The sequence below is a fragment of the Aulonocara sp. 'chitande type north' Nkhata Bay genome, linkage group LG22, assembly GCF_057382095.1.
Source record: "Aulonocara sp. 'chitande type north' Nkhata Bay isolate Kocher_YH1m ecotype deep benthic linkage group LG22, A_spYH_male_GT1.1, whole genome shotgun sequence".
In the NCBI taxonomy this organism is placed as follows: Eukaryota; Metazoa; Chordata; class Actinopteri; order Cichliformes; family Cichlidae; genus Aulonocara; species Aulonocara sp. 'chitande type north' Nkhata Bay.
The window spans coordinates 15,491,758-15,563,846 of record NC_141364.1 but is presented as its reverse complement, the minus strand read 5'-3'; the positions used below and the strand labels follow the sequence as shown (position 1 = coordinate 15,563,846).

The window sequence follows — 72,089 nt, the reverse complement described above, 5'->3', positions numbered from 1 at the left end:
GTTTTGAACCAGTTTAGTACAGTTCCTGAAAGACCTGTCCAGTTCTCCAGTCGTTTGAGTAATATGTTGTGGTCAACTGTATCAAATGCTGCACTGAGATCCAGTAAAACTAAGACTGACATTTTTCCACTGTCTGTATTCAGACATATGTCATTAAACACTTTGGTCAGAGCGGTTTCAGTGCTGTGGTTCTGTCTAAAACCTGACTGGAAGGCATCGTAGCAATTATTCTGTTTTAAGTAATTGAGCTGTTGAGAAACTGCTTTTTCAATGATCTTACTTAAAAATGGGAGATTTGAGATCGGCCTGTAGTTGTTCATTTGTGTCTTGTCAAGATTGTCCTTTTTCAGTATAGGTTTAATTACAGCAGTTTTTAGTGATTCTGGAAACACACCTGATAATAAAGAAAAGTTGACGATCTGTAACATGTCTGACTCTAAAGTCTTTGAGACCTTTTTGAAAAAACTTGTTGGCAGGACATCTAAACAGCAGGAGGAGGAGTTCAGTTGACCTAAGATGTCCTCCAGGTCTTTGCTGTTAATAGGTTTAAACTGTTTCATGGTATTTAAACAGTTTTTTGGTGGACACAGTACATATCCTGGATCTGCTGTTGATGTACCAATAGCTTGTCTAATTTTTTGGATTTTTTCTGTGAAGAATTTGGCAAAGTCATTGCAGGCCATGGTCGCCCAGCCTCGCCCCCCTTAGTTCCTCCTTACCATCTTCATGCTCTGTCTCCGCAGTCTGATGTGTGATGTGTGAAGGGTCCGGGCTGTGAGGATTATGGCAGTGGTGACTTTTCCCAGGAGAAGCTGGGACCCTGTTTACTAGAAGGTTTTAAAATCTCTGTACTTTTAAGTGACAGAAGGAGACATGTGGCCTGGTCAAAACACAGAGAGATGCACTCTAAAAGATCTTTAAACATAGTAAACATACCTTGTGTGCCACAGACTGCTCCCAAACACGAGGGGACAAGTAATACCTCTAAAACACTTAAGTTGGCTTTATTAAACGTTAGATCTTTAGCTGGGAAAACAATTTTAATTAATGATTTAATCACTGAGCACAGCCTTGATTTTATGTTTTTAACTGAAACTTGGTTGGACCAAAGTAACAGTGGAGCTGTTCTCATCGAGACGACCCCTCCTAACTACAGTTTTATCAGTGAGGCCAGGGTGAGCAGGAGAGGAGGGGGGGTTGCTGTCTTATTTAATGAATCATTTCAATGTAAGCAGCTATCTCCTGGAAGTTTTCAGTCTTTTGAATATGTGGCTTTACAGCTGAAGGCCCCATCCAAAGTTGTGTTTCTTAATGTTTACAGGTCTCCCAAATACTGCACAGACTTTTTTAATGACCTCAGTGAACTGCTGTCTGTGATCTGTGTTGATGTTGACTGTGTAATTATTGTTGGGGATTTTAACATCCATGTGGACAACCCTCAGGACAAAGGGACTAAAGACCTGAGTAACATTCTGGGCAACTTTGGGCTGACTCAGCATGTAACAGAGGCCACACATAATAGAGGACACACTCTTGACCTACTGATCTCCAAAGGCCTGAGCATTTCAAAGGTTACTGTGTCTGATGTGGGCATGTCTGATCATTACTGTGTTTTCTTTGAAAGTAAAATCTCAGCCCACACAAATATATCAACAACAGTGATCACAAAACGGTGTATAACTGAACACAGTAGTGCAATTTTTAACCAGGTCTTCCCATTAACACCTGACCTGTCCAGAGGGTCAGTCAATGAGCTCGTCAATAGCTTCAATGCTAACATGTTAAATGTAATGGACACTATTGCTCCCATTAAGGTGAAGGTTATCTCTGGAAGGAAAAAGTCTCCATGGAGAAACTCCACAAACAGCAAACCTCCACAAAAATGAAAAAAGAGAGTGTAGGAAAGCTGAGCGCAGATGGAGAAAAACAAACCTCCAGGTTCATTATGACATTTATAAAGAGAAACTTCACAATTATAATTTACAACTGAGGAGTGCAAGGAGGTCCTACTTCTCTGACATCATCACTAAAAACAGCCATAATGCTCGGGTCTTATTTTCTACAGTTGACAGGCTAACAAACCCTCCTGTGTCAGTGGCAGCTGAACTTCATTCGACCATGGCCTGCAATGACTTTGCCAAATTCTTCACAGAAAAAATCCAAAAAATTAGACAAGCTATTGGTACATCAACAGCAGATCCAGGATATGTACTGTGTCCACCAAAAAACTGTTTAAATACCATGAAACAGTTTAAACCTATTAACAGCAAAGACCTGGAGGACATCTTAGGTCAACTGAACTCCTCCTCCTGCTGTTTAGATGTCCTGCCAACAAGTTTTTTCAAAAAGGTCTCAAAGACTTTAGAGTCAGACATGTTACAGATCGTCAACTTTTCTTTATTATCAGGTGTGTTTCCAGAATCACTAAAAACTGCTGTAATTAAACCTATACTGAAAAAGGACAATCTTGACAAGACACAAATGAACAACTACAGGCCGATCTCAAATCTCCCATTTTTAAGTAAGATCATTGAAAAAGCAGTTTCTCAACAGCTCAATTACTTAAAACAGAATAATTGCTACGATGCCTTCCAGTCAGGTTTTAGACAGAACCACAGCACTGAAACCGCTCTGACCAAAGTGTTTAATGACATATGTCTGAATACAGACAGTGGAAAAATGTCAGTCTTAGTTTTACTGGATCTCAGTGCAGCATTTGATACAGTTGACCACAACATATTACTCAAACGACTGGAGAACTGGACAGGTCTTTCAGGAACTGTACTAAACTGGTTCAAAACATACTTAGAAAACAGGAAATACTTTGTATCAATAGGTAACTTCACATCTGAGCAGACAAGTATCACATGTGGAGTTCCCCAAGGTTCTATCTTGGGACCCCTTCTGTTTAACATTTACATGCTCCCACTGGCACAGATTATAAACAACAACAAAATAAACTATCACAGCTATGCAGATGACACACAAATATATATCACAATGTCACCAGGAGACCAAGGCCCTGTGCAGGCTCTTGGTAAATGCATTGAGGAAATCAATGACTGGTTGTGCCACAATTTTCTCCAGCTAAACAAAAACAAAACTGAGGTAATAGTCTTTGGCGCCAAAGAAAAACGATTACAGGTCACCAGAGAACTTCAATCTATACATCTAAAAACCACAAACCAGGCGAGAAATTTGGGTGTAGTGATGGATGCAGACCTAAACTTAGAAAAACACATTAAGACAATAACAAAGTCAGCATACTATCACCTCAAGAATATTTCAAGGATAAAAGATCTGATGTCTCAACAGGACCTGGAAAAACTAGTCCATGCATTCATCTTTAGTAGGCTTGATTACTGTAACAGCATCTTTACAGGTCTACCTAAAAAATCAGTCAGACAACTACAGCTCATTCAGAACTCTGCTGCTCGAGTCCTCACTAAGAGCAAAAAAGTGGACCACATCAGTCCAGCTCTGAGGTCTTTACACTGGCTGCCTGTCCGTCAGAGGATAGACTTTAAAGTTCTGATGCTGGTCTATAAAGCTCTGAATGGTTTAGGACCAAAATACATCAATGACCTCCTGACCCAGTATGAACCTTCCAGATCCCTCAGGTCATCTGGATCCGGTCTTTTATCAGTTCCCAGAGTCAGAACCAGACACGGAGAAGCTGCATTCAGCTTTTATGCTCCTTATATCTGGAACAAACTCCCAGAAAGCCTCAGATCAGCTGAAACACTCAGTTTATTTAAATCCAGGTTGAAGACTCACCTGTTCTCAGCTGCATTTGAATAAAGCACCAAATCCACACTTTTAAGCTTAAATTTCAAAACTTACATTTAACTACTGATTTTATCTACTGTTCTGATTTTATCTGTTTTGATTTTATATACTGTTTTGTTTGTTTGTTTGTTTGTTAATTAGTTAGTTAGTTTATTTGCTTGTTTTAATCAATTTTAAATCATGCTTTTTATTTGTTTTTGTTTCTAATGTCTCTGTAAAGCACTTTGAATCACCTTGTTGTTGAATTGTGCTATACAAATAAACTTGCCTTGCCTTTGTCGGGTCCCTCACCCAGGGAGACCCTACCAGGGGGCAAAAGCCCCCAGACAACATAGCCCCTGGGATCCCTGGGACACACAAACCCCTCCACCACGATAAGGTGGCGATTCAAGGAGGGGATAAAAAGTGTTTGTATCTGTAATAATCAGAAAAATGCATCATTTGTGGCCTACAGCATTTAAACACTGAACCAGCTAATGTGTGTCATATTGTGTAATGTGGTGGGACTGGTGGAAAACTTCAGTGAAGAGTAGCTGACCTCTGGCTCTGATGAAAACTCAGAACACACACACACACACACACAAGTAATTGTAAGAAGACAGGCCTAAAGTCACAGTCTGGCTTTGCTGCTGGGCATAAGAAATACATACGAATTTCAACTTTATTTATTTCTCTATAAAGATTATAAAGATAAGTAGTTTATGTCATTGTTGGTAAGATTTTTAATGATAAACCTGTGTGCAAAACAAATAAAGGAACATTAACAGTTTAAGTAGCTCCTGTCTTAAACATTTATTTATGTGTTTTGTTCTCTTCCACCCAGAGAGCTGACTGACAGGAGGAATGTCAGGATGGGTGTGTACTAATGGAAAATGTCAAGAGGAACGCGGAAACTTTCATCATCTCTGAAACACAAACACAGTAAACGTATCTGTTTGACTGGCATGCAGTTCAACAGCTTATTAGTGAGTTTGTTTCTCAGAAGCATCTCAGGGTGACGTCACATGATTTGGATTTCCTCAGCCAACGCTACCTATCAACCTATCCCAACTTTGATGTGTGAAAAGCAGGATACATCCTGGATAGGTCACAGGTCTGTTACAGGGTCAGCACACGTACACAGATATGCAGCCACTTTAGGAGTAACATGTGTGTCTTTGGACTGTAGGAGGAAGCTGGAGTGTCCAGAGAGAATTGTCAGGGAAAACATGACAACTCCACACTAAGTGTTAAATATAATGTCCAAGCCTAAATTCAGTGTTTAAATGTGAATGGGATTTGTTATTACATAAACATACAACAATTAGCAGTAACTCACATTTTATCTTTTTTATTTTATACAAGAAATGCATAATAACTGTAAGTTAAAAATCATATTTATAAAAACGAGAAAGGACCATTTTATCTCTTCAACAATTGCTTTTTAATTTTAGTGAACATGTTTTGTAACCAAGGCAGCACTGTGGTTAGCACTGTTGCTGCACAGCAAGAAGGTCCTGAGTTCAATTCCAACATCAGGCCGGGGTCTTTCTGTGTGGAGGTTGCATGTTTGCCGATGGGTCAGTGAGATGTCGTCTTTCTCACCCGATGACACGGTCATGGCTGAAAACTCACTGATTCTGATCCGTCGGCGGGTCCGCGCTTTGTGTTTACGCTCTTCTTGTGATTATGAAGCTGCAGGTTTGATCTCTCTCCAAACAATATTGACTGAACCAACAGCAAAAGAAGATCCAAACTACACTTCACATAAACATCGTCATGAATTCCCTTAGTTTCGCTGTTTTGCTTCCACCACGGTAAAAATCACTTCATGCACAGCTTTCTCTCTCTCTCTCTCTCTCTCTCTCTCTCTGTATACTCCAAGAACAGTTTCCCGTCTAAAAATCTGTTTTTTGCATTATTAACACTAGGAGTCCCAGGCTTCTACCTTTCTACCTATAAAACCCGCCACCAGCCAAATGGCTGGTAGGCTTTTAGCTAAGCTTTAGCTTCAGCCAAGTGGAAGCTAAATTGGCTAGTCATTCATATGTATATTAGGTAGTTAAAAAGGAATTCAGGAGGGAGGGGAGTGGGGGTGTGTGGATGAGGGGGTGGGGGAGCTGCTAAAAGCTGTGAACTTCCTTTTGTGTTTCATCTTGATGCATTCTCAATCATCCAGGGAAATAAATCTCCAAAAGTCACCAACTTGGAGTGTTTCAGTTTGCCATCTTAGGGAGAAATCAACACACATGGGTGTTTGTCCTTTGTTGCTGAGATTTATTGATAAAAACAGTACAAAAAACCAACCATTTGTATACATATTTACAAATAATAATGAGAAACAAACTTACTAATAAGCTGTTGAACTGCCGGTCAAACAGATATTTCTACTGTGTCAGAGATGATGAATGTTTCCGTGTTCCTCTTTATATTTTCCATCAGTACACACACGTCATGACATTGCTCAGTCAATCAGCTGCACAATATACACAATATAGAGTTTAAATGTAAATTAAAAATATAAAAATGTAAAAAGCATTGGTCAACAGAAAGCTTGTTTGAACAGTAAAGTTTTTAACTGCTTTTTAAAAGATTCCACAGAGTCAACCAAACGTAGTTGTAGAGGTAGACTTTTCCACAGCATTGGTGCCACAGACCCCTTTCGTCTTCAGACGTGTTCTGGGAGAAACAAACAAACTCTTAGTCTGTGAGCGGAGACGGCGAGCAGTAGTGTATTTTGTGAGAAGCTTGGATAAATAATCTGGGGCTTGGCCATTTAGTGCGCTGTACGTTAAAACAATAATTTTAAAACGAATTCTAAAATCTATTGGGAGCCAATGTAAAGAACATAAAATAGGAGTGATGTGAGCTCGCTTGCTAGAGCAAGTTAGTAGTCTGGCTGCTGCGTTTTGTATAGCTTGGAGGCGAGAAAGTGATGATTTATCCAAGCTGGTAAACAGGGAATTATAATAATCTAAACGCGATGACACAAATGCATGGACAATTTTTTCCAGTTCAGCTAAGGAGACCATATGTTGCAGTTTAGAAATATTCCTTAAATGAAAGAAACAGGAACAAGACAGAGATTTTACGTGTATATGACTAGTTAGGAGTGAGAACGTGTTGATGTAGCATGTAGTGGAGGTGGAACTCCTTTCTAAAGCTTTTCTAACATCAGCTACAATCAACAAACAACAACAAAACAAACTGGATGAGCAGGATTCCAGTGAACTTACTGTGATCATGGGTAATGCTGCAAACCTTTATCACATTTCCACAGAAAAGAAACTAAATATATATCCTCCTTTAAAAAAAACACACAATGAAACACAGACATACTTATTTATGATAAGATCCACAGAGAGAGAGCCAAGCACGTACACAACATAGCATTGATGAGAAAAGAGTAAGAATATACAATCACAGGTTTACATAAGTACACAGTTGCGACTGAGGCCCTGATCAAATGTTCAAATAAACTGATCATAAAGTCTGTGTCTCTGTTTTATTTCAGGGAGTGCTGAGGAGGGTCTAACATGAAGTCACAGTCGTGCTCTCTGGACAAGATGTGGCTCATTTTCTCACATTTGTACAGCTTTTGGGATGTCAGAGTGCTGCACTCATCAATGCATTTGACTTCATCAACTTCAACTTCATCTTCAGGTGTGTGTGAGAAACCAACTCACCATAAACTGTTGAACTGCATGCCAGTGAAACAGAGACATTTTTGTTATTTGTGTGTGTCAGAGAAGATGAATGTTTCAGCGCTTCTCTTTACATTTCCCTTAAATACACAACTTTGTGTGTGTTTGTGACACTGACTCAACTGTCATCCCCTTTTCTCCTGTACAGCTAGTGCACATCTATAAAGGAGAATCAGAAAAATAAAACTTTTTTTTCTTAATGTGTCACTTACTCTCTATGGTACAGATCTGGGTCCACTCTGCAGTCATTCGACCCTCCAGTACTAACTAGAGATGGCACGATACCATGTCCGAGACGATACTGATATCATAAATTTGGATACCGATATGAATCCGATATAGTGTTTTTTCAATCAATAAAACAGTTTATTTAAAATCTTGCTGCTTTTTGTATAAAAAAATGGTAAATGGCCTGTATTTGTATAGCGCTTTACTATGGACCACAAAGCGTTTTACACTACATTTTGTCATCCACCCATTCACACACACATTCACACACTGGTGATGGCAGCTACATTGTAGCCACAGCCACCCTGGGGCGCACTGACAAAGGCGAGGCTGCCGGACACTGGTGCCACCGGGCCCTCTGACCACCACCAGTAGGCAACGGGTGAAGTGTCTTGCCCAACGACACAACGACCGAGACTGTTGGAGCCGGGACTCGAACCAGCAACCTGCTCAATCAACGTAATCAACTTTAATTTAATGCATGTATAAAAAATTGAACCGAAATCGATTCCTACAATAATTAAATAGATTCAAAATCTTTCTACAACAGAACTGCAGACTGCACAGATGGCACCTTCCCAAAGGAAAAAGTACTACAGCTTACTAGGGTATATTAGACTTAATAGTTACTATATACAGTAATGGATTTCTATACATTTTACATCAGATTAAAACTTTGGTTGTAAGATTCAGATAACTATTTATTAAAAGCTAGACATTTTAAATGAAAATAAGAAAGAAAGATATTTCTTTGTGCCCCCCTTTCCCTGTTGATGCCCCACCTGCCCCCCTGGCAAAACTTTGCTAGACAAACTTGCTTTAGTTCTTGGGATAACTTTCTGGGAGATGAAATATTGGTTTGGTAGCGAGGCTCCAAATGCTCAACCCGACTGCCGACAGGTCTCGCACGCCACAGCTGCTCTATCACGTGAGGCATACTGCTAAGGTTATGAGCTGAGTTACGCTATGGGATATTTAATGGATCGGATTACATTTTTTATTTCTCTCCGATATCCGATCCAGTAATTTAGGTCAGTATCGAACCGATACCGATACGTAATATCGGATCGGTCCATACCTAGTATTACCACGGGAGATTCAACCTGTTCGGACTCTCTCATTGGTAAGTGTGCAGGACTGTACCAGCTGTAGTTGATGGTTTTCCTTCGAGCAATTCTTTAATGTTTCCTTTTCATCAGCAATGAAGTTTTGTTGATGGTTTTCATTTGCTTTAGCAGCTTTGCCAGAAGTTAAATCTTTATTGAAATCCAGTTTTAGGTTTTTATCTGCATTGACTTTTCTCCCCTGAAGGTTCAGTTAGTTTGATGGAGTCCATAAAAGGTTTAAAGGCACTTACTGGGATTTCTAAAATATCCAGATTTTACGAATTATAGACAAAATTTATATACAGTATAATTATGATCATTTACAGTATAATTGATTGCTTTATTTATTATTTATTCATGTATTGAAATATAAGAAGCAGAACAGTGGAGGCAATCAAAACACTCGCTCACAGAGAAAGAAGGATGAGGGCTTTTACTGGATGTGACTGAACTGTTCAAAAAAAGAAATGGATCAAGAACACAAGAAGCATGATGGAGAAATCATGTCTGCTGTGGCTGCTCATAGGAACTCTGTAATGGTCCTCTCTCTCTTGTTTCTCTATATCAAACATCCGGTTTGCGTAGGAGGTAAACAAGACAGCTGTTTCCTCCTTTCTCTGCTTGAACCCCATCAGTCTGTGTCCTGGAAGTTACTGCTTTTCTCTATTGTTTTGTTAAATGTCAAACTTTGAGGTAATCTGGATGTCGTTTCTCTTTAGCTCTGACCTGTCCTCTGTACTGGGTGCAAGCCAGCACCAGCAAGGTGTTCCTAAGTAGGGCTGGGTTTCGTCACTGATTTCTAGAATCGATTCAATTCCAATTCACAAGTTCCCGAATCGATTCAATCTAGGATTCAATTCAATTCGATTTGATTTGAATCAGGAAAATTTTGCCTCAGACAGTCAGAAATATTATAATTCAGACACATTCAGTACATTTCTATATTTTTATATCTATAAATAGAAATCTGACACTTGCAAGACTTCAGCAAAGGTGTATAAGCATCACAGCAGATGCCTTTGTGTCAAAGAGGATAAAACAGAGAAAAACATGAAGGTGATTTTCCTGGCCTGGGATTTTGTAAAAATATTCTGCAGTAGATCAAAAACGAAAGAAAACCATTAATCAACATATGAACATTACCTGATGCTGCTGAAGTGAAGCAGAGCAAAGTTACAAAGGTTTTATTAGAGACACAGCTGAGCGTTTGCAATTTTGCATAATTTTAAAAAGTTTAAATTTGTTGAGAAGCCCATTGAACAGCAGAAATGGGGCTTTTTTTGGAAGTAAGTAAAAGGAAAAAAAACAGTGTCTGACAGAGCTGTAAACAACTTGTGCGTAACAAGCAAGTGAATAATGCAAAAAACAGATTTTTAGACGGGAAACTGTTCTTGGAGTATACAGAGAGAGAGAGAGAGAGAGAGAAAGCTGTGCATGAAGTGATTTTTACCGTGGTGGAAGCAAAACAGCGAAACTAAGGGAATTCATGACGATGTTTATGTGAAGTGTAGTTTGGATCTTCCTTTGCTGTTGGTTCAGTCAATATTGTTTGGAGAGAGATCAAACCTGCAGCTTCATAATCACAAGAAGAGCGTAAACACAAAGCGCGGACCCGCCGACGGATCAGAATCAGTGAGTTTTCAGCCATGACCGTGTCATCGGGTGAGAAAGACGACATCTCACTGACCCATCGGCAAACATGCAACCTCCACACAGAAAGACCCCGGCCTGATGTTGGAATTGAACTCAGGACCTTCTTGCTGTGCAGCAACAGTGCTAACCACAGTGCTGCCTTGGTTACAAAACATGTTCACTAAAATTAAAAAGCAATTGTTGAAGAGATAAAATGGTCCTTTCTCGTTTTTATAAATATGATTTTTAACTTACAGTTATTATGCATTTCTTGTATAAAATAAAAAAGATAAAATGTGAGTTACTGCTAATTGTTGTATGTTTATGTAATAACAAATCCCATTCACATTTAAACACTGAATTTAGGCTTGGACATTATATTTAACACTTAGTGTGGAGTTGTCATGTTTTCCCTGACAATTCTCTCTGGACACTCCAGCTTCCTCCTACAGTCCAAAGACACACATGTTACTCCTAAAGTGGCTGCATATCTGTGTACGTGTGCTGACCCTGTAACAGACCTGTGACCTATCCAGGATGTATCCTGCTTTTCACACATCAAAGTTGGGATAGGTTGATAGGTAGCGTTGGCTGAGGAAATCCAAATCATGTGACGTCACCCTGAGATGCTTCTGAGAAACAAACTCACTAATAAGCTGTTGAACTGCATGCCAGTCAAACAGATACGTTTACTGTGTTTGTGTTTCAGAGATGATGAAAGTTTCCGCGTTCCTCTTGACATTTTCCATTAGTACACACCCATCCTGACATTCCTCCTGTCAGTCAGCTCTCTGGGTGGAAGAGAACAAAACACATAAATAAATGTTTAAGACAGGAGCTACTTAAACTGTTAATGTTCCTTTATTTGTTTTGCACACAGGTTTATCATTAAAAATCTTACCAACAATGACATAAACTACTTATCTTTATAATCTTTATAGAGAAATAAATAAAGTTGAAATTCGTATGTATTTCTTATGCCCAGCAGCAAAGCCAGACTGTGACTTTAGGCCTGTCTTCTTACAATTACTTGTGTGTGTGTGTGTGTGTGTTCTGAGTTTTCATCAGAGCCAGAGGTCAGCTACTCTTCACTGAAGTTTTCCACCAGTCCCACCACATTACACAATATGACACACATTAGCTGGTTCAGTGTTTAAATGCTGTAGGCCACAAATGATGCATTTTTCTGATTATTACAGATACAAACACTTTTTATCCCCTCCTTGAATCGCCACCTTATCGTGGTGGAGGGGTTTGTGTGTCCCAGGGATCCCAGGGGCTATGTTGTCTGGGGGCTTTTGCCCCCTGGTAGGGTCTCCCATGGCAAATTGGTCCTGGGTGAGGGACCCGACAAAGGCAAGGCAAGTTTATTTGTATAGCACAATTCAACAACAAGGTGATTCAAAGTGCTTTACAGAGACATTAGAAACAAAAACAAATAAAAAGCATGATTTAAAATTGATTAAAACAAGCAAATAAACTAACTAACTAATTAACAAACAAACAAACAAACAAAACAGTATATAAAATCAAAACAGATAAAATCAGAACAGTAGATAAAATCAGTAGTTAAATGTAAGTTTTGAAATTTAAGCTTAAAAGTGTGGATTTGGTGCTTTATTCAAATGCAGCTGAGAACAGGTGAGTCTTCAACCTGGATTTAAATAAACTGAGTGTTTCAGCTGATCTGAGGCTTTCTGGGAGTTTGTTCCAGATATAAGGAGCATAAAAGCTGAATGCAGCTTCTCCGTGTCTGGTTCTGACTCTGGGAACTGATAAAAGACCGGATCCAGATGACCTGAGGGATCTGGAAGGTTCATACTGGGTCAGGAGGTCATTGATGTATTTTGGTCCTAAACCATTCAGAGCTTTATAGACCAGCATCAGAACTTTAAAGTCTATCCTCTGACGGACAGGCAGCCAGTGTAAAGACCTCAGAGCTGGACTGATGTGGTCCACTTTTTTGCTCTTAGTGAGGACTCGAGCAGCAGAGTTCTGAATGAGCTGTAGTTGTCTGACTGATTTTTTAGGTAGACCTGTAAAGATGCTGTTACAGTAATCAAGCCTACTAAAGATGAATGCATGGACTAGTTTTTCCAGGTCCTGTTGAGACATCAGATCTTTTATCCTTGAAATATTCTTGAGGTGATAGTAAGCTGACTTTGTTATTGTCTTAATGTGTTTTTCTAAGTTTAGGTCTGCATCCATCACTACACCCAAATTTCTCGCCTGGTTTGTGGTTTTTAGATGTATAGATTGAAGTTCTCTGGTGACCTGTAATCGTTTTTCTTTGGCGCCAAAGACTATTACCTCAGTTTTGTTTTTGTTTAGCTGGAGAAAATTGTGGCACAACCAGTCATTGATTTCCTCAATGCATTTACCAAGAGCCTGCACAGGGCCTTGGTCTCCTGGTGACATTGTGATATATATTTGTGTGTCATCTGCATAGCTGTGATAGTTTATTTTGTTGTTGTTTATAATCTGTGCCAGTGGGAGCATGTAAATGTTAAACAGAAGGGGTCCCAAGATAGAACCTTGGGGAACTCCACATGTGATACTTGTCTGCTCAGATGTGAAGTTACCTATTGATACAAAGTATTTCCTGTTTTCTAAGTATGTTTTGAACCAGTTTAGTACAGTTCCTGAAAGACCTGTCCAGTTCTCCAGTCGTTTGAGTAATATGTTGTGGTCAACTGTATCAAATGCTGCACTGAGATCCAGTAAAACTAAGACTGACATTTTTCCACTGTCTGTATTCAGACATATGTCATTAAACACTTTGGTCAGAGCGGTTTCAGTGCTGTGGTTCTGTCTAAAACCTGACTGGAAGGCATCGTAGCAATTATTCTGTTTTAAGTAATTGAGCTGTTGAGAAACTGCTTTTTCAATGATCTTACTTAAAAATGGGAGATTTGAGATCGGCCTGTAGTTGTTCATTTGTGTCTTGTCAAGATTGTCCTTTTTCAGTATAGGTTTAATTACAGCAGTTTTTAGTGATTCTGGAAACACACCTGATAATAAAGAAAAGTTGACGATCTGTAACATGTCTGACTCTAAAGTCTTTGAGACCTTTTTGAAAAAACTTGTTGGCAGGACATCTAAACAGCAGGAGGAGGAGTTCAGTTGACCTAAGATGTCCTCCAGGTCTTTGCTGTTAATAGGTTTAAACTGTTTCATGGTATTTAAACAGTTTTTTGGTGGACACAGTACATATCCTGGATCTGCTGTTGATGTACCAATAGCTTGTCTAATTTTTTGGATTTTTTCTGTGAAGAATTTGGCAAAGTCATTGCAGGCCATGGTCGCCCAGCCTCGCCCCCCTTAGTTCCTCCTTACCATCTTCATGCTCTGTCTCCGCAGTCTGATGTGTGATGTGTGAAGGGTCCGGGCTGTGAGGATTATGGCAGTGGTGACTTTTCCCAGGAGAAGCTGGGACCCTGTTTACTAGAAGGTTTTAAAATCTCTGTACTTTTAAGTGACAGAAGGAGACATGTGGCCTGGTCAAAACACAGAGAGATGCACTCTAAAAGATCTTTAAACATAGTAAACATACCTTGTGTGCCACAGACTGCTCCCAAACACGAGGGGACAAGTAATACCTCTAAAACACTTAAGTTGGCTTTATTAAACGTTAGATCTTTAGCTGGGAAAACAATTTTAATTAATGATTTAATCACTGAGCACAGCCTTGATTTTATGTTTTTAACTGAAACTTGGTTGGACCAAAGTAACAGTGGAGCTGTTCTCATCGAGACGACCCCTCCTAACTACAGTTTTATCAGTGAGGCCAGGGTGAGCAGGAGAGGAGGGGGGGTTGCTGTCTTATTTAATGAATCATTTCAATGTAAGCAGCTATCTCCTGGAAGTTTTCAGTCTTTTGAATATGTGGCTTTACAGCTGAAGGCCCCATCCAAAGTTGTGTTTCTTAATGTTTACAGGTCTCCCAAATACTGCACAGACTTTTTTAATGACCTCAGTGAACTGCTGTCTGTGATCTGTGTTGATGTTGACTGTGTAATTATTGTTGGGGATTTTAACATCCATGTGGACAACCCTCAGGACAAAGGGACTAAAGACCTGAGTAACATTCTGGGCAACTTTGGGCTGACTCAGCATGTAACAGAGGCCACACATAATAGAGGACACACTCTTGACCTACTGATCTCCAAAGGCCTGAGCATTTCAAAGGTTACTGTGTCTGATGTGGGCATGTCTGATCATTACTGTGTTTTCTTTGAAAGTAAAATCTCAGCCCACACAAATATATCAACAACAGTGATCACAAAACGGTGTATAACTGAACACAGTAGTGCAATTTTTAACCAGGTCTTCCCATTAACACCTGACCTGTCCAGAGGGTCAGTCAATGAGCTCGTCAATAGCTTCAATGCTAACATGTTAAATGTAATGGACACTATTGCTCCCATTAAGGTGAAGGTTATCTCTGGAAGGAAAAAGTCTCCATGGAGAAACTCCACAAACAGCAAACCTCCACAAAAATGAAAAAAGAGAGTGTAGGAAAGCTGAGCGCAGATGGAGAAAAACAAACCTCCAGGTTCATTATGACATTTATAAAGAGAAACTTCACAATTATAATTTACAACTGAGGAGTGCAAGGAGGTCCTACTTCTCTGACATCATCACTAAAAACAGCCATAATGCTCGGGTCTTATTTTCTACAGTTGACAGGCTAACAAACCCTCCTGTGTCAGTGGCAGCTGAACTTCATTCGACCATGGCCTGCAATGACTTTGCCAAATTCTTCACAGAAAAAATCCAAAAAATTAGACAAGCTATTGGTACATCAACAGCAGATCCAGGATATGTACTGTGTCCACCAAAAAACTGTTTAAATACCATGAAACAGTTTAAACCTATTAACAGCAAAGACCTGGAGGACATCTTAGGTCAACTGAACTCCTCCTCCTGCTGTTTAGATGTCCTGCCAACAAGTTTTTTCAAAAAGGTCTCAAAGACTTTAGAGTCAGACATGTTACAGATCGTCAACTTTTCTTTATTATCAGGTGTGTTTCCAGAATCACTAAAAACTGCTGTAATTAAACCTATACTGAAAAAGGACAATCTTGACAAGACACAAATGAACAACTACAGGCCGATCTCAAATCTCCCATTTTTAAGTAAGATCATTGAAAAAGCAGTTTCTCAACAGCTCAATTACTTAAAACAGAATAATTGCTACGATGCCTTCCAGTCAGGTTTTAGACAGAACCACAGCACTGAAACCGCTCTGACCAAAGTGTTTAATGACATATGTCTGAATACAGACAGTGGAAAAATGTCAGTCTTAGTTTTACTGGATCTCAGTGCAGCATTTGATACAGTTGACCACAACATATTACTCAAACGACTGGAGAACTGGACAGGTCTTTCAGGAACTGTACTAAACTGGTTCAAAACATACTTAGAAAACAGGAAATACTTTGTATCAATAGGTAACTTCACATCTGAGCAGACAAGTATCACATGTGGAGTTCCCCAAGGTTCTATCTTGGGACCCCTTCTGTTTAACATTTACATGCTCCCACTGGCACAGATTATAAACAACAACAAAATAAACTATCACAGCTATGCAGATGACACACAAATATATATCACAATGTCACCAGGAGACCAAGGCCCTGTGCAGGCTCTTGGTAAATGCATTGAGGAAATCAATGACTGGTTGTGCCACAATTTTCTCCAGCTAAACAAAAACAAAACTGAGGTAATAGTCTTTGGCGCCAAAGAAAAACGATTACAGGTCACCAGAGAACTTCAATCTATACATCTAAAAACCACAAACCAGGCGAGAAATTTGGGTGTAGTGATGGATGCAGACCTAAACTTAGAAAAACACATTAAGACAATAACAAAGTCAGCTTACTATCACCTCAAGAATATTTCAAGGATAAAAGATCTGATGTCTCAACAGGACCTGGAAAAACTAGTCCATGCATTCATCTTTAGTAGGCTTGATTACTGTAACAGCATCTTTACAGGTCTACCTAAAAAATCAGTCAGACAACTACAGCTCATTCAGAACTCTGCTGCTCGAGTCCTCACTAAGAGCAAAAAAGTGGACCACATCAGTCCAGCTCTGAGGTCTTTACACTGGCTGCCTGTCCGTCAGAGGATAGACTTTAAAGTTCTGATGCTGGTCTATAAAGCTCTGAATGGTTTAGGACCAAAATACATCAATGACCTCCTGACCCAGTATGAACCTTCCAGATCCCTCAGGTCATCTGGATCCGGTCTTTTATCAGTTCCCAGAGTCAGAACCAGACACGGAGAAGCTGCATTCAGCTTTTATGCTCCTTATATCTGGAACAAACTCCCAGAAAGCCTCAGATCAGCTGAAACACTCAGTTTATTTAAATCCAGGTTGAAGACTCACCTGTTCTCAGCTGCATTTGAATAAAGCACCAAATCCACACTTTTAAGCTTAAATTTCAAAACTTACATTTAACTACTGATTTTATCTACTGTTCTGATTTTATCTGTTTTGATTTTATATACTGTTTTGTTTGTTTGTTTGTTTGTTAATTAGTTAGTTAGTTTATTTGCTTGTTTTAATCAATTTTAAATCATGCTTTTTATTTGTTTTTGTTTCTAATGTCTCTGTAAAGCACTTTGAATCACCTTGTTGTTGAATTGTGCTATACAAATAAACTTGCCTTGCCTTTGTCGGGTCCCTCACCCAGGGAGACCCTACCAGGGGGCAAAAGCCCCCAGACAACATAGCCCCTGGGATCCCTGGGACACACAAACCCCTCCACCACGATAAGGTGGCGATTCAAGGAGGGGATAAAAAGTGTTTGTATCTGTAATAATCAGAAAAATGCATCATTTGTGGCCTACAGCATTTAAACACTGAACCAGCTAATGTGTGTCATATTGTGTAATGTGGTGGGACTGGTGGAAAACTTCAGTGAAGAGTAGCTGACCTCTGGCTCTGATGAAAACTCAGAACACACACACACACACACACAAGTAATTGTAAGAAGACAGGCCTAAAGTCACAGTCTGGCTTTGCTGCTGGGCATAAGAAATACATACGAATTTCAACTTTATTTATTTCTCTATAAAGATTATAAAGATAAGTAGTTTATGTCATTGTTGGTAAGATTTTTAATGATAAACCTGTGTGCAAAACAAATAAAGGAACATTAACAGTTTAAGTAGCTCCTGTCTTAAACATTTATTTATGTGTTTTGTTCTCTTCCACCCAGAGAGCTGACTGACAGGAGGAATGTCAGGATGGGTGTGTACTAATGGAAAATGTCAAGAGGAACGCGGAAACTTTCATCATCTCTGAAACACAAACACAGTAAACGTATCTGTTTGACTGGCATGCAGTTCAACAGCTTATTAGTGAGTTTGTTTCTCAGAAGCATCTCAGGGTGACGTCACATGATTTGGATTTCCTCAGCCAACGCTACCTATCAACCTATCCCAACTTTGATGTGTGAAAAGCAGGATACATCCTGGATAGGTCACAGGTCTGTTACAGGGTCAGCACACGTACACAGATATGCAGCCACTTTAGGAGTAACATGTGTGTCTTTGGACTGTAGGAGGAAGCTGGAGTGTCCAGAGAGAATTGTCAGGGAAAACATGACAACTCCACACTAAGTGTTAAATATAATGTCCAAGCCTAAATTCAGTGTTTAAATGTGAATGGGATTTGTTATTACATAAACATACAACAATTAGCAGTAACTCACATTTTATCTTTTTTATTTTATACAAGAAATGCATAATAACTGTAAGTTAAAAATCATATTTATAAAAACGAGAAAGGACCATTTTATCTCTTCAACAATTGCTTTTTAATTTTAGTGAACATGTTTTGTAACCAAGGCAGCACTGTGGTTAGCACTGTTGCTGCACAGCAAGAAGGTCCTGAGTTCAATTCCAACATCAGGCCGGGGTCTTTCTGTGTGGAGGTTGCATGTTTGCCGATGGGTCAGTGAGATGTCGTCTTTCTCACCCGATGACACGGTCATGGCTGAAAACTCACTGATTCTGATCCGTCGGCGGGTCCGCGCTTTGTGTTTACGCTCTTCTTGTGATTATGAAGCTGCAGGTTTGATCTCTCTCCAAACAATATTGACTGAACCAACAGCAAAAGAAGATCCAAACTACACTTCACATAAACATCGTCATGAATTCCCTTAGTTTCGCTGTTTTGCTTCCACCACGGTAAAAATCACTTCATGCACAGCTTTCTCTCTCTCTCTCTCTCTCTCTGTATACTCCAAGAACAGTTTCCCGTCTAAAAATCTGTTTTTTGCATTATTCACTTGCTTGTTACGCACAAGTTGTTTACAGCTCTGTCAGACACTGTTTTTTTTCCTTTTACTTACTTCCAAAAAAAGCCCCATTTCTGCTGTTCAATGGGCTTCTCAACAAATTTAAACTTTTTAAAATTATGCAAAATTGCAAACGCTCAGCTGTGTCTCTAATAAAACCTTTGTAACTTTGCTCTGCTTCACTTCAGCAGCATCAGGTAATGTTCATATGTTGATTAATGGTTTTCTTTCGTTTTTGATCTACTGCAGAATATTTTTACAAAATCCCAGGCCAGGAAAATCACCTTCATGTTTTTCTCTGTTTTATCCTCTTTGACACAAAGGCATCTGCTGTGATGCTTATACACCTTTGCTGAAGTCTTGCAAGTGTCAGATTTCTATTTATAGATATAAAAATATAGAAATGTACTGAATGTGTCTGAATTATAATATTTCTGACTGTCTGAGGCAAAATTTTCCTGATTCAAATCAAATCGAATTGAATTGAATCCTAGATTGAATCGATTCGGGAACTTGTGAATTGGAATTGAATCGATTCTAGAAATCAGTGACGAAACCCAGCCCTACTTAGGAACACCTTGCTGGTGCTGGCTTGCACCCAGTACAGAGGACAGGTCAGAGCTAAAGAGAAACGACATCCAGATTACCTCAAAGTTTGACATTTAACAAAACAATAGAGAAAAGCAGTAACTTCCAGGACACAGACTGATGGGGTTCAAGCAGAGAAAGGAGGAAACAGCTGTCTTGTTTACCTCCTACGCAAACCGGATGTTTGATATAGAGAAACAAGAGAGAGAGGACCATTACAGAGTTCCTATGAGCAGCCACAGCAGACATGATTTCTCCATCATGCTTCTTGTGTTCTTGATCCATTTCTTTTTTTGAACAGTTCAGTCACATCCAGTAAAAGCCCTCATCCTTCTTTCTCTGTGAGCGAGTGTTTTGATTGCCTCCACTGTTCTGCTTCTTATATTTCAATACATGAATAAATAATAAATAAAGCAATCAATTATACTGTAAATGATCATAATTATACTGTATATAAATTTTGTCTATAATTCGTAAAATCTGGATATTTTAGAAATCCCAGTAAGTGCCTTTAAACCTTTTATGGACTCCATCAAACTAACTGAACCTTCAGGGGAGAAAAGTCAATGCAGATAAAAACCTAAAACTGGATTTCAATAAAGATTTAACTTCTGGCAAAGCTGCTAAAGCAAATGAAAACCATCAACAAAACTTCATTGCTGATGAAAAGGAAACATTAAAGAATTGCTCGAAGGAAAACCATCAACTACAGCTGGTACAGTCCTGCACACTTACCAATGAGAGAGTCCGAACAGGTTGAATCTCCCGTGGTAATACTAGGTATGGACCGATCCGATATTACGTATCGGTATCGGTTCGATACTGACCTAAATTACTGGATCGGATATCGGAGAGAAATAAAAAATGTAATCCGATCCATTAAATATCCCATAGCGTAACTCAGCTCATAACCTTAGCAGTATGCCTCACGTGATAGAGCAGCTGTGGCGTGCGAGACCTGTCGGCAGTCGGGTTGAGCATTTGGAGCCTCGCTACCAAACCAATATTTCATCTCCCAGAAAGTTATCCCAAGAACTAAAGCAAGTTTGTCTAGCAAAGTTTTGCCAGGGGGGCAGGTGGGGCATCAACAGGGAAAGGGGGGCACAAAGAAATATCTTTCTTTCTTATTTTCATTTAAAATGTCTAGCTTTTAATAAATAGTTATCTGAATCTTACAACCAAAGTTTTAATCTGATGTAAAATGTATAGAAATCCATTACTGTATATAGTAACTATTAAGTCTAATATACCCTAGTAAGCTGTAGTACTTTTTCCTTTGGGAAGGTGCCATCTGTGCAGTCTGCAGTTCTGTTGTAGAAAGATTTTGAATCTATTTAATTATTGTAGGAATCGATTTCGGTTCAATTTTTTATACATGCATTAAATTAAAGTTGATTACGTTGATTGAGCAGGTTGCTGGTTCGAGTCCCGGCTCCAACAGTCTCGGTCGTTGTGTCGTTGGGCAAGACACTTCACCCGTTGCCTACTGGTGGTGGTCAGAGGGCCCGGTGGCACCAGTGTCCGGCAGCCTCGCCTTTGTCAGTGCGCCCCAGGGTGGCTGTGGCTACAATGTAGCTGCCATCACCAGTGTGTGAATGTGTGTGTGAATGGGTGGATGACAAAATGTAGTGTAAAACGCTTTGTGGTCCATAGTAAAGCGCTATACAAATACAGGCCATTTACCATTTTTTTATACAAAAAGCAGCAAGATTTTAAATAAACTGTTTTATTGATTGAAAAAACACTATATCGGATTCATATCGGTATCCAAATTTATGATATCAGTATCGTCTCGGACATGGTATCGTGCCATCTCTAGTTAGTACTGGAGGGTCGAATGACTGCAGAGTGGACCCAGATCTGTACCATAGAGAGTAAGTGACACATTAAGAAAAAAAAGTTTTATTTTTCTGATTCTCCTTTATAGATGTGCACTAGCTGTACAGGAGAAAAGGGGATGACAGTTGAGTCAGTGTCACAAACACACACAAAGTTGTGTATTTAAGGGAAATGTAAAGAGAAGCGCTGAAACATTCATCTTCTCTGACACACACAAATAACAAAAATGTCTCTGTTTCACTGGCATGCAGTTCAACAGTTTATGGTGAGTTGGTTTCTCACACACACCTGAAGATGAAGTTGAAGTTGATGAAGTCAAATGCATTGATGAGTGCAGCACTCTGACATCCCAAAAGCTGTACAAATGTGAGAAAATGAGCCACATCTTGTCCAGAGAGCACGACTGTGACTTCATGTTAGACCCTCCTCAGCACTCCCTGAAATAAAACAGAGACACAGACTTTATGATCAGTTTATTTGAACATTTGATCAGGGCCTCAGTCGCAACTGTGTACTTATGTAAACCTGTGATTGTATATTCTTACTCTTTTCTCATCAATGCTATGTTGTGTACGTGCTTGGCTCTCTCTCTGTGGATCTTATCATAAATAAGTATGTCTGTGTTTCATTGTGTGTTTTTTTTAAAGGAGGATATATATTTAGTTTCTTTTCTGTGGAAATGTGATAAAGGTTTGCAGCATTACCCATGATCACAGTAAGTTCACTGGAATCCTGCTCATCCAGTTTGTTTTGTTGTTGTTTGTTGATTGTAGCTGATGTTAGAAAAGCTTTAGAAAGGAGTTCCACCTCCACTACATGCTACATCAACACGTTCTCACTCCTAACTAGTCATATACACGTAAAATCTCTGTCTTGTTCCTGTTTCTTTCATTTAAGGAATATTTCTAAACTGCAACATATGGTCTCCTTAGCTGAACTGGAAAAAATTGTCCATGCATTTGTGTCATCGCGTTTAGATTATTATAATTCCCTGTTTACCAGCTTGGATAAATCATCACTTTCTCGCCTCCAAGCTATACAAAACGCAGCAGCCAGACTACTAACTTGCTCTAGCAAGCGAGCTCACATCACTCCTATTTTATGTTCTTTACATTGGCTCCCAATAGATTTTAGAATTCGTTTTAAAATTATTGTTTTAACGTACAGCGCACTAAATGGCCAAGCCCCAGATTATTTATCCAAGCTTCTCACAAAATACACTACTGCTCGCCGTCTCCGCTCACAGACTAAGAGTTTGTTTGTTTCTCCCAGAACACGTCTGAAGACGAAAGGGGTCTGTGGCACCAATGCTGTGGAAAAGTCTACCTCTACAACTACGTTTGGTTGACTCTGTGGAATCTTTTAAAAAGCAGTTAAAAACTTTACTGTTCAAACAAGCTTTCTGTTGACCAATGCTTTTTACATTTTTATATTTTTAATTTACATTTAAACTCTATATTGTGTATATTGTGCAGCTGATTGACTGAGCAATGTCATGACGTGTGTGTACTGATGGAAAATATAAAGAGGAACACGGAAACATTCATCATCTCTGACACAGTAGAAATATCTGTTTGACCGGCAGTTCAACAGCTTATTAGTAAGTTTGTTTCTCATTATTATTTGTAAATATGTATACAAATGGTTGGTTTTTTGTACTGTTTTTATCAATAAATCTCAGCAACAAAGGACAAACACCCATGTGTGTTGATTTCTCCCTAAGATGGCAAACTGAAACACTCCAAGTTGGTGACTTTTGGAGATTTATTTCCCTGGATGATTGAGAATGCATCAAGATGAAACACAAAAGGAAGTTCACAGCTTTTAGCAGCTCCCCCACCCCCTCATCCACACACCCCCACTCCCCTCCCTCCTGAATTCCTTTTTAACTACCTAATATACATATGAATGACTAGCCAATTTAGCTTCCACTTGGCTGAAGCTAAAGCTTAGCTAAAAGCCTACCAGCCATTTGGCTGGTGGCGGGTTTTATAGGTAGAAAGGTAGAAGCCTGGGACTCCTAGTGTTAATAATGCAAAAAACAGATTTTTAGACGGGAAACTGTTCTTGGAGTATACAGAGAGAGAGAGAGAGAGAGAGAGAGAGAGAAAGCTGTGCATGAAGTGATTTTTACCGTGGTGGAAGCAAAACAGCGAAACTAAGGGAATTCATGACGATGTTTATGTGAAGTGTAGTTTGGATCTTCTTTTGCTGTTGGTTCAGTCAATATTGTTTGGAGAGAGATCAAACCTGCAGCTTCATAATCACAAGAAGAGCGTAAACACAAAGCGCGGACCCGCCGACGGATCAGAATCAGTGAGTTTTCAGCCATGACCGTGTCATCGGGTGAGAAAGACGACATCTCACTGACCCATCGGCAAACATGCAACCTCCACACAGAAAGACCCCGGCCTGATGTTGGAATTGAACTCAGGACCTTCTTGCTGTGCAGCAACAGTGCTAACCACAGTGCTGCCTTGGTTACAAAACATGTTCACTAAAATTAAAAAGCAATTGTTGAAGAGATAAAATGGTCCTTTCTCGTTTTTATAAATATGATTTTTAACTTACAGTTATTATGCATTTCTTGTATAAAATAAAAAAGATAAAATGTGAGTTACTGCTAATTGTTGTATGTTTATGTAATAACAAATCCCATTCACATTTAAACACTGAATTTAGGCTTGGACATTATATTTAACACTTAGTGTGGAGTTGTCATGTTTTCCCTGACAATTCTCTCTGGACACTCCAGCTTCCTCCTACAGTCCAAAGACACACATGTTACTCCTAAAGTGGCTGCATATCTGTGTACGTGTGCTGACCCTGTAACAGACCTGTGACCTATCCAGGATGTATCCTGCTTTTCACACATCAAAGTTGGGATAGGTTGATAGGTAGCGTTGGCTGAGGAAATCCAAATCATGTGACGTCACCCTGAGATGCTTCTGAGAAACAAACTCACTAATAAGCTGTTGAACTGCATGCCAGTCAAACAGATACGTTTACTGTGTTTGTGTTTCAGAGATGATGAAAGTTTCCGCGTTCCTCTTGACATTTTCCATTAGTACACACCCATCCTGACATTCCTCCTGTCAGTCAGCTCTCTGGGTGGAAGAGAACAAAACACATAAATAAATGTTTAAGACAGGAGCTACTTAAACTGTTAATGTTCCTTTATTTGTTTTGCACACAGGTTTATCATTAAAAATCTTACCAACAATGACATAAACTACTTATCTTTATAATCTTTATAGAGAAATAAATAAAGTTGAAATTCGTATGTATTTCTTATGCCCAGCAGCAAAGCCAGACTGTGACTTTAGGCCTGTCTTCTTACAATTACTTGTGTGTGTGTGTGTGTGTGTTCTGAGTTTTCATCAGAGCCAGAGGTCAGCTACTCTTCACTGAAGTTTTCCACCAGTCCCACCACATTACACAATATGACACACATTAGCTGGTTCAGTGTTTAAATGCTGTAGGCCACAAATGATGCATTTTTCTGATTATTACAGATACAAACACTTTTTATCCCCTCCTTGAATCGCCACCTTATCGTGGTGGAGGGGTTTGTGTGTCCCAGGGATCCCAGGGGCTATGTTGTCTGGGGGCTTTTGCCCCCTGGTAGGGTCTCCCTGGGTGAGGGACCCGACAAAGGCAAGGCAAGTTTATTTGTATAGCACAATTCAACAACAAGGTGATTCAAAGTGCTTTACAGAGACATTAGAAACAAAAACAAATAAAAAGCATGATTTAAAATTGATTAAAACAAGCAAATAAACTAACTAACTAATTAACAAACAAACAAACAAACAAAACAGTATATAAAATCAAAACAGATAAAATCAGAACAGTAGATAAAATCAGTAGTTAAATGTAAGTTTTGAAATTTAAGCTTAAAAGTGTGGATTTGGTGCTTTATTCAAATGCAGCTGAGAACAGGTGAGTCTTCAACCTGGATTTAAATAAACTGAGTGTTTCAGCTGATCTGAGGCTTTCTGGGAGTTTGTTCCAGATATAAGGAGCATAAAAGCTGAATGCAGCTTCTCCGTGTCTGGTTCTGACTCTGGGAACTGATAAAAGACCGGATCCAGATGACCTGAGGGATCTGGAAGGTTCATACTGGGTCAGGAGGTCATTGATGTATTTTGGTCCTAAACCATTCAGAGCTTTATAGACCAGCATCAGAACTTTAAAGTCTATCCTCTGACGGACAGGCAGCCAGTGTAAAGACCTCAGAGCTGGACTGATGTGGTCCACTTTTTTGCTCTTAGTGAGGACTCGAGCAGCAGAGTTCTGAATGAGCTGTAGTTGTCTGACTGATTTTTTAGGTAGACCTGTAAAGATGCTGTTACAGTAATCAAGCCTACTAAAGATGAATGCATGGACTAGTTTTTCCAGGTCCTGTTGAGACATCAGATCTTTTATCCTTGAAATATTCTTGAGGTGATAGTATGCTGACTTTGTTATTGTCTTAATGTGTTTTTCTAAGTTTAGGTCTGCATCCATCACTACACCCAAATTTCTCGCCTGGTTTGTGGTTTTTAGATGTATAGATTGAAGTTCTCTGGTGACCTGTAATCGTTTTTCTTTGGCGCCAAAGACTATTACCTCAGTTTTGTTTTTGTTTAGCTGGAGAAAATTGTGGCACAACCAGTCATTGATTTCCTCAATGCATTTACCAAGAGCCTGCACAGGGCCTTGGTCTCCTGGTGACATTGTGATATATATTTGTGTGTCATCTGCATAGCTGTGATAGTTTATTTTGTTGTTGTTTATAATCTGTGCCAGTGGGAGCATGTAAATGTTAAACAGAAGGGGTCCCAAGATAGAACCTTGGGGAACTCCACATGTGATACTTGTCTGCTCAGATGTGAAGTTACCTATTGATACAAAGTATTTCCTGTTTTCTAAGTATGTTTTGAACCAGTTTAGTACAGTTCCTGAAAGACCTGTCCAGTTCTCCAGTCGTTTGAGTAATATGTTGTGGTCAACTGTATCAAATGCTGCACTGAGATCCAGTAAAACTAAGACTGACATTTTTCCACTGTCTGTATTCAGACATATGTCATTAAACACTTTGGTCAGAGCGGTTTCAGTGCTGTGGTTCTGTCTAAAACCTGACTGGAAGGCATCGTAGCAATTATTCTGTTTTAAGTAATTGAGCTGTTGAGAAACTGCTTTTTCAATGATCTTACTTAAAAATGGGAGATTTGAGATCGGCCTGTAGTTGTTCATTTGTGTCTTGTCAAGATTGTCCTTTTTCAGTATAGGTTTAATTACAGCAGTTTTTAGTGATTCTGGAAACACACCTGATAATAAAGAAAAGTTGACGATCTGTAACATGTCTGACTCTAAAGTCTTTGAGACCTTTTTGAAAAAACTTGTTGGCAGGACATCTAAACAGCAGGAGGAGGAGTTCAGTTGACCTAAGATGTCCTCCAGGTCTTTGCTGTTAATAGGTTTAAACTGTTTCATGGTATTTAAACAGTTTTTTGGTGGACACAGTACATATCCTGGATCTGCTGTTGATGTACCAATAGCTTGTCTAATTTTTTGGATTTTTTCTGTGAAGAATTTGGCAAAGTCATTGCAGGCCATGGTCGAATGAAGTTCAGCTGCCACTGACACAGGAGGGTTTGTTAGCCTGTCAACTGTAGAAAATAAGACCCGAGCATTATGGCTGTTTTTAGTGATGATGTCAGAGAAGTAGGACCTCCTTGCACTCCTCAGTTGTAAATTATAATTGTGAAGTTTCTCTTTATAAATGTCATAATGAACCTGGAGGTTTGTTTTTCTCCATCTGCGCTCAGCTTTCCTACACTCTCTTTTTTCATTTTTGTGGAGGTTTGCTGTTTGTGGAGTTTCTCCATGGAGACTTTTTCCTTCCAGAGATAACCTTCACCTTAATGGGAGCAATAGTGTCCATTACATTTAACATGTTAGCATTGAAGCTATTGACGAGCTCATTGACTGACCCTCTGGACAGGTCAGGTGTTAATGGGAAGACCTGGTTAAAAATTGCACTACTGTGTTCAGTTATACACCGTTTTGTGATCACTGTTGTTGATATATTTGTGTGGGCTGAGATTTTACTTTCAAAGAAAACACAGTAATGATCAGACATGCCCACATCAGACACAGTAACCTTTGAAATGCTCAGGCCTTTGGAGATCAGTAGGTCAAGAGTGTGTCCTCTATTATGTGTGGCCTCTGTTACATGCTGAGTCAGCCCAAAGTTGCCCAGAATGTTACTCAGGTCTTTAGTCCCTTTGTCCTGAGGGTTGTCCACATGGATGTTAAAATCCCCAACAATAATTACACAGTCAACATCAACACAGATCACAGACAGCAGTTCACTGAGGTCATTAAAAAAGTCTGTGCAGTATTTGGGAGACCTGTAAACATTAAGAAACACAACTTTGGATGGGGCCTTCAGCTGTAAAGCCACATATTCAAAAGACTGAAAACTTCCAGGAGATAGCTGCTTACATTGAAATGATTCATTAAATAAGACAGCAACCCCCCCTCCTCTCCTGCTCACCCTGGCCTCACTGATAAAACTGTAGTTAGGAGGGGTCGTCTCGATGAGAACAGCTCCACTGTTACTTTGGTCCAACCAAGTTTCAGTTAAAAACATAAAATCAAGGCTGTGCTCAGTGATTAAATCATTAATTAAAATTGTTTTCCCAGCTAAAGATCTAACGTTTAATAAAGCCAACTTAAGTGTTTTAGAGGTATTACTTGTCCCCTCGTGTTTGGGAGCAGTCTGTGGCACACAAGGTATGTTTACTATGTTTAAAGATCTTTTAGAGTGCATCTCTCTGTGTTTTGACCAGGCCACATGTCTCCTTCTGTCACTTAAAAGTACAGAGATTTTAAAACCTTCTAGTAAACAGGGTCCCAGCTTCTCCTGGGAAAAGTCACCACTGCCATAATCCTCACAGCCCGGACCCTTCACACATCACACATCAGACTGCGGAGACAGAGCATGAAGATGGTAAGGAGGAACTAAGGGGGGCGAGGCTGGGCGACCATGGCCTGCAATGACTTTGCCAAATTCTTCACAGAAAAAATCCAAAAAATTAGACAAGCTATTGGTACATCAACAGCAGATCCAGGATATGTACTGTGTCCACCAAAAAACTGTTTAAATACCATGAAACAGTTTAAACCTATTAACAGCAAAGACCTGGAGGACATCTTAGGTCAACTGAACTCCTCCTCCTGCTGTTTAGATGTCCTGCCAACAAGTTTTTTCAAAAAGGTCTCAAAGACTTTAGAGTCAGACATGTTACAGATCGTCAACTTTTCTTTATTATCAGGTGTGTTTCCAGAATCACTAAAAACTGCTGTAATTAAACCTATACTGAAAAAGGACAATCTTGACAAGACACAAATGAACAACTACAGGCCGATCTCAAATCTCCCATTTTTAAGTAAGATCATTGAAAAAGCAGTTTCTCAACAGCTCAATTACTTAAAACAGAATAATTGCTACGATGCCTTCCAGTCAGGTTTTAGACAGAACCACAGCACTGAAACCGCTCTGACCAAAGTGTTTAATGACATATGTCTGAATACAGACAGTGGAAAAATGTCAGTCTTAGTTTTACTGGATCTCAGTGCAGCATTTGATACAGTTGACCACAACATATTACTCAAACGACTGGAGAACTGGACAGGTCTTTCAGGAACTGTACTAAACTGGTTCAAAACATACTTAGAAAACAGGAAATACTTTGTATCAATAGGTAACTTCACATCTGAGCAGACAAGTATCACATGTGGAGTTCCCCAAGGTTCTATCTTGGGACCCCTTCTGTTTAACATTTACATGCTCCCACTGGCACAGATTATAAACAACAACAAAATAAACTATCACAGCTATGCAGATGACACACAAATATATATCACAATGTCACCAGGAGACCAAGGCCCTGTGCAGGCTCTTGGTAAATGCATTGAGGAAATCAATGACTGGTTGTGCCACAATTTTCTCCAGCTAAACAAAAACAAAACTGAGGTAATAGTCTTTGGCGCCAAAGAAAAACGATTACAGGTCACCAGAGAACTTCAATCTATACATCTAAAAACCACAAACCAGGCGAGAAATTTGGGTGTAGTGATGGATGCAGACCTAAACTTAGAAAAACACATTAAGACAATAACAAAGTCAGCTTACTATCACCTCAAGAATATTTCAAGGATAAAAGATCTGATGTCTCAACAGGACCTGGAAAAACTAGTCCATGCATTCATCTTTAGTAGGCTTGATTACTGTAACAGCATCTTTACAGGTCTACCTAAAAAATCAGTCAGACAACTACAGCTCATTCAGAACTCTGCTGCTCGAGTCCTCACTAAGAGCAAAAAAGTGGACCACATCAGTCCAGCTCTGAGGTCTTTACACTGGCTGCCTGTCCGTCAGAGGATAGACTTTAAAGTTCTGATGCTGGTCTATAAAGCTCTGAATGGTTTAGGACCAAAATACATCAATGACCTCCTGACCCAGTATGAACCTTCCAGATCCCTCAGGTCATCTGGATCCGGTCTTTTATCAGTTCCCAGAGTCAGAACCAGACACGGAGAAGCTGCATTCAGCTTTTATGCTCCTTATATCTGGAACAAACTCCCAGAAAGCCTCAGATCAGCTGAAACACTCAGTTTATTTAAATCCAGGTTGAAGACTCACCTGTTCTCAGCTGCATTTGAATAAAGCACCAAATCCACACTTTTAAGCTTAAATTTCAAAACTTACATTTAACTACTGATTTTATCTATTGTTCTGATTTTATCTGTTTTGATTTTATATACTGTTTTGTTTGTTTGTTTGTTTGTTAATTAGTTAGTTAGTTTATTTGCTTGTTTTAATCAATTTTAAATCATGCTTTTTATTTGTTTTTGTTTCTAATGTCTCTGTAAAGCACTTTGAATCACCTTGTTGTTGAATTGTGCTATACAAATAAACTTGCCTTGCCTTTGTCGGGTCCCTCACCCAGGACCAATTTGCCATGGGAGACCCTACCAGGGGGCAAAAGCCCCCAGACAACATAGCCCCTGGGATCCCTGGGACACACAAACCCCTCCACCACGATAAGGTGGCGATTCAAGGAGGGGATAAAAAGTGTTTGTATCTGTAATAATCAGAAAAATGCATCATTTGTGGCCTACAGCATTTAAACACTGAACCAGCTAATGTGTGTCATATTGTGTAATGTGGTGGGACTGGTGGAAAACTTCAGTGAAGAGTAGCTGACCTCTGGCTCTGATGAAAACTCAGAACACACACACACACACACACAAGTAATTGTAAGAAGACAGGCCTAAAGTCACAGTCTGGCTTTGCTGCTGGGCATAAGAAATACATACGAATTTCAACTTTATTTATTTCTCTATAAAGATTATAAAGATAAGTAGTTTATGTCATTGTTGGTAAGATTTTTAATGATAAACCTGTGTGCAAAACAAATAAAGGAACATTAACAGTTTAAGTAGCTCCTGTCTTAAACATTTATTTATGTGTTTTGTTCTCTTCCACCCAGAGAGCTGACTGACAGGAGGAATGTCAGGATGGGTGTGTACTAATGGAAAATGTCAAGAGGAACGCGGAAACTTTCATCATCTCTGAAACACAAACACAGTAAACGTATCTGTTTGACTGGCATGCAGTTCAACAGCTTATTAGTGAGTTTGTTTCTCAGAAGCATCTCAGGGTGACGTCACATGATTTGGATTTCCTCAGCCAACGCTACCTATCAACCTATCCCAACTTTGATGTGTGAAAAGCAGGATACATCCTGGATAGGTCACAGGTCTGTTACAGGGTCAGCACACGTACACAGATATGCAGCCACTTTAGGAGTAACATGTGTGTCTTTGGACTGTAGGAGGAAGCTGGAGTGTCCAGAGAGAATTGTCAGGGAAAACATGACAACTCCACACTAAGTGTTAAATATAATGTCCAAGCCTAAATTCAGTGTTTAAATGTGAATGGGATTTGTTATTACATAAACATACAACAATTAGCAGTAACTCACATTTTATCTTTTTTATTTTATACAAGAAATGCATAATAACTGTAAGTTAAAAATCATATTTATAAAAACGAGAAAGGACCATTTTATCTCTTCAACAATTGCTTTTTAATTTTAGTGAACATGTTTTGTAACCAAGGCAGCACTGTGGTTAGCACTGTTGCTGCACAGCAAGAAGGTCCTGAGTTCAATTCCAACATCAGGCCGGGGTCTTTCTGTGTGGAGGTTGCATGTTTGCCGATGGGTCAGTGAGATGTCGTCTTTCTCACCCGATGACACGGTCATGGCTGAAAACTCACTGATTCTGATCCGTCGGCGGGTCCGCGCTTTGTGTTTACGCTCTTCTTGTGATTATGAAGCTGCAGGTTTGATCTCTCTCCAAACAATATTGACTGAACCAACAGCAAAGGAAGATCCAAACTACACTTCACATAAACATCGTCATGAATTCCCTTAGTTTCGCTGTTTTGCTTCCACCACGGTAAAAATCACTTCATGCACAGCTTTCTCTCTCTCTCTCTCTCTCTCTGTATACTCCAAGAACAGTTTCCCGTCTAAAAATCTGTTTTTTGCATTATTCACTTGCTTGTTACGCACAAGTTGTTTACAGCTCTGTCAGACACTGTTTTTTTTCCTTTTACTTACTTCCAAAAAAAGCCCCATTTCTGCTGTTCAATGGGCTTCTCAACAAATTTAAACTTTTTAAAATTATGCAAAATTGCAAACGCTCAGCTGTGTCTCTAATAAAACCTTTGTAACTTTGCTCTGCTTCACTTCAGCAGCATCAGGTAATGTTCATATGTTGATTAATGGTTTTCTTTCGTTTTTGATCTACTGCAGAATATTTTTACAAAATCCCAGGCCAGGAAAATCACCTTCATGTTTTTCTCTGTTTTATCCTCTTTGACACAAAGGCATCTGCTGTGATGCTTATACACCTTTGCTGAAGTCTTGCAAGTGTCAGATTTCTATTTATAGATATAAAAATATAGAAATGTACTGAATGTGTCTGAATTATAATATTTCTGACTGTCTGAGGCAAAATTTTCCTGATTCAAATCAAATCGAATTGAATTGAATCCTAGATTGAATCGATTCGGGAACTTGTGAATTGGAATTGAATCGATTCTAGAAATCAGTGACGAAACCCAGCCCTACTTAGGAACACCTTGCTGGTGCTGGCTTGCACCCAGTACAGAGGACAGGTCAGAGCTAAAGAGAAACGACATCCAGATTACCTCAAAGTTTGACATTTAACAAAACAATAGAGAAAAGCAGTAACTTCCAGGACACAGACTGATGGGGTTCAAGCAGAGAAAGGAGGAAACAGCTGTCTTGTTTACCTCCTACGCATGTTTGATATAGAGAAACAAGAGAGAGAGGACCATTACAGAGTTCCTATGAGCAGCCACAGCAGACATGATTTCTCCATCATGCTTCTTGTGTTCTTGATCCATTTCTTTTTTTGAACAGTTCAGTCACATCCAGTAAAAGCCCTCATCCTTCTTTCTCTGTGAGCGAGTGTTTTGATTGCCTCCACTGTTCTGCTTCTTATATTTCAATACATGAATAAATAATAAATAAAGCAATCAATTATACTGTAAATGATCATAATTATACTGTATATAAATTTTGTCTATAATTCGTAAAATCTGGATATTTTAGAAATCCCAGTAAGTGCCTTTAAACCTTTTATGGACTCCATCAAACTAACTGAACCTTCAGGGGAGAAAAGTCAATGCAGATAAAAACCTAAAACTGGATTTCAATAAAGATTTAACTTCTGGCAAAGCTGCTAAAGCAAATGAAAACCATCAACAAAACTTCATTGCTGATGAAAAGGAAACATTAAAGAATTGCTCGAAGGAAAACCATCAACTACAGCTGGTACAGTCCTGCACACTTACCAATGAGAGAGTCCGAACAGGTTGAATCTCCCGTGGTAATACTAGGTATGGACCGATCCGATATTACGTATCGGTATCGGTTCGATACTGACCTAAATTACTGGATCGGATATCGGAGAGAAATAAAAAATGTAATCCGATCCATTAAATATCCCATAGCGTAACTCAGCTCATAACCTTAGCAGTATGCCTCACGTGATAGAGCAGCTGTGGCGTGCGAGACCTGTCGGCAGTCGGGTTGAGCATTTGGAGCCTCGCTACCAAACCAATATTTCATCTCCCAGAAAGTTATCCCAAGAACTAAAGCAAGTTTGTCTAGCAAAGTTTTGCCAGGGGGGCAGGTGGGGCATCAACAGGGAAAGGGGGGCACAAAGAAATATCTTTCTTTCTTATTTTCATTTAAAATGTCTAGCTTTTAATAAATAGTTATCTGAATCTTACAACCAAAGTTTTAATCTGATGTAAAATGTATAGAAATCCATTACTGTATATAGTAACTATTAAGTCTAATATACCCTAGTAAGCTGTAGTACTTTTTCCTTTGGGAAGGTGCCATCTGTGCAGTCTGCAGTTCTGTTGTAGAAAGATTTTGAATCTATTTAATTATTGTAGGAATCGATTTCGGTTCAATTTTTTATACATGCATTAAATTAAAGTTGATTACGTTGATTGAGCAGGTTGCTGGTTCGAGTCCCGGCTCCAACAGTCTCGGTCGTTGTGTCGTTGGGCAAGACACTTCACCCGTTGCCTACTGGTGGTGGTCAGAGGGCCCGGTGGCACCAGTGTCCGGCAGCCTCGCCTTTGTCAGTGCGCCCCAGGGTGGCTGTGGCTACAATGTAGCTGCCATCACCAGTGTGTGAATGTGTGTGTGAATGGGTGGATGACAAAATGTAGTGTAAAACGCTTTGTGGTCCATAGTAAAGCGCTATACAAATACAGGCCATTTACCATTTTTTTATACAAAAAGCAGCAAGATTTTAAATAAACTGTTTTATTGATTGAAAAAACACTATATCGGATTCATATCGGTATCCAAATTTATGATATCAGTATCGTCTCGGACATGGTATCGTGCCATCTCTAGTTAGTACTGGAGGGTCGAATGACTGCAGAGTGGACCCAGATCTGTACCATAGAGAGTAAGTGACACATTAAGAAAAAAAAGTTTTATTTTTCTGATTCTCCTTTATAGATGTGCACTAGCTGTACAGGAGAAAAGGGGATGACAGTTGAGTCAGTGTCACAAACACACACAAAGTTGTGTATTTAAGGGAAATGTAAAGAGAAGCGCTGAAACATTCATCTTCTCTGACACACACAAATAACAAAAATGTCTCTGTTTCACTGGCATGCAGTTCAACAGTTTATGGTGAGTTGGTTTCTCACACACACCTGAAGATGAAGTTGAAGTTGATGAAGTCAAATGCATTGATGAGTGCAGCACTCTGACATCCCAAAAGCTGTACAAATGTGAGAAAATGAGCCACATCTTGTCCAGAGAGCACGACTGTGACTTCATGTTAGACCCTCCTCAGCACTCCCTGAAATAAAACAGAGACACAGACTTTATGATCAGTTTATTTGAACATTTGATCAGGGCCTCAGTCGCAACTGTGTACTTATGTAAACCTGTGATTGTATATTCTTACTCTTTTCTCATCAATGCTATGTTGTGTACGTGCTTGGCTCTCTCTCTGTGGATCTTATCATAAATAAGTATGTCTGTGTTTCATTGTGTGTTTTTTTTAAAGGAGGATATATATTTAGTTTCTTTTCTGTGGAAATGTGATAAAGGTTTGCAGCATTACCCATGATCACAGTAAGTTCACTGGAATCCTGCTCATCCAGTTTGTTTTGTTGTTGTTTGTTGATTGTAGCTGATGTTAGAAAAGCTTTAGAAAGGAGTTCCACCTCCACTACATGCTACATCAACACGTTCTCACTCCTAACTAGTCATATACACGTAAAATCTCTGTCTTGTTCCTGTTTCTTTCATTTAAGGAATATTTCTAAACTGCAACATATGGTCTCCTTAGCTGAACTGGAAAAAATTGTCCATGCATTTGTGTCATCGCGTTTAGATTATTATAATTCCCTGTTTACCAGCTTGGATAAATCATCACTTTCTCGCCTCCAAGCTATACAAAACGCAGCAGCCAGACTACTAACTTGCTCTAGCAAGCGAGCTCACATCACTCCTATTTTATGTTCTTTACATTGGCTCCCAATAGATTTTAGAATTCGTTTTAAAATTATTGTTTTAACGTACAGCGCACTAAATGGCCAAGCCCCAGATTATTTATCCAAGCTTCTCACAAAATACACTACTGCTCGCCGTCTCCGCTCACAGACTAAGAGTTTGTTTGTTTCTCCCAGAACACGTCTGAAGACGAAAGGGGTCTGTGGCACCAATGCTGTGGAAAAGTCTACCTCTACAACTACGTTTGGTTGACTCTGTGGAATCTTTTAAAAAGCAGTTAAAAACTTTACTGTTCAAACAAGCTTTCTGTTGACCAATGCTTTTTACATTTTTATATTTTTAATTTACATTTAAACTCTATATTGTGTATATTGTGCAGCTGATTGACTGAGCAATGTCATGACGTGTGTGTACTGATGGAAAATATAAAGAGGAACACGGAAACATTCATCATCTCTGACACAGTAGAAATATCTGTTTGACCGGCAGTTCAACAGCTTATTAGTAAGTTTGTTTCTCATTATTATTTGTAAATATGTATACAAATGGTTGGTTTTTTGTACTGTTTTTATCAATAAATCTCAGCAACAAAGGACAAACACCCATGTGTGTTGATTTCTCCCTAAGATGGCAAACTGAAACACTCCAAGTTGGTGACTTTTGGAGATTTATTTCCCTGGATGATTGAGAATGCATCAAGATGAAACACAAAAGGAAGTTCACAGCTTTTAGCAGCTCCCCCACCCCCTCATCCACACACCCCCACTCCCCTCCCTCCTGAATTCCTTTTTAACTACCTAATATACATATGAATGACTAGCCAATTTAGCTTCCACTTGGCTGAAGCTAAAGCTTAGCTAAAAGCCTACCAGCCATTTGGCTGGTGGCGGGTTTTATAGGTAGAAAGGTAGAAGCCTGGGACTCCTAGTGTTAATAATGCAAAAAACAGATTTTTAGACGGGAAACTGTTCTTGGAGTATACAGAGAGAGAGAGAGAGAGAGAGAGAGAGAGAAAGCTGTGCATGAAGTGATTTTTACCGTGGTGGAAGCAAAACAGCGAAACTAAGGGAATTCATGACGATGTTTATGTGAAGTGTAGTTTGGATCTTCTTTTGCTGTTGGTTCAGTCAATATTGTTTGGAGAGAGATCAAACCTGCAGCTTCATAATCACAAGAAGAGCGTAAACACAAAGCGCGGACCCGCCGACGGATCAGAATCAGTGAGTTTTCAGCCATGACCGTGTCATCGGGTGAGAAAGACGACATCTCACTGACCCATCGGCAAACATGCAACCTCCACACAGAAAGACCCCGGCCTGATGTTGGAATTGAACTCAGGACCTTCTTGCTGTGCAGCAACAGTGCTAACCACAGTGCTGCCTTGGTTACAAAACATGTTCACTAAAATTAAAAAGCAATTGTTGAAGAGATAAAATGGTCCTTTCTCGTTTTTATAAATATGATTTTTAACTTACAGTTATTATGCATTTCTTGTATAAAATAAAAAAGATAAAATGTGAGTTACTGCTAATTGTTGTATGTTTATGTAATAACAAATCCCATTCACATTTAAACACTGAATTTAGGCTTGGACATTATATTTAACACTTAGTGTGGAGTTGTCATGTTTTCCCTGACAATTCTCTCTGGACACTCCAGCTTCCTCCTACAGTCCAAAGACACACATGTTACTCCTAAAGTGGCTGCATATCTGTGTACGTGTGCTGACCCTGTAACAGACCTGTGACCTATCCAGGATGTATCCTGCTTTTCACACATCAAAGTTGGGATAGGTTGATAGGTAGCGTTGGCTGAGGAAATCCAAATCATGTGACGTCACCCTGAGATGCTTCTGAGAAACAAACTCACTAATAAGCTGTTGAACTGCATGCCAGTCAAACAGATACGTTTACTGTGTTTGTGTTTCAGAGATGATGAAAGTTTCCGCGTTCCTCTTGACATTTTCCATTAGTACACACCCATCCTGACATTCCTCCTGTCAGTCAGCTCTCTGGGTGGAAGAGAACAAAACACATAAATAAATGTTTAAGACAGGAGCTACTTAAACTGTTAATGTTCCTTTATTTGTTTTGCACACAGGTTTATCATTAAAAATCTTACCAACAATGACATAAACTACTTATCTTTATAATCTTTATAGAGAAATAAATAAAGTTGAAATTCGTATGTATTTCTTATGCCCAGCAGCAAAGCCAGACTGTGACTTTAGGCCTGTCTTCTTACAATTACTTGTGTGTGTGTGTGTGTGTTCTGAGTTTTCATCAGAGCCAGAGGTCAGCTACTCTTCACTGAAGTTTTCCACCAGTCCCACCACATTACACAATATGACACACATTAGCTGGTTCAGTGTTTAAATGCTGTAGGCCACAAATGATGCATTTTTCTGATTATTACAGATACAAACACTTTTTATCCCCTCCTTGAATCGCCACCTTATCGTGGTGGAGGGGTTTGTGTGTCCCAGGGATCCCAGGGGCTATGTTGTCTGGGGGCTTTTGCCCCCTGGTAGGGTCTCCCTGGGTGAGGGACCCGACAAAGGCAAGGCAAGTTTATTTGTATAGCACAATTCAACAACAAGGTGATTCAAAGTGCTTTACAGAGACATTAGAAACAAAAACAAATAAAAAGCATGATTTAAAATTGATTAAAACAAGCAAATAAACAAACTAACTAATTAACAAACAAACAAACAAACAAAACAGTATATAAAATCAAAACAGATAAAATCAGAACAGTAGATAAAATCAGTAGTTAAATGTAAGTTCTGAAATTTAAGCTTAAAAGTGTGGATTTGGTGCTTTATTCAAATGCAGCTGAGAACAGGTGAGTCTTCAACCTGGATTTAAATAAACTGAGTGTTGATCTGAGGCTTTCTGGGAGTTTGTTCCAGATATAAGGAGCATAAAAGCTGAATGCAGCTTCTCCGTGTCTGGTTCTGACTCTGGGAACTGATAAAAGACCGGATCCAGATGACCTGAGGGATCTGGAAGGTTCATACTGGGTCAGGAGGTCATTGATGTATTTTGGTCCTAAACCATTCAGAGCTTTATAGACCAGCATCAGAACTTTAAAGTCTATCCTCTGACGGACAGGCAGCCAGTGTAAAGACCTCAGAGCTGGACTGATGTGGTCCACTTTTTTGCTCTTAGTGAGGACTCGAGCAGCAGAGTTCTGAATGAGCTGTAGTTGTCTGACTGATTTTTTAGGTAGACCTGTAAAGATGCTGTTACAGTAATCAAGCCTACTAAAGATGAATGCATGGACTAGTTTTTCCAGGTCCTGTTGAGACATCAGATCTTTTATCCTTGAAATATTCTTGAGGTGATAGTATGCTGACTTTGTTATTGTCTTAATGTGTTTTTCTAAGTTTAGGTCTGCATCCATCACTACACCCAAATTTCTCGCCTGGTTTGTGGTTTTTAGATGTATAGATTGAAGTTCTCTGGTGACCTGTAATCGTTTTTCTTTGGCGCCAAAGACTATTACCTCAGTTTTGTTTTTGTTTAGCTGGAGAAAATTGTGGCACAACCAGTCATTGATTTCCTCAATGCATTTACCAAGAGCCTGCACAGGGCCTTGGTCTCCTGGTGACATTGTGATATATATTTGTGTGTCATCTGCATAGCTGTGATAGTTTATTTTGTTGTTGTTTATAATCTGTGCCAGTGGGAGCATGTAAATGTTAAACAGAAGGGGTCCCAAGATAGAACCTTGGGGAACTCCACATGTGATACTTGTCTGCTCAGATGTGAAGTTACCTATTGATACAAAGTATTTCCTGTTTTCTAAGTATGTTTTGAACCAGTTTAGTACAGTTCCTGAAAGACCTGTCCAGTTCTCCAGTCGTTTGAGTAATATGTTGTGGTCAACTGTATCAAATGCTGCACTGAGATCCAGTAAAACTAAGACTGACATTTTTCCACTGTCTGTATTCAGACATATGTCATTAAACACTTTGGTCAGAGCGGTTTCAGTGCTGTGGTTCTGTCTAAAACCTGACTGGAAGGCATCGTAGCAATTATTCTGTTTTAAGTAATTGAGCTGTTGAGAAACTGCTTTTTCAATGATCTTACTTAAAAATGGGAGATTTGAGATCGGCCTGTAGTTGTTCATTTGTGTCTTGTCAAGATTGTCCTTTTTCAGTATAGGTTTAATTACAGCAGTTTTTAGTGATTCTGGAAACACACCTGATAATAAAGAAAAGTTGACGATCTGTAACATGTCTGACTCTAAAGTCTTTGAGACCTTTTTGAAAAAACTTGTTGGAAGGACATCTAAACAGCAGGAGGAGGAGTTCAGTTGACCTAAGATGTCCTCCAGGTCTTTGCTGTTAATAGGTTTAAACTGTTTCATGGTATTTAAACAGTTTTTTGGTGGACACAGTACATATCCTGGATCTGCTGTTGATGTACCAATAGCTTGTCTAATTTTTTGGATTTTTTCTGTGAAGAATTTGGCAAAGTCATTGCAGGCCATGGTCGAATGAAGTTCAGCTGCCACTGACACAGGAGGGTTTGTTAGCCTGTCAACTGTAGAGAATAAGACCCGAGCATTATGGCTGTTTTTAGTGATGATGTCAGAGAAGTAGGACCTCCTTGCACTCCTCAGTTGTAAATTATAATTGTGAAGTTTCTCTTTATAAATGTCATAATGAACCTGGAGGTTTGTTTTTCTCCATCTGCGCTCAGCTTTCCTACACTCTCTTTTTTCATTTTTGTGGAGGTTTGCTGTTTGTGGAGTTTCTCCATGGAGACTTTTTCCTTCCAGAGATAACCTTCACCTTAATGGGAGCAATAGTGTCCATTACATTTAACATGTTAGCATTGAAGCTATTGACGAGCTCATTGACTGACCCTCTGGACAGGTCAGGTGTTAATGGGAAGACCTGGTTAAAAATTGCACTACTGTGTTCAGTTATACACCGTTTTGTGATCACTGTTGTTGATATATTTGTGTGGGCTGAGATTTTACTTTCAAAGAAAACACAGTAATGATCAGACATGCCCACATCAGACACAGTAACCTTTGAAATGCTCAGGCCTTTGGAGATCAGTAGGTCAAGAGTGTGTCCTCTATTATGTGTGGCCTCTGTTACATGCTGAGTCAGCCCAAAGTTGCCCAGAGTGTTACTCAGGTCTTTAGTCCCTTTGTCCTGAGGGTTGTCCACATGAATGTTAAAATCCCCAGCAATAATTACACAGTCAACATCAACACAGATCACAGACAGCAGTTCACTGAGGTCATTAAAAAAGTCTGTGCAGTATTTGGGAGACCTGTAAACATTAAGAAACACAACTTTGGATGGGGCCTTCAGCTGTAAAGCCACATATTCAAAAGACTGAAAACTTCCAGGAGATAGCTGCTTACATTGAAATGATTCATTAAATAAGACAGCAACCCCCCCTCCTCTCCTGCTCACCCTGGCCTCACTGATAAAACTGTAGTTAGGAGGGGTCGTCTCGATGAGAACAGCTCCACTGTTACTTTGGTCCAACCAAGTTTCAGTTAAAAACATAAAATCAAGGCTGTGCTCAGTGATTAAATCATTAATTAAAATTATTTTCCCAGCTAAAGATCTAACGTTTAATAAAGCCAACTTAAGTGTTTTAGAGGTATTACTTGTCCCCTCGTGTTTGGGAGCAGTCTGTGGCACACAAGGTATGTTTACTATGTTTAAAGATCTTTTAGAGTGCATCTCTCTGTGTTTTGACCAGGCCACATGTCTCCTTCTGTCACTTAAAAGTACAGAGATTTTAAAACCTTCTAGTAAACAGGGTCCCAGCTTCTCCTGGGAAAAGTCACCACTGCCATAATCCTCACAGCCCGGACCCTTCACACATCACACATCAGACTGCGGAGACAGAGCATGAAGATGGTAAGGAGGAACTAAGGGGGGCGAGGCTGGGCGACCATGGCCTGCAATGACTTTGCCAAATTCTTCACAGAAAAAATCCAAAAAATTAGACAAGCTATTGGTACATCAACAGCAGATCCAGGATATGTACTGTGTCCACCAAAAAACTGTTTAAATACCATGAAACAGTTTAAACCTATTAACAGCAAAGACCTGGAGGACATCTTAGGTCAACTGAACTCCTCCTCCTGCTGTTTAGATGTCCTGCCAACAAGTTTTTTCAAAAAGGTCTCAAAGACTTTAGAGTCAGACCTGTTACAGATCGTCAACTTTTCTTTATTATCAGGTGTGTTTCCAGAATCACTAAAAACTGCTGTAATTAAACCTATACTGAAAAAGGACAATCTTGACAAGACACAAATGAACAACTACAGGCCGATCTCAAATCTCCCATTTTTAAGTAAGATCATTGAAAAAGCAGTTTCTCAACAGCTCAATTACTTAAAACAGAATAATTGCTACGATGCCTTCCAGTCAGGTTTTAGACAGAACCACAGCACTGAAACCGCTCTGACCAAAGTGTTTAATGACATATGTCTGAATACAGACAGTGGAAAAATGTCAGTCTTAGTTTTACTGGATCTCAGTGCAGCATTTGATACAGTTGACCACAACATATTACTCAAACGACTGGAGAACTGGACAGGTCTTTCAGGAACTGTACTAAACTGGTTCAAAACATACTTAGAAAACAGGAAATACTTTGTATCAATAGGTAACTTCACATCTGAGCAGACAAGTATCACATGTGGAGTTCCCCAAGGTTCTATCTTGGGACCCCTTCTGTTTAACATTTACATGCTCCCACTGGCACAGATTATAAACAACAACAAAATAAACTATCACAGCTATGCAGATGACACACAAATATATATCACAATGTCACCAGGAGACCAAGGCCCTGTGCAGGCTCTTGGTAAATGCATTGAGGAAATCAATGACTGGTTGTGCCACAATTTTCTCCAGCTAAACAAAAACAAAACTGAGGTAATAGTCTTTGGCGCCAAAGAAAAACGATTACAGGTCACCAGAGAACTTCAATCTATACATCTAAAAACCACAAACCAGGCGAGAAATTTGGGTGTAGTGATGGATGCAGACCTAAACTTAGAAAAACACATTAAGACAATAACAAAGTCAGCATACTATCACCTCAAGAATATTTCAAGGATAAAAGATCTGATGTCTCAACAGGACCTGGAAAAACTAGTCCATGCATTCATCTTTAGTAGGCTTGATTACTGTAACAGCATCTTTACAGGTCTACCTAAAAAATCAGTCAGACAACTACAGCTCATTCAGAACTCTGCTGCTCGAGTCCTCACTAAGAGCAAAAAAGTGGACCACATCAGTCCAGCTCTGAGGTCTTTACACTGGCTGCCTGTCCGTCAGAGGATAGACTTTAAAGTTCTGATGCTGGTCTATAAAGCTCTGAATGGTTTAGGACCAAAATACATCAATGACCTCCTGACCCAGTATGAACCTTCCAGATCCCTCAGGTCATCTGGATCCGGTCTTTTATCAGTTCCCAGAGTCAGAACCAGACACGGAGAAGCTGCATTCAGCTTTTATGCTCCTTATATCTGGAACAAACTCCCAGAAAGCCTCAGATCAGCTGAAACACTCAGTTTATTTAAATCCAGGTTGAAGACTCACCTGTTCTCAGCTGCATTTGAATAAAGCACCAAATCCACACTTTTAAGCTTAAATTTCAAAACTTACATTTAACTACTGATTTTATCTACTGTTCTGATTTTATCTGTTTTGATTTTATATACTGTTTTGTTTGTTTGTTTGTTTGTTAATTAGTTAGTTAGTTTATTTGCTTGTTTTAATCAATTTTAAATCATGCTTTTTATTTGTTTTTGTTTCTAATGTCTCTGTAAAGCACTTTGAATCACCTTGTTGTTGAATTGTGCTATACAAATAAACTTGCCTTGCCTTTGTCGGGTCCCTCACCCAGGACCAATTTGCCATGGGAGACCCTACCAGGGGGCAAAAGCCCCCAGACAACATAGCCCCTGGGATCCCTGGGACACACAAACCCCTCCACCACGATAAGGTGGCGATTCAAGGAGGGGATAAAAAGTGTTTGTATCTGTAATAATCAGAAAAATGCATCATTTGTGGCCTACAGCATTTAAACACTGAACCAGCTAATGTGTGTCATATTGTGTAATGTGGTGGGACTGGTGGAAAACTTCAGTGAAGAGTAGCTGACCTCTGGCTCTGATGAAAACTCAGAACACACACACACACACACAAGTAATTGTAAGAAGACAGGCCTAAAGTCACAGTCTGGCTTTGCTGCTGGGCATAAGAAATACATACGAATTTCAACTTTATTTATTTCTCTATAAAGATTATAAAGATAAGTAGTTTATGTCATTGTTGGTAAGATTTTTAATGATAAACCTGTGTGCAAAACAAATAAAGGAACATTAACAGTTTAAGTAGCTCCTGTCTTAAACATTTATTTATGTGTTTTGTTCTCTTCCACCCAGAGAGCTGACTGACAGGAGGAATGTCAGGATGGGTGTGTACTAATGGAAAATGTCAAGAGGAACGCGGAAACTTTCATCATCTCTGAAACACAAACACAGTAAACGTATCTGTTTGACTGGCATGCAGTTCAACAGCTTATTAGTGAGTTTGTTTCTCAGAAGCATCTCAGGGTGACGTCACATGATTTGGATTTCCTCAGCCAACGCTACCTATCAACCTATCCCAACTTTGATGTGTGAAAAGCAGGATACATCCTGGATAGGTCACAGGTCTGTTACAGGGTCAGCACACGTACACAGATATGCAGCCACTTTAGGAGTAACATGTGTGTCTTTGGACTGTAGGAGGAAGCTGGAGTGTCCAGAGAGAATTGTCAGGGAAAACATGACAACTCCACACTAAGTGTTAAATATAATGTCCAAGCCTAAATTCAGTGTTTAAATGTGAATGGGATTTGTTATTACATAAACATACAACAATTAGCAGTAACTCACATTTTATCTTTTTTATTTTATACAAGAAATGCATAATAACTGTAAGTTAAAAATCATATTTATAAAAACGAGAAAGGACCATTTTATCTCTTCAACAATTGCTTTTTAATTTTAGTGAACATGTTTTGTAACCAAGGCAGCACTGTGGTTAGCACTGTTGCTGCACAGCAAGAAGGTCCTGAGTTCAATTCCAACATCAGGCCGGGGTCTTTCTGTGTGGAGGTTGCATGTTTGCCGATGGGTCAGTGAGATGTCGTCTTTCTCACCCGATGACACGGTCATGGCTGAAAACTCACTGATTCTGATCCGTCGGCGGGTCCGCGCTTTGTGTTTACGCTCTTCTTGTGATTATGAAGCTGCAGGTTTGATCTCTCTCCAAACAATATTGACTGAACCAACAGCAAAAGAAGATCCAAACTACACTTCACATAAACATCGTCATGAATTCCCTTAGTTTCGCTGTTTTGCTTCCACCACGGTAAAAATCACTTCATGCACAGCTTTCTCTCTCTCTCTCTCTCTCTCTCTGTGTATACTCCAAGAACAGTTTCCCGTCTAAAAATCTGTTTTTTGCATTATTCACTTGCTTGTTACGCACAAGTTGTTTACAGCTCTGTCAGACACTGTTTTTTTTCCTTTTACTCTAATAAGCCTGTTTGAGCTTTCAGCTTTCTTTTTTTTCTTCTTCTTTTTTTTAAAGAAATATGATGCTCATCACACCAACACAGATTCACTTGCTCACCAAGTGGTTCAAGAGAAGGCCGGTACATCTCTGATGCCTATAGATTAAGCAGCAGGTAGGAAAAATTAAGCTACAAAAAGAGATTTAAATACTTGTTGCTATTTACAGTGAAACAAAAAAAAAAAATCCAAAACATTTCCACTAACCAGGTAATCTAAATGTTTACAGCTCAAAAGCTTTATGTGCATCTCCTGAAGTGGAGTAAAGTTTTAACAATGGCAATAAAAAAAACTGGGGGAAAAGGAACACAAGTTCAGAAAGTGGCTCACCTTTTCACTAATCCCCTTAAATTTGGGTCATAATAAATTTCAGTCAAGTAAATAATTGTTATTCTTATCATGTTTAAAAATTTTGTTCAGTAATATTCATGCACACACAGCACAAAATCCCACACTTTAAGTTTTACTTCCTTATGTCAGTTCGTTTCTGGGTCATGGATTTTATTTTCCTCACCTGTGGGGTTTTATTCAAAGGAGCTTGCAAAGAAAAGCGTCTGGACTTCTTTAAGTTGCTTGAAGACGTTTCACCTCTCATCCGAGAAGCTTCTTCAGTTCTAAGGTCAAATGGTGGAGAGTCCCAGATATAAACCTAGTGGGAGTTTCCCCCCACGGAGGGACAAAAGGACCCCCTGATGATCCTCTAATCGCCTGAGCCAAGGTGTGAAACTGGGTGTGGGTCCCAATAGGGCTTTGGAGCGTGATGTCACGGGGGGGGGGGGGGAGAAAAAACTCATTGTAGAATAAATTTTCCACCCTGATGTCAAACCGTCTTGAACAACATTTATAAAAGACCTAAAAGAAACAATCTTAATAACTGATTTTAGTGTTGGATTTGTCATACCCTTTTGAAATGTCAAAAATATTAGTAATAATATTAACTAAAAATTTTATAGAATAGAAGTTTGAATCTGTGATCTTTCAAAGCTTTTTGTTCTTCAGCTGGCCAGAGTCTCTCTTTTAAGAATGTTCCAGATTGTTGAATTGGCCACTCCAAAAGCCTCTGGTATCAACCTGATAGGTTTATTTTGGTTTTTCAGCATAATGGTCTCCCCCCAAACTCTTTAAGTCACATATTTAAAGAGTGAGAAGCTGCAAAATATAATTTCAACACTTTTAATCAACTTCACATATTACGTCTGCTTCATGTCAGGAAACAGTAAGAGAACATGTGTCACCTGGCCAGGAAATTGTGTATGAGCTCATTCTCAAATTACTTTTGACCTTCTGGAAAAAAGAAAGCATGTGTGTAATTAGTAAACCTCACAAAGTAAAGCTGAATGCCTGCATGTCAATCACTTCTTGATTGTTTCGGTTAGTACAGAGGCAAAACTACAAAAGCTGCATCTTTTTCGTGCAAGATATCGAGTTAAATCAGGTACGTGCACGGTGGAAGTACAATGAATAAAGAAACCCAAGCACTGCTGGCTCTGTTTCACTTACCTCACTCTAATAAGCCTGTTTGAGCTTTCAGCTTTCTTTTTTTTCTTCTTCTTTTTTTTTAAAGAAATATGATGCTCATCACACCAACACAGATTCACTTGCTCACCAAGTGGTTCAAGAGAAGGCCGGTACATCTCTGATGCCTATAGATTAAGCAGCAGGTAGGAAAAATTAAGCTACAAAAAGAGATTTAAATACTTGTTGCTATTTACAGTGAAACAAAAAAAAAAAATCCAAAACATTTCCACTAACCAGGTAATCTAAATGTTTACAGCTCAAAAGCTTTATGTGCATCTCCTGAAGTGGAGTAAAGTTTTAACAATGGCAATAAAAAAAACTGGGGGAAAAGGAACACAAGTTCAGAAAGTGGCTCACCTTTTCACTAATCCCCTTAAATTTGGGTCATAATAAATTTCAGTCAAGTAAATAATTGTTATTCTTATCATGTTTAAAAATTTTGTTCAGTAATATTCATGCACACACAGCACAAAATCCCACACTTTAAGTTTTACTTCCTTATGTCAGTTCGTTTCTGGGTCATGGATTTTATTTTCCTCACCTGTGGGGTTTTATTCAAAGGAGCTTGCAAAGAAAAGCGTCTGGACTTCTTTAAGTTGCTTGAAGACGTTTCACCTCTCATCCGAGAAGCTTCTTCAGTTCTAAGGTCAAATGGTGGAGAGTCCCAGATATAAACCTAGTGGGAGTTTCCCCCCACGGAGGGACAAAAGGACCCCCTGATGATCCTCTAATCGCCTGAGCCAAGGTGTGAAACTGGGTGTGGGTCCCAATAGGGCTTTGGAGCGTGATGTCACGGGGGTGGGCGTGGAAAGGATTTTGGCCCGATCCGCCATTTTGGGGGTCTAGCGCAAGTGAAAAGGGAGCACACACAACAGCCACGGTTCGTATTTGCTGTGTGGTCGGCTGCAATGTTCGATCGCACGACCGGCAAGAGAATAAGGTTGAAAATGGTTTATCTTTTCATTCTTTCCCAACCTGGAAGCAGCTCGTGTATCGATGTTAGCAAACGAAGGCGTCCAGCCTGGATAGCAGCTGTGAGACGAGCTGACGTGCAGTTCTCTTCCATCTCCAAATATCTGTTGGTGCTCCAGACATTTTCATTCCGGTAAGTTCTATATGTTCATATCACTCTTTATAGCCTATTAGTTTCATTTTCGATGCGCTCTGAGCTCATAGCAAATTAGAACAAACATCCTACTGAGTGATTTTGCAGAACTACCTTCTATTTATAGAGTTGCTAATTATTTGGCATTATTGCAGCAAACCAGCCTATGAAATGGATGAAACATCATGACTGGGTTCCAGCGCTACACAAGGGACCTGCTTCAAACAAACCACCATGCCAATCAGATTACTTCTTCCATGTGAGGGTGAAGAGGTGACCCTTCTGGATAAGATGGTGAAGGTTTGCTGCGTTTAGTGAACAGTGTGGTAGTAAAACCAGGGAAAAATGAAACCTGCTCCTGTTAAATGTTCTTAAGTCTTGTGCTGTTATTTTTTCAAAAGATACAGTAAATAAAGTAACGTTAGTAGTGGGTGATATCATGTAAACACTCATGATTTGGTGTAAACATTTTGTCATTTGTAAACTGTAAATGATATGGATTTTACACTGTTACTGATGTGATGCTCTATAAAGTGGTTTTAATTTTAAAAAAAAGGCAAAATTATTTTGTTTCTTTATTCAACTTTTGAACAGCGGGACTCAGTCAGTACATATTCAGTAAATGCAAATTATTTACACAGCAGTGCACTACAGGCATAAATCTAGACCCCTAGATAAAACATGGCATTATAGCAGTGACAACTCCTCCACAGTAGCAGGTGGGATTTTTCTGTTTTGGGGACGGCTCCTTTTACCGGTCACTACAGATGGTCTGTTTATGTTTTGATCAAGAGCCTTTTTTTGGGCAGCTGAAGAGAAGTCGTCTCTCTTATGGCCAACCTCTGGCTGTATCTTGGTCATATTACCAGGCAAAACCCAGTATGCAGGTTCATCTGTAACAGTCCTTGTGCCACGGATCAACACTGTTCCGTCTACTTTAGACAGAAGAGCAGCGACGTGGGTGCAGGGCTCTGCGACTCCGGCCATACAGCTGCAGTGGGCGACTTCAACCTTCCCTGTGATGCTCACAGTGACCCATGGCTGCAATGCTGGTTCATTCAGTCTTTGAGAGAGCAACACCTGAAACACACACAGACAAAGTTCATTTAAAGACAAGAACTATGAGCCAAGGCCGACACAAATGTGTTTTATCTACTTTATCATAAATGTAACAAAGTGTCTAGAAAGTTAGCACATACATGTAATTATGCATTTCTTTATGTGTCCATCTATAGAACGCTGCAGGTTATAGTCTAAATCTGTCTGTTCTCTGTCAGAAACCTGCCTGCAGAAAATGAACCTAAAGTATGTAATGGAAGGATGTCATCACTTTAGAGATGGAGAAAGCATAAAGTGACAATTATGAATCACTTAATATGATAAGGAGATTCTGCAGGTCATTAATCAATGTATAAAACTAAAATAAAATGTATTTTTAGTGACACAGGATACAAATATGGAAGCAAGATGTATAATTAGAATTATTTATAATAAACATTAATAAATCATTGCAATTTCTTTAACCATAGAGAATAACTAAATCCTTCAGGACAATGTCACATCAATGCACTGAACTCACTATGTTATCCACCTAACAGCCTCCACATGTTCTCACTGTAATTTCCCCTCATGAATGAATTTATGCTGCACTAATGTGAATGTTTGCAGGGAAATCAAACGCATTTCACACGCAGTACTCGAGCTGACTTACCTTTGTTTGAATGACGACTTGTACGCGCTGACTCCACAGATAAGTTATGAAATATGTCAGGCTACGTCAATAGCGGTTGGTCTTCAGGGTTTCTACTCCACGGCTGTATTTCATACAGGTCCACATTTCCAATGCACGCTATTTTCTGCAAGTACCGCCGCTTCGCCTCTGGACGCAATCGGTCTCTATACAGTCCATTCTCGTTTGAGCTGCTTTTAAGCATCTTGTAATCGTTGTTCCAACACAGTGTGTTTGATTTGATTCGTAGACCCCGAAAATGGTGCCGCGCTCCCACAATGCATTGCGGCGTGACGTCAACTCCAAAGCCCTATCAGCCAGAGTTTCAGGTGTGTTCATTGTGAAACCTGGCCCCACCTTATCATGCGAATTCCTGAGGTCAGATGGCCCAGGATGTGAGTGGGTGTTAAGGCGTCTGGGAAGGGAACTCAAAACTGGATTATAGATGGCAGAGAGTTGGTGTCGTAAACCACCGCCTCTGTTCAAAGATGGTCGCTCACAGTGGACATAGATGGCTTCTTTCACTCCTCTTTCAAACCATCTGTCCTCTCTGTCCAAAATGTGAACGTTGGCATCCTCGAAAGAGTGACCTTTATCCTTAAGATGCAGATGGACTGCTGAGTCTTGTCCTGTGGAGGTGGCTCTTCTGTGTTGTGCCATGCGCTTGTGAAGTGGCTGTTTGGTCTCTCCAATGTAGAGGTCTGAGCATTCCTCGCTGCACTGTACAGTATACACCATTGTTAAGTTTGTGTTTTGGCGTTTTGTCTTTCGGGTGAACCAGTTTTTGTCTGAGCGTGTTGCTGGGTCTGAAATGCACCGGGATGTCATGCTTGGAGAAAACTCTCCTGAGTTTCTCTGATACACCGGCTACATAGGGGATGACAATGTTGTTGCGTCTGTCCTTCTTATCCTCCCTCGCTGGTGTCTGGTCTTCTTTTCTGTGCCTCTTTGCTGACTTTAAGAACGCCCATTTAGGATAGCCGCACGTTTTGAGTGCTTCCTTTACATGTGTGTGTTCCTTCTTTTTTCCTTCAGGCTTAGAGGGAACATGTTCTGCCCGGTGGTGTAGGGTCCTGATTACTCCAAGTTTGTGTTCCAGAAGGTGATGGGAGTCAAAGAGGAGGTACTGGTCCGTGTGTGTGGGCTTCCGGTAAACTTCGATGTTGAGTTTGCCGTTCTCTTCAATGTGACTCTCCACCATTTGACCTTAGAACTGAAGAAGCTTCTCGGATGAGAGGTGAAACGTCTTCAAGCAACTTAAAGAAGTCCAGACGCTTTTCTTTGCAAGCTCCTTTGACTACGATGACCTGAATGACTGAGAACCTTCACAGACATGTGAGGTTTTATGTTTACTGACCACAGATTTGTTCTGTGGTTGTCCTATTTTTTAAATAAATGCATCTCAAAGACCAAGATACAAAAATATATTTTATTTAGTTTTTGTATACAAACAAATGAGACGTACGTTAAAAAAAAAAAAAAAAAAAAGATAGGACCATCTGGTCGATCACTTGAAGCGAATGATCTCCTGAGTGGCCAGTCTGATGAGCTGGTTGAAGTCAAACTGGATGTACTTCCTCCAGTAACGTCTGTCTTTGCCGTAGGTTTGAGCCGGATAACACGGACTGCCTGAAACACAGGTTGGATTTATTTAGCGTTAGTTTATAGAAGTTTTTACTTCAACATCCACAGCTGATGGATCAAAGGCCAAACAGTGAAATTCATACATGAGAAATAAATCGCACTGTCAACTTCTCCTTAGTTAAATATCAATGCACAATTACTATTATTAGCTGTGTTTAACTGTGGCTAATAACAAAAGGAAGGCTAAAGATCAAGGTCTATAATTCTGGGAGGTGCTGGATAAAACTTATTTTAATAGAAACGTGCCACCTCAACCTTTTTTCAGGTTGACAGCCAAAGAATCCCAAAAGAGTAAAATAAAATTCAAATGTAGGAAAATGTGAGAGCGATTATCCCTGTATCTGCGGTTATTACACTCTTGCATAAATCCAGATTCAGGTTAGTGTCAGACTGTACAGCTGAAACCCTAATGGAGGTCTTCATAACTTTCTCGTCTACATCACTGCACTGGTGTCCTCTTTGGTATGTTCAGAAGTCAGCTGCCAGAGATCTTACCTGCATCAAGTCAGATCCTATATCTTCTTTAAAAATCCTTCTCCTCACTTATCAGAACTTCTCCTCCCCTACACCCCATCCCAGACTCCGAATTCTCCTGATAAAGTCGTGCTCTCGAGTCCCCACAGAAAGTCTTCAGTCCTTATGTGGGGACTGTTCCCATCTGGGATTTGTAACGCCCCGGCTTTGGAAATTTCAACAAGTAGTTAAAATGTCACCTGTTCACGAGGTTTTTTGTCTAAACGCTTTGGGTTCTTAAAAAGATATGTTATAAACATCATGTTCTTTCTGAGAACTTATATAAATTAAAGATAAAAGATAAGTGTAAGGAGGGAGTTAGACTTTTGAAATAAAGAGCCCATTGGTCAGCTGAGAAGTGAACATGTGATTAGCTGAGCACAGTGAATCTCAAACTGTTTGGCACTTCCAACGCAAGTCATCTCCCGAGCCCCCAAACTTCTCAGCTCCTTATTTTCTTAGCTATTTATCCCAGTTTACAGTTGTAGTGAGGAGGGAGTCCATCCAGTACAACATACAGCCTGAACACACTGACAGGTCAACACAAAGGCCTCTCAAAACCTTTTTTCTCTCTTTTTTTACATAACACATAAGTAATTTCGTTCCATGCCTTGACAGATAATCTATAGCAACAATTTTCTGACGCTATCTAGCTTATGTTTGTACACTTTGAACTATTAAAATCTCAGCAAAACTGAAAAGTCCTAAATTAGCTCTCTAACGACCTCTAGAGGTTTATAGGTTCACTGCTTTGGAGTTGATGTTCTGACAAACAAAAAAAATCTGTGACCAACTATTCACAGCAGACAGGCTTCAGCTTTTTTAAGTTGGATAATTTGGTGCCATTTAAAAGGATACATTCTGAATATGTGTAAAGGTGAATGTAAACAAGCAAACACCTCCACATTTATTGTAAAGCATGAAGTACTTCAGTGAGAAGGGTTGGAGAGAAAAATGTTCTGGTCCAAAAAAAGAAAAAGAAAAAAAACTACCTGCGCTTATGCAGGTAAATGTGTGTGCGCATGTGCGTCCTCACCTATGCCATGGAAGATACGAGCGACAGCCCTTCCAGAAAACTTCTCGTCACTTCGGTTGGAGAGGAAACTTCTGATGTCGGCTCTGATTTGATCCTCCCAGTCCAACAGCTAAAACATACAGAGGTAAGCCGAATCGTTCACAGACTTCACGTTAACTACAACTCCTGAAAAGTTTTCTACATTATTTGTCTTTGTAAAACCTTATATTTGTCGAGCTCCTCGAGATCAAAAGGTTTGAGAGCGTGGTCCCCGTCCCGCCTCTTATCAAAGTACTCGGACAGAAGGCTTTTTAACTGCAAACTGCGGCTCTCGTCCAGATCGTCTACACAGGACAGTACGCTGCAGAAGGCAACACTGAAGCACAGCAAACACAAAGTCAAACACCAAAGCAGACAGAGGGTAACTGCACGCAAAAAGACAAACGGTCAAAGCTAGCCAATACTGGAAAACAGGCTAGATCTTATTTAAGAATGTGTTTGTTTTAATTAGTGGATAATCCATAAAATCAGCGGATAATTAAAAAAGCTTAGCGTACCTCTTGAAGGCCTTAAAACAGGCCGTCAGCTGGTACAGCTGCGTTCTCTCTTGGTCCTGCACTCGTTTATGGAGGAACTGACAGACTCTGTCTATCTCCTCATCGCTCAGGTCGCCATAGGAACGAAAGTAGAACGAAGGACTGGAGAATTCGACGAGGACGCCGCTACGTCCCCCAGCTGAAACAAAAGCATTTTTGACTGATTATTTCTACTGCAGCCCAGCAGGAAAAGAAGGGAGACATCCAACAAGCATCTCACAGAACTAAATTTAGACTCAAGGTTAGACCCTAAAACCACAGAGGGTCGATCAGAGAGTGACACTGACGTTAGAAGGCAACAGGGCATCCCTACATGTATAAGCAAGTTGTACTTTTTATGGGCTTTTAGTAAAACTTTAAATTAAACTACACTTGCAAGGAAAATACATATAAAAGGTCAGATTGTCTTAAGAACACAAACTGATGTCAGGAAAATTGTAGGTACAGTAAAAGTATCTATGGCAGCCCGTTTCCGCCTCTCATACTCTCAGTGATGTGAGACCCTTCTGAACCGAATTCAAGGCAGCTTAATACTTTTTAAGGTCTTCTATTACTAAATGTATGTTAAAGACATTTTCAGACTTTATAAGGGCTGAGATCCTCCCTGAAACATTTTCCATGGCGACTGCCTGGATTGTTATTGCTGTGAATGTGTGGATACTAAATCGATACTAAATGAAAACAAAGCAAACATGAACTCATGAACAAACCTCTATCGGTGCTCCACTGCAGCTGCCTGAGTCCTCTCTTCACGAGAGGGAGCTGCCATCCCATAGTGTCCGCGACCTCGACAACATCAAACTCAAGCTGGTCGCACTGCTCCACCCGCTCGCCCGCCATCCGCCGCCTGGCCAACACCACAGCGATCGGAGGACAACTGCAGAGAAAAGACAAGTTTAAGACGTCTTAACAGTAACATTACAATCACAGACGCACACGTTCATGTGCCCGGCCAACGTTGTCATACATTTTAGTGATTTTCTGGAGCTGCCTCGGCCCATCGTAGCAGCTGACTTTACACACAGACAGAGTGGGGTGGAGCAGCTCCACGAAGCGCTGTGGGTGCAGCTCCAGATAGCAGAGCAGCGTTTCCACACCTGGAAAAACATAAAAAATGTTAAAATTTCAAAAACACTGGGAGTAGTTGTTGTTTGCTGGATTTTAGAGTGTTTCTTGGGAAATTTAGGTTGAATTTCTGTAATCTACACGATTTGTTTTGTTCTGTTAAACCAGATAAGAATAAATACGAGTGATTTTATTAGATGGTTTTCTTATTTTAATGCAACGTTTGCTCCAGTTGTATCATTTTATTTGTTTTCTAAATTCATCTGTTTGAGCGTAATCTGGTCATCAAACTGTTTTGGCTTTAGCTTTTTGGCCTTTTGCTTTCAGCGGATTCAGCGCACGAGCCACTAAACAACCTGCGTGGATGAGATCAGGCTTAAATTCTGTCTTAACCTCGAGTCAGAAATAATTTTTAAAATGTTTAAAGATTTATGCTAATGTGCTTTCCGTGTACAAATCAGCCTACACCTGTTCATTTTACTGTCTTATCAATCAATGTGATTTTTTTAGTGTACGTTTCCACTCACCTTCCTCCGTGATGTCCAGAGCCTCGATGGTCTCTTGGATGGGAATCGCTCTTTCGTGCGTGTGACAGACTCGCTCTCTGGGCCAATCACAGCGCTCCTCTTCTTGGTCCCTCTCCCGGTTATCTCTCTGGTCTTCTGTCTGTTTTTTCATCTCATCCTCATTTCGTTCCTCTCTTTTATCGTTGTCTTCTCGGATGGCTAGCCCAGCAGAACTGAGATCTGATTCCTTGCAGTAAAAATAGTCATATTACCAAAAAAAATTATGTACTAAAAAAGTAATTATGAAATTAGCATTTCATTATTTTTTTGTTTAAATTTCTCTATTGTGTGAAGCGATCAGAGACCAGTTCCCACTTTACTTACAGGTGCAGCAGCAGGTTGTGATTCATCTTTGTCTGACATGTCTTGCTGAGCAGAAGAATTCATGCTGCTCTCCTGATCGCACACATCCATCACCTCCAACAGCTCAGAGTCTTCAACATCCTACACAAACACACAGACACACAGTCCTTTACTTCACAGAAAGTTTGAGTTCTACAGACAAAGACATTTCTTCAGGCTAAAACACACTCACAGACAGACGAAGGAGGAGTTACCTTGAAGAGTTCCTGCTGTTTCTGGTGTATCTGTTTACATTTGCAAGCTGGGAAAACTTTCTGCACCAGTCTTTTCACCGTATAGTAGTCCACTGTGTCTGCGTAGATATGGCGACGGAGCTCATGGAGGTCTCCACCCTACAATCACACACAGAATGACATGATATTATTCGTATATGCAATATACACTCACTGGTCACTTTATTAGGTTCACCTGTACTGCTCCTTGTCAGTCCAAATATCTCATCATCAGACAATCACACTCAACACGACAGCAACTCTATGCATTTTTCACATGCACACGTTCGGTTGGAACCTGCTGAAGTTCAAACAGAGCACCAGAATGGAGAAGAAAGATGATTGTTGGTGGTGTAACAGTGTGATATTTTCATGGCACATTTTGGACCTCTCATTACCCACTGAGAATCACTTAAACACTACAGTCTACATGTGTATTGTGCTGACCATGTCCATCCCTTTATGACCGGGAGCATCTCAACTCCTCTCTCTTACTTACACAAACATTTTATTACAAACTGATTGTGAATATGACAGAAGGTTCATGATTCCACTTTCTCTCTGGTTTATTTGGGGTCATTTTATCTACACCGACACAGAACGCCCCCAAAGATCATTATTTATAAAGTATTTAAAACGGGATTTGTTTGAAATTGCCAGCTGACATTGAGGAAGTTCATTTCTTAAGCACAGTCGACCATCACAACAAATGTGTACAAAGACCTATTTTTTCCAAGAACTGCAATCCCACTGCATCAGTACTGCTTTCTGTAACTACATCATTGACATCAGTAATGAAGAAAGTAATCACAATTTTAAGACTCACCTCCGGGTCCAGGAAAAGGTGACAGTGAGCCGGCTCTCCATCTCTTCCTGCCCTCCCAATTTCCTGAACGTAACTCTCAAAACTCTGTCAACAAGAAAAACAGGATAAGATGCCCCAAAACAGACTAAAAGAGAAAGTTAAAAAATATTTAATGTATTTTCAAGTCCAGTATGAAGAGACACGAGTCAGGATAGATCCGAGCACTGCCCACCTTAGGCATGTTGTAATGGATGATACCACGAACGTCAGATTTATCCAGGCCCATGCCAAACGCCACTGTGGCCACCACGATCCTGAGCTCTCCGCACATGAAGTTGTTCTGCACGCGTCGCCGCTCTGACCCCGACAGGCCGGCGTGGTACGATTCAGCCTGCCATTTCAGTGGTTTACGAATCTTCTTCCGAGCTAAATACATAAAGGACAAAACCACAAAGTCATGGAGACTGAAGGAAATAGACTTCACCTGTAATTAATGTTATCTTAAGTTATGTACCACAGATTTCCATAACACAGCATAGGCTCCACATACATATTTCACTTGTTCCCCCGCCATATCAACTCTCTCCTTACTAGTTTTTAATTAATCACATTTTTAAAAAACACTTACCCAGTTCTTTCTTTCTCTGCCCTACAGGGTTGTTTTCTGACCGACTGCTGCTGCTGCTCTTCTTGTTTTCTTTTAACAGCACCCCTTGAAGGCAGGTTCGGAGAAGTGCCGCCACACGCACCGTCTCCTCTCTTCTGGTGCAGTAGACGATGATCGAGTCAAGACAACCAAACCGATCACCTTTCAACAAGGAGACTAAAGCCTAAGACGACAATTGCACACATTGCAAACTCATTTTAGTAAGAGAAGGACTCTTGGATCTAGAACTACTAAAAATCCACAAATAAATGTCAGTCAGGACACAAAAACACTCATTTGACCTGATCCTTTTCTCTATCCGTGGACACAGAAAGATTCAGGTTTGGAGGCACAGCTGCAGATCTGACAGCAATGCCGGCTTGATCACTGATTTCCAGATGTTTAGCAATGTCCAGAGCAGTGGACAGAGTGGCTGTAGCTGTGAGTCCTAGCAAGCATCGTACTCCCAGACGCTCTCGTAACACCTACAAACAAGCACTGTATTAAAGACTTAAAGAGATAATCAAGAGTGATACCACTGTTCTAAAGAAGCCAGTTTACATAAATTTGACAGAACTGTTTACTTGTTTCAAACTGGAAAGTTCAACACAGTGAGTTGTTTGAACAAGTAGCAGAATTAACATCACTTGTGTTAGAGTACAATTATCTCCAGAAATCATCAACCCACCTTGCAGAGTCTTAGGTAGCAGGGTCTGAAGTTGTGGGACCACTCTGAGACACAATGAGCTTCATCTATACAGGCGAAGGCCACAGGAGGGAGCTCCTGAGCAGAAGGAAGACACCCTGAACCTGAACCTCCTCCCCCAACAAGGGCTTCTGGAGAGAGCAGCAGCAGACATACCTGGCCTGACTTCACCTGGAAAAATAGCAGGAGGTGAATACAAGGTATGAACGGAAAATAATCAATGATATAGTAAAGTTTCAAATAAGCATAGAAGTCAATTAATTCACGCCTGAAATTAGAAGATAAGGTGCTGTAGAAGTCGGCAAATCGCAAGCAGAAAGATGAGGAGGGACAAACTACACATTTTGACTTTTTGTGGAGAAAACAGCTGTTACTTCTGTGCAGAGGTGTGCGAGCATATGGAGCTGGGACCACATCTGCACACACCTTGATCTGACTGATTTGAAATTCCAACTCTATCTGATTTAAGACCATATGTGGATATTTGTATTCACACTGGCATAAAAAAGGGCATCTGAGTGTCGCAGAATATTTAAAAATAAAATAAATAAATATGTTTGTATGACTAACTATCTTAAACCATTTATTTGCATCCCAGCCAAAGAACTGGGACTGCAGGAGAAGAAAGACTTGCATCTAGTGTGACTGGATTCATGGATCCAATAAGAGGCTGTTCATTTTTCAATGACATTAACCAAGAAGCTGTAATCAACGTGGCTCAGTCTCACTCATATCTTATTCTTGATGCACTTCCTTTTACCTTTTCTATCGCTGCTTCTCGCTGTTTCATTGTCATATTGGAGTGGATACAGGCCGCCTTCAGCTTGGCTGGCAGGCCAGACAGCTGCACAGAAACACAAAAAGATATTCAGCAAATACATTCTCAACTCTATCATTAGTTTAGAGAAATTAGATTTGCTCTGTGCCTACAGCCATCAGGTGTACAAGTGTTTACCTGGTCGTCCATTAGAGAGACGAGAGGCGATATGACCAGAGTGATGCATTTGGATCTCTGAGCATAGAGGTAAGCTGGGAGCTGGTAGCACAACGATTTGCCCATCCCTGTTGATAACACTACGAGGGTAGACAGACCTAAAGGTGGAAACACACAAACATGTACAGAGAGATTGTAAATTAGCAAATGAGTGTGTGCAGATGAGCTCATGAGTGTGCTCACTACATACCCGACAGGATCCTCATGATGGCTTCCTCCTGTCCTGGTCGAAATGACTGATAGCCAAGATCTCTTAGAGCCGAATAAACATCTTCATGTGTTTCTTAATATAAAGAGAAAAATCAGTTCTTAGGCCAGTGTACTGTATGTCTATTTTTCAGATTTCATGAGATCAGTGTGCAGTCCTTACCCTGGACTTTTCCATCCTCTGTGAGCTCATAAAGCGGCTCCATGGGTGGAGGAGGAGGAGGTCGTTCATAATCGGGGCGAATCACATTCAGCAGCACTTCATCTTTACGCTTACTGTCCACTTCCTTTTCCTGATCATTCTGCTCCTCTTTAAAAGTGGATGCTGCCACTGGAACACACAAACGCATCAGGGTCTAAACGCGCACGACTTAGGAACACAAAACATCTGTATTTGACAGCTTCGTTACTTAAAACAGCTCAAATTTAAGCTCTAAAAATAAATGTGCACAAATTTACATGAACAAAGTGTTAAAAACTTTTTTCCATTAATGAGCAGATGTAAACATACACCTCCAGTCTATGTGTTAGCTGTAGAAAACATAAGGTTAATAACTGCTCTTATTGTAAAGTAAGAACAGTTATTAACCAGATAAAAGATAAAACTAAATTTCACATAATGTCATGAATATGATGCACAAAGTAAAACTTAAACAGTGCATTTATGACACTGGAACTATGCAGTCATGCATAAGCCGACTAGTTCTGTCAGAGAGCGGCATGCAATCAAGTCAACAGATGTACCCTGTGGCTGAGGTTGTAGTGTCCCAGTTGCCCTGGCAACTTCCTCCAGGGTGGGTAATTCAAACGGCTCCTCCTCAACCGCCTTCTCGTCAGCAACAGGAGGTGGAGGGGCTGCAAAACATATCAAAACTTTTAACAGACCTGTGATGCTGATTTCCAGCTCTGAAACTTTATTTTTGGACTCTAGCAGAGCAACTCCGTCATCCTTCAGATAAAAGACGAACTGAAGGGCGTCGCTGGAGCTTTGAAGAGAGCTCTTCTCTCTTTACAGCCACCCTCCCTACAAGTAATCTTTTTGCTAACTGACTTCCTCTTACTATGGGTGTGACTGCCGTGTTGACGACACTAAGGACTGTCTAGAGCATTCTGAAGGAATCACAACAAGGTGAGATATGCGTTTAATAATAGTTATTGTTGTTCCTGCATCACCTCGCCCTTTGCAGTCAATAGCCCAGTGTCCGGTCCCTCCACATTTGTAGCAGGTGTCACCCTGTCGACTGAGGCCCCCTCTGAAACCCCCTCTGAAGCCCCCCCATCTTCCTCTGCCAAAATATCCCCCACCTCCACCGAAACGCTCTCCCTTCAGCTGGAACTTCTGCATGTACAACTGCAACACCAAGAAGACATTTATGACACCAAGAAAATATAAAAAAATGCATTTTAATTACTCAGTTTGTATTATAACAAGGACGTGTTATACATGATATAAGCATAAACTCTTTGAGAAAGTGTGCGCTTCTTCTCACTTCTTTTTGATATGTAAACCTAAAAAAATAGGCCTTAAACTTTCATGCACAATGATAACCACACACACACACACAAACAAATAAATAAATGTAATATACCTGTCTGCGCAGAGCAATCCCTCTCAGGGCATAGCCTTTGACATGAGATTTCTTCTTCAGGTTTATTTTCACAAAGTTACCCTCGGCTCCTTTTGCGACTCTGTTAAAACAGGAAAACAAACACATGTAGAAACCTTTCAAAGACATTCTGCTTTCCTCACATGCACTTTGTCCTACCTGGCTCTAGCAGACTGTGCCCGATAGATTTTGTTAACTCCAAATTCTTCTTCTATGTCTCCAAACAAGTTCTCTTGGGGCATCTAGACAGAAGCAAAGCTACATCAGATAATCTTATATAAGCTTAAAATAAGACATACAATGCACCCTCCAAATCCCCCCTTGCCTTTTTTGGTCCCTTGGTTTCTTCCTCTCCTTCACCCTCTCCATCACCTTCTTTTCTCTTGCTTCTCTTTTTCTTTCCTGCTCCTCCGTGAGCTGAGCTGGGGCTAACGTCAGAGCTCTCCTCTTTCTTTCTACCACCTCTCCGTCTCTTTTTTACTCCTCCTTCTTCTGTAGTGTTTCCCTGCGTGTCACCCACTTCTCGCTGCCTCTTCTTCCTCCTATTTTTTGAAGCTTTAGTTTTTGGACTGCTTTCATTGTCATCATCAGCTGTTATATGTGATGTCTGCCCTCTTTCCATCTCCTCCTGTCCCTTCCTTTTCTCTTTGCCAACCCCTTCTTTCTTGCTTTTTCCAGAGTTTGTAGCACTAGTAGTGACTATTTTATCCCCTGTTACACTCTCAGACTTTTTACCTCTTCCCATTTCTAATGACTCCTGTCTTTCTCTCTCTATATCCATCTCTTCCTTTGCTTCTCTTTCGACTCCTTGCATTTCCCCTTTTAATTTTTCTCCCTTTTCTGCCATCCCTCGTTGCTCCACATTCATCTCCTGGTTGCCTGCTCCAGGCTTCTCCTCTGCTCCCATCTCTCCAAACACCTGACACCTCTCTAGCCACTTCCTGTCCACAAGGCTCAGCCTGCTGGCAGGAGAAGGCCTTGCTCCAAGGCCTCTGCCTCCTCTGAAACCTCCACAAATCTGTGGACTTCCGTTAAAGCCAATTACACTTTCACCACCTGCAGAATCGGTACCTCTATTCTGAGTTTTTGATGTTTCAGCATTTTCTTTTACATCTCCTAAAATGCCTTTAGTTTCACTTCCCATAGTTCTGGCTCCTACTTTTGAAGCCCCTAAATTTCGCTCAGGGGATAAGGATGACAACAGGGTGGAGGATCTGATGGGAGAAGGACTTAAAGCAGAGGTAGTGAATTGTGAACTAGTGTCTTTGCCAATGCTACAGCTACCAGCAGCATCTGCAGCTTCATCATTGTCCTGTCTGAACGTTTCAAATGGTTGAAACGGCTCTTCAGGCTCTGCTGGTTGGAGCGTCTTTGAAGCCAGAGATCCCAGGCAAGGATTCATTCTGTAAGCAAAGACGTGATAACAAGGAGGGCTCACATAAATCATCACAAAGTCACATTATTCAAGCTTTTTAAAGTGGCACAAGCAAAACAACTACTTAGTAACCATCTTGCTTGAACACTCAAAAGTAAAAGACGATATTGGATTCTCCAATATCCAAACTGCTTTATTTTGCAATTCATTCATCCTAATAGTAGTGTTAAAAACAAAAGCAATCAAATTTTTATAATAAAAATGAGAGAAATAGTATCTCGGGTATAAATTAAAATTAATTCCTTTTCCTTATTTTCTGGTTATATATATAAGTAATCCATATGAGCTAAAAGCTTTCACAAACTGAAAACCATCACTAAATTAAAGTCATTTTTTTCATTAAAGGATTTAGAAACAGTTATCCACGTCTATGTTATCTTTTCTATTCTTGTATAAAGGATTTCCAACTTTCACTCTCCCTTTCTTAATTCCAAATACAGCTGCTCGGCTCTTAAGAAAGAACAGCACATCACTTTGGTCCAAAAGTAAATTAGCATCTATGCTCACAAAATAACTTACTTATCACTGAATAACACTTATTGTTAACATGAAATGAAATTATTTTCCTTGATCTAATTACCTTGGTGAAAAGGGACTGAATTCAGAGTCAGTGGTTGTGGTCTTGGCAGTGGCAGCAGGAGAAGTGACGCTCTTTGTTCTTATAGTTTGTTCATCTTTCAAGGAGTCCAGAGGTAGCCGACCAGGACGGTGCATTTTCTTCAGTGACACAGGCCTCTCCTTCATTAATAATAAATAAATAACAGCAGAACAAACACATTATTATATAATGGCTACTTTGGTAATTTCCTAATTTCAATATCTCATTAGTTTATTTTATTGTTTTCTGTCCACATGTAATCCAGGGAAATGATAGAAATCATTGAAAAAATTAGCCTTAAATTATTTCTATCATTTGCATTATCTTTGTATCACTAAACAACACAACATGTAGGGAAAATGAAATTAACTACCACTGGTTAATGTCATCATCCTCACAGATGGCCATCAACAAGTGAATATGGTCCTTTTGCAGGCAAATCAGTCTTAGCACAACAAGTTGAATTAGGTGTGGTGATTCTCACCTTACTGATTGAAGACAAGTTGTTTTTAAGCTTTAGGCCATAATACTGAGAAGACGCCTTCAGACTGTCTCTGTCCTGGGATGTCAGTTTGGGAGATGATGTCGGCAATGCACTGCGGTTCAAGTGGGAACCCCAACAGTCTGACTCCTTCATAGACAGAGACAGAAAACAAAGCAACAGCCTCATTGAGAGATTTGTTCAGATATGTTAGATATTTATTACATTTGAGATTAAAACACAAACGTCAGACAACGATGGACACAAAGAGAGCCTCCTCATTACCTTTTGGCTGTGAGTATGCCCATTGGCGGCCTCATTGCTGTTCTCTTTGGCTTGTTTTAAGCTGCGGTATTCTTTATACAAGTCTGCAAGGAAGACACCAAATAAATCATAATCTTCTTCGCTTATTTACACTACAGCTGGAAATTCATACTGATGGCGAGCACTCACTTCTGGTCTCCTCTGGAGCCCGATCAATGTCCTCCTGAAAAATGTACCATTCAGCGTTCATAAACAATAATACTAAAACAGGTAGCATGCTAACAAAGCTCGTTGTTGTTAACAGTTAACTCACCTTGTTGGGTTTTCTCTTGTGCTCTTTGACAAACCCCTGCTCCCAGTTTTTCAGCAAAACTTTCACGTCATTGTAGCGATCCATGCTGAGGTGGACAGGGCTGTTTTCAAACTGCTGTCGGGAGTTTTTGTTATAACATTGGCGTTATTGTTCTTTTTTCAAAGAAAGTAGCAGCGTAAGCTTATATGTTTATCCTCTATTAGCTGCTTTAGCTTCTTCTCACTCCAATTAACATCTCTGCCAGTATGGCAGATGACATGAAGACATTTTTGTGAAGTATACAGTAACTATCAAAGCTCCTTCCGCTGTGTTGTTTACGATTTTCCCGCGCCGGAAGTCAGCTTGTGTTGCCAGGTTCTTTCCTGTATCCTCCGATCCCACAAAATTGCTTTTTTGGTGTCAAACTATTGAGTTCAAGTATTATTTTTTTTAATCATTAATGATGAAATGAAAATATAGCAATGAAACAACAGCGCCTTCAATACATAGCTGTGAAGCACGTACATTTATCTTGCAAAACGTCAAATTTCTTAAAACTCGTCACCTCATTTGTCAAGCAGGCACTTCCGCTTAGTTTTGACCCGCCTTCATTAAAGAGACATGGACAGTTTAAAAGGACTCAGCTCTTTGATCTATGCCTGTTTATGGGATACATTATACTGTAAACATGAAATTTCTATAAGATGCGCATTTTGTTATTATAATTGTCAGGACTTCAGGCATATAAAAAAAATAGTAATAATGAATTAATGCGATGTCTCAAAGCAGACATCAAGTGCTACTGGTTTAAGTAACTGACCCTTGTTTGTTTCACAACTCGTTTCACCACAGTGGCAAGTTTACTTTTATTGTTCATTTATAGCTAATATATCAGACTGAATTAAAGAATATAAAAGAATATATGTCTGAACGTCTTCATAAGTTCTTGTATAACATTTACAACGCTCTCCTTCCTGCATCTTCTCCTTCTCTCTCTCTAAATTAATTTTTTTCCTGCAGGATACTTACCTGCACCTTTATTCTTTAGTAAATTTTGACTTCTATCATTTCAGTTTTTAGACAGGATTCATCTAGAGGAGGGCTGCTTCATTACAAACTATTTCATTACTTCATTACAAACAGCTCATCTCCTCTGTGTCCAGAGGAACACAAAACACTACTTTACCATCAAATCCTGACCACATGCGTAACAACTAGAGTCCAGATAGAGAGGCAGATTTTTTTTATTTATTTATTTATTTATTTATTTGATTTTGTTTTGTTTTTTGTGGACCTTATTGTCACATTGTATGATGAACCTCATCTGAGGTCTAACATTATTCCTCCTGCAGCTCCATTTCTTCTCTCTCTCTTGCTGCCTCCTAACATGCTTTCCGCCTTCTCTTTCCTCTTGTCTTTGGAAAACAGCATCACAGTTTCCACGGACACCGTATTGGCCAATATCACCAAGGTGGTTGTTGTTAATCCTAAATGATCCAGTATGGAAGTCTCATTATTTATGAGCTTGATATTTCCTGACACAACCATCTCCATCGCCAAATAGTACCAGCCTTTGGTCATGCTGCTATCACTGATGCCTCAATCACATTTGACAGCTTCTAAATTAAGCTTATCAACATTTTACCCTGTTATAGTCGGTTATGATGGTAAGCAGTGCACTGCATCAAAAGTACATCTTGTTACATCATGAAATGAAAAGAAAAACAACTCAAAGTAAGAAAGACACATTTATTATCAGCAGGGTGTATAAAACCATTCATTGTGAAAGGTAAACCCACAAAGTTTATGGTCTGACATGAAGGACGAGCATATATTACACCTGTCATTATGAGACACCATCAAATCACTCCAGCAGAGAGACCTCATGGAAATATGCTCCCAGCAGCTTGACTCCCTGAATGTAGTTTGATCTGAAAATGGAGAAATAAAGCGATGATAATGGTTTATAATTTAAAAAACTCTCTTTACCTGTCATTAAGTTTAGAACAGAAATAATCTGGAGATGACAAACATGATCATCTTCTTTTACTGCAATATTTCATCCATTTTATCAATAGTTCCTACTTGTTCCACATTTCAAAAGAAGTGAAACGGTGTGAGCTGTGACCAACCTGTTGATCTTTTCATTCTGAGAGTGAGCTCCATCATCAGAGGACCCTACAGGAAGCAGCATGACATTACGGCCTGTGGCCTCCTGGAAGGTCAGGGTGACCGGGATGCTGCCGCCCTCGCGAGTCAGATCAGGCTCGACCCCGAAGACTACAGCACAACGAGGAGGATAAGACTTTTTTTGTCACAACAAAACTGGATACACTCCTATCAGTGAAAATATCTGAAAAAGACTTAAAAAGTTTCACAAAAACATGCATATAACAAAAAACTTATAAAATTTGCTTGTCTTTGTTTTTAATGTCCTGAAACATCTAGCGAGGACAGGAGCTGAAACATGAAAAAATATTTTCCTCTTAAAGAAAAAGTATCAACATGTAAACTGTAAGAAAGTCAGTTGTACCATTGCAGGAGAAAGTGTTTTACACTTTTGCAATACAAAAAACACAGAACTGATTTAGACTTTTTAGCAAAATAAAAGAAATGGGGGAGATTGAGTGAACTCCGTCTTTAATCTAACAGCTTTTATCATTAAGTCCTTGTACCTGTCTTTATGGCCTTTCTCCCTGCCATGTAGTGTGGGTGGTTGAAGTCTGAGACCCAGGCTTTGGCCCCGTGGCCCATGTTCACTTTCAGTTTATTGGGGCTTCCCAGTTCAGCAAACTTCTTCTGCAGATGATCGACGACCTTGAAGAGGGAAAAATAACTTAGACTTGTTGGAGCTTTTATGCAGAAACAAACTGAAGCTAATCATGTGGCTACTTCCAAGTGGCCCACAGTCAGTCCAGACTCAGCTTTAGGTAGTAAAACTTAACTAAATCTCTTTGTCATGTTAATTCAGAGTCAGTTTAAAAAAAAAAACACTATGTGTGCAAAGGGTTGAACTGTATTAGGTAAGGCAAAAGAAAGTGACTTGATTGGTTGGTTTGCCTGTATATTTTAATGCTATGATCTGTGATATTGGTTTTCTGTCTAAATAAAGTTACCTTCATTCACATTAAATCCCTCCACAGTTTTTTACTACATAATATAATATATTCATAATATTTCTCAATTTTATACATTGCAGTTTGTTTCACGGACTTCTTAAAAAAAGCATGGCTAAGCAAATCATCTGAGCAACAAACTACCAATAAGTGGCAGAGATACAGAGCGACTTCTGCTACATTATTTAAGTGAGTGCTATATGCCATCATTGTGACCTATCACAGTGTTTACCTGCTTCTCCACATCTCTAGGGTCCATGTCAGGCACAAGGCGGATGGAAAACTTGCCGATGACCTTGCGAGGAATAACCGTCTTGGCTCCTGCTTCAGAGAAAGCCCCCTCAATACCATGAAGGGAAAGAGAAGGATATCTCCAACGGTGCATGAGGATTTGTTCCTATGGTGGAAGAAATCAAGAACACTAGGTTCAAAAAGTGTGAATGACCCCACATTATACAGCACATTTCCACCAATGAGTGATGCGAACAACATAAATAATTTCTTTGCCTTTGTGTCATGCAGCAGCTGGTCAACCCCCACATCTTTACAGTACTCATCCAAGTCAAAGTCGATCTTCTCGTACAGCTTTTGCTCCTCTGCTGTCAGAGGCGCCACACTGTCATAGATCCCAGGAACCAAAATCTTACCCCTTTTGTCAACCAGGGAGCCTGTGCAGGAAGTCACAAACACATGATTAAAACTCTAAACTGCTGTAAAATAAGGTCGGTGAGACCAAAAATCACAATTATCAGCTTCACTTGCCCATAAGTGCGATGAGGTCGGTCATGGCCTCATGAACAGAGCCACCAAACACCCCTGAGTGCAAGTCCTTCCCACCACACTCCACCTTGAGGTTGGAATGTAAAACATTATTTTAAAATACACAGATTGTGTGTCTCCCCACCAACAGTAATCCAACAGGACTTCACCTCAATGAAGAAATAGCAGATTCCTCTCAGGCCGTAGGTGATGCAGGGTTTGTTCTTGCCCAGCCAGTAGTTGTCAGAGATGCAGATGTAGTCCACATCTTTAAAGAAAGTGTCCTTTCTAGAAAACACAAGATCATCCAGACCCTCAGATCCAGATTCCTCCATCCCCTCGAAGCAGAATTTGATGTTGATGGGAAGGTCCTGCAACAAGAAGAGAGATGCATAAGAAAAAAAATTCTGGCTCATTTTCTAGAGTTGAAATAATCTCTTGACAACAAATGACCCACAATTTCATATACAATCAAATTGTGGGTGCTCCACTGAATAAATGTGAATAGCAGGTAGCAGGAATGCATGTTTAAAAATAAATACTGTACATTCACCAGCTGGGATTTATTTGTTCTGACTAAACACCCATTAATGAAATTCCTGCTAAAGATTTACTCTAATTATCAGAAGATCCAGAGAGCCATATCAGAAACCACCAAGTAAGGAAAAACTCAACAGATCAAGCTAAAATAATATTTTTAAAATGATACAAATGACCCACATATCCTTTTAGAATAGTGCTGTATAGTAGCTATTCTGCTTTATCATCACTGTACAAAAACAAAATAAAAACCTTGATAAGAAGTAATGGTATACATTTTCAGATACTGGAATAAAAATTCACACCTCAATATACTCCTTCCTGTCAGTAATTTCAATTTAGTTTTCAAACACGCCCATCTTAGCATGTCAGGCCACAGGGTTGATTCTTTAGGACACACTAAAATATCATATCATCTTTAAACTATCTAAACTTGAAACACCTTTTGTTGGCCAGCTTAAATCTGGCAGTAACTGTACCTTTCCGATCTTCTGATACGCTTCAATGCAGTTAAACCAGGCCAACACTGGACCCTTGTCATCAGTAGATCCTCTTCCATAGAGCTTACCTACAAAAAGAAAACTTTGTTTCAGTTTCAAGGTTTTAATGAGAAATTATTGGCATTGAAAAATGTTTCTAAGGTTATGTTTATTACATAGTCAGCACACCACAGGCCCTGATTTTAAACTTGGAGGTTAGGGTTAATGATATGAAATCCTTGTTTATGATACAAAAAATGATCTGCATGATATGCAGCAGGTTTTGTAAAATGTGACATAAGCAGCACTAACACAGCTGAGCAGGCAGGAATGAGACAGGGGGAAGAGGATGTGGCATTTTGTGTCATCTGACTCTCACCAGAAAACACATAAGACCACGTGTGCTCAATTTTCTAGCTGGAAAAAAAAAACCTGTCCTACCTGTCCCATCAAAAAAGTTTGTTTAAATGCAAATATGTACTGAAATGATGCAACATATGTAAGATCTAAAAAAGCAGCAAAAAATGGTTAGGTTACCTTGTGCTACACAGTATTAAAGAGTCCGTAAGATCGTGCTCAACAGAGTCAATCTGTGTTGTTTAACATAAAACAAAGAAGCCTTAAAGGGTTGAAATTATTCAGGTGCAGCTTTTGCATTACTGTGTGGAGCATAACAAAGCATAGACACCAATTCAGGAATGCTGCAGTGACTTAGTTATGTGCACAAACAAATGCAGTCTGTGAAATAAAGGACCAGTCATGACTCACAAAGGAAAACGCCTCACTTGAGCCTTTTTGCCGAGTGTGTTTCACAATTCTGTCATGTGAACCTTTGCACAATCTTTGAACCTTTGCTAAATGGAAGTGTTCGGTCAAGGTCTCAACCTTACCTCATATGATGGTAATGGCCCTTATCTTTTGTTTTCTTCACACCTTGGCTAATGTGATGCATGATTAACAACCCTCAGAACCTCCTGAGAAAAACTATTAGGGGTTAAATACCTGAGACACACAACCATTTGTTTTAGAATTGAAGAAGTCTCTTGGATGAGAGTTTAAAACTTAAAGAAGGCCAACAGCTTTCTTTTTTCATGTTTTTAAGACCCTTCTGTGACTCGTTTTGTGTTTCTTATCTTTGCTAAAAATACATTCACCCAGTGTTCCCAGTGTACATAGTTAAGCTTGTTGATACCGTGTTTTCTCTTAGTTATGCTACCTTACAGGATTTACAAACCTCACTCCACACTTCGTCATCCTGCACTACCAACCTGCTGACTGGATTTGTTTTTTCGTTTTCTGTAATCTCAGTTAAGACCACTAAAACACCGAGTCCTCATCAGGTTATTAGAATGTTCTGATAGTAACAAACTGCCTTTATGCTGCTCTGAAAATTAATTCTTCTTCTTCTTTTAGTTTTGCCATCTATTCTATCTACAGGACAGTACTGTAGCTCATTTTTTTAGCCATATTTGATATTATAACTTTGCTAAACCAAAAACTACCCGGTGTAACTTAATTCTAATCTATTTTTACAAGCACAAAGTGCGTTCCAGCTGACTTCAGTTATTCATATAACTTTCCAGCTCAGAAAAATCTCCAGAGTTGTTTTGTAAAAGACCAAAAGTATTCTCCTCTTACCGTCTTTCTCCACCAGAGTGAAAGGCTCTGTGTCCCAGCCGTCACTGATGTTGGCTGGCTGAACATCAAGGTGCCCGTAAATACACACCGTCTTCTTGGCTGGGTGTGATCCTAACTGCCCCAGGATGATAGGAGGCAGGGTGATCTCCTCTCCTGAGGGAAGCTGCATGAATGAAACTTAATCTGAGTGACCGTTTAACAACAAGGTCCATTTATGGTGAAATTTAAGTAGAAAAGATAACGCAATATACAAATCATTAATGCATTAAGAAATGTAACCAGTGCAAGACCTTCTGCTTGCCAACGTCCACCAATTCCACAGTCCCTCCCAGCCTCTCGATGTCCTTGGCTGCCATCTCCATCATTTTTTTGATCTCCCCGCGCTTCTCAGGCCAAGCAGACACACTCTGGACACCCACCCACTCAGCGAGGCGCTGAGGACAATTACGAAAAAGGGATTTAAAGACATTAAAATGGGTTTTTTATAGAGATTTTATCTTTTTTTTCCCTTTTCTTTTCTTTTTGTTTTTTACTATTTCATGCAGTTACTTGTTGCAAAAGAATGAGCCACAATGAGTTATTCTTAGGACATTAGACCCACAAAATTTGACTCGAGCAGCAGTTGTAATATCACTGATTCTTATCAGGAAAACTGGTTTTACAGCTGGAACTGTACTATAATCCCAGTTTAAGTGAAGGAATTGCAAATCTGTCCAGTTTTCAGTTAGCTCAATAAGCCATTAAAACAAGTGACAATCATGCAAAAAACGTAATGATTAATCAGCTGCACTATATAGTTTTTTCTGAGTGATCTTACCTGCACATACAGGTCCTGGTGGTCGTCCACATACTTGAAAAGTTCAGTGAGATGAGCCATTTTTGGTAGTGATGGGATCTGAGGGTTAAACAAGCAGACTGGTGTGAGTCTACGTCTGGGTTTGTGCAATCTTATGAGAGGACAAACCCTTCATGCACGCATGCACTTCACGTAACCCAGATAGCAAGGAAACATTGAAACAATGTTTAGTCAATATCAGACGATGTCATTGAATCAAAGTTGAGGTGTGACGTTGACCTAATGTCACCCTTGCACCCTTTTAAAATATTGAAACAACGTCAGGTTTTGATATTGAATCAATGTTGAAACCTGACATTGATTCGATGTTATATTTTCTAATACTGTTGACATTGAAACAATGTCAGATTCTGATATTGAAACACTGTTGAGCTGTGGTGTTGATTTTCCACCTCTTTCGCACAGTTGCTTTTTATTAAAACAACAGTTAAATCATGACTGGAAATCTACCTTTCTTTATAGGTATTTTAACCAAAGTATGTAAACTCCTAGGCTGATAAACATGAAAGTCACCAGGCGTAAATCTGCAAACTGCCGCATTTGATTCCTAAAGAGCTATGAGCGGAAAAAGTGATAAGTCTTAGCATGGTGTGCCGTGTATCCTTTAAAACAAAATAAACATGGGGTTGATTTCCAGCCAAACTCGTTTCACTTCATAATTTTGCAGAACTATAGCTGCAGTCGATTGGAGCTGCAGGCTTTCAGAACCAAACAGTGAGAAAACAGCCAACACGTATGTGGCTTACATTAAAGCTTTGCCATAAAATGACAATAAAATAGAATTCTCATTTCAGATCTGCACAGAAGGTTAAATATGGAATTTTATGGTCATAAATGACGATCAAATTGTGTCATGCTGAGTGAGAATCTGAAAATAAAAAATGAAATACTCACATCGTAATTTCCCACAGGTGTGCACTGAATGCCAACAATGGCAAGTGAAGTGAAAGTATCTCGGGTGTAATCGCTAAGCAAAGCGAAAGCAAATCACGTAGGTAACACTCCATAGCTAAGACCTTATCTAGCCCTCTCTGACAAATACGTTTCCTGGGCATGTCTGAACTGCAAAGGGAACCATTAAAATCTACCTGTCCCATAAAACAGACTTACTTTGTTTTTATTCCGGTGTTTCAGATTAACTGGTGTCACAGATTGACTGTTGGTCGAAGATATGTGTGCTAGACTTGCTTTTCAGGAGCCGCTAACAAACCAGGAGAATGCAGTCAATATTTCGTCTTTAAACATGCATTCGTGTGCTTGTTGTTTTTGTTTTGTTTTAGATTTGAAAAAAGAGTAAAGAGCACATGATTTTATCGGGAGACGCTAAACCCCAAAGAACAGGCTGAAGGTGTCTGCACTGATAGGTTAAAGCAGTGGTTCCCAAACTTCTTTTGCTAGGGCCCC

The 72,089-nt window shown here is 39.8% G+C and overlaps 2 protein-coding genes across 2 annotated transcripts; both read right to left on the bottom strand.

Moving 5' to 3' along the window:
- Positions 1 to 50,048: 50,048 nt before the first annotated feature.
- Positions 50,049 to 63,848, bottom strand: recql4 (RecQ helicase-like 4). Its single transcript, XM_086280970.1, has 28 exons — positions 63,319 to 63,848; positions 63,195 to 63,228; positions 63,027 to 63,109; positions 62,745 to 62,891; positions 62,243 to 62,400; positions 60,553 to 61,630; positions 60,387 to 60,469; positions 60,210 to 60,309; positions 59,794 to 59,971; positions 59,365 to 59,475; positions 58,784 to 58,951; positions 58,604 to 58,696; positions 58,375 to 58,511; positions 58,180 to 58,263; positions 57,402 to 57,590; positions 57,016 to 57,198; positions 56,696 to 56,897; positions 56,300 to 56,493; positions 56,089 to 56,172; positions 55,245 to 55,382; positions 55,012 to 55,131; positions 54,649 to 54,874; positions 54,024 to 54,153; positions 53,767 to 53,933; positions 53,018 to 53,195; positions 52,683 to 52,836; positions 52,482 to 52,590; positions 50,049 to 50,917 (listed from the first exon to the last, which is right to left on the bottom strand). Exons 1-28 carry the CDS (start codon positions 63,400 to 63,402, stop codon positions 50,796 to 50,798), a joined length of 4,734 nt encoding a protein of 1,577 aa, XP_086137096.1. The 5' UTR covers positions 63,403 to 63,848; the 3' UTR covers positions 50,049 to 50,795.
- A 1,178-nt stretch (positions 63,849 to 65,026) lies between these two features.
- Positions 65,027 to 70,791, bottom strand: LOC147303876 (cytosolic non-specific dipeptidase-like). The gene is made up of 11 exons (XM_086280973.1): positions 70,647 to 70,791; positions 70,120 to 70,263; positions 69,830 to 69,992; positions 68,192 to 68,280; positions 67,343 to 67,543; positions 67,176 to 67,260; positions 66,921 to 67,081; positions 66,646 to 66,810; positions 65,973 to 66,114; positions 65,430 to 65,577; positions 65,027 to 65,228 (listed from the first exon to the last, which is right to left on the bottom strand). The coding sequence occupies exons 1-11, from the start codon at positions 70,704 to 70,706 to the stop codon at positions 65,162 to 65,164; spliced, it is 1,425 nt and encodes a 474-aa protein (XP_086137099.1). The 5' UTR covers positions 70,707 to 70,791; the 3' UTR covers positions 65,027 to 65,161.
- Between the last annotated feature and the right edge of the window lie 1,298 nt (positions 70,792 to 72,089).

Bases quoted from the DNA above. Each gene is read 5' to 3' on its own strand.
- LOC147303876 (XM_086280973.1), bottom strand. From the start codon at position 70,706: ATGGCTCATCTCACTGAACTTTTCAAGTATGTGGACGACCACCAGGAC. The intron at 68,281-69,829 runs GTAAGAGGAGAA...TTCTTTTTGTAG, and splicing joins CACTCTGGTGGAGAAAGACG to GTAAGCTCTATGGAAGAGGA. The intron at 67,544-68,191 runs GTACAGTTACTG...TTCTTGTTGCAG, and splicing joins CGTATCAGAAGATCGGAAAG to GACCTTCCCATCAACATCAA.
- recql4 (XM_086280970.1), bottom strand. From the start codon at position 63,402: ATGGATCGCTACAATGACGTGAAAGTTTTGCTGAAAAACTGGGAGCAG. The intron at 63,110-63,194 runs GTGAGTGCTCGC...TCTTCCTTGCAG, and splicing joins GGCTCCAGAGGAGACCAGAA to ACTTGTATAAAGAATACCGC. The intron at 57,591-58,179 runs GTAAAAGGAAGT...CTATTTTTCCAG, and splicing joins GAGAAGCAGCGATAGAAAAG to GTGAAGTCAGGCCAGGTATG.